Source organism: Meles meles, chromosome 17 (assembly GCF_922984935.1).
Source record: "Meles meles chromosome 17, mMelMel3.1 paternal haplotype, whole genome shotgun sequence".
Taxonomy (NCBI): domain Eukaryota; kingdom Metazoa; phylum Chordata; class Mammalia; order Carnivora; family Mustelidae; genus Meles; species Meles meles.
The window spans coordinates 28,509,076-28,576,086 of NC_060082.1; the positions used below are offsets into that span (position 1 = coordinate 28,509,076).

General features: G+C 57.8%; 4 protein-coding genes across 10 annotated transcripts; 2 read left to right on the top strand and 2 right to left on the bottom strand.

Moving 5' to 3' along the window:
- Window positions 1–843: 843 nt before the first annotated feature.
- On the bottom strand, window positions 844–20,777 carry LOC123928350 (receptor-type tyrosine-protein phosphatase V-like). The gene is made up of 33 exons (XM_045983470.1): window positions 20,371–20,777; window positions 17,292–17,356; window positions 16,901–16,949; window positions 16,457–16,729; window positions 15,981–16,250; window positions 15,532–15,795; window positions 14,904–15,158; window positions 14,620–14,802; window positions 12,623–12,895; window positions 11,215–11,478; window positions 10,755–11,021; window positions 10,333–10,614; window positions 9,847–9,987; window positions 9,358–9,568; window positions 8,791–8,858; window positions 7,697–7,823; window positions 7,522–7,569; window positions 6,743–6,836; window positions 6,490–6,580; window positions 6,329–6,405; window positions 5,215–5,349; window positions 4,369–4,491; window positions 3,799–3,959; window positions 3,574–3,709; window positions 3,184–3,251; window positions 2,932–3,088; window positions 2,729–2,807; window positions 2,563–2,639; window positions 2,294–2,422; window positions 2,039–2,149; window positions 1,763–1,923; window positions 1,274–1,409; window positions 844–1,056 (listed from the first exon to the last, which is right to left on the bottom strand). Exons 2-33 carry the CDS (start codon window positions 17,346–17,348, stop codon window positions 997–999), a joined length of 4,827 nt encoding a protein of 1,608 aa, XP_045839426.1. The 5' UTR covers window positions 17,349–17,356; window positions 20,371–20,777; the 3' UTR covers window positions 844–996.
- A 2,235-nt stretch (window positions 20,778–23,012) lies between these two features.
- Window positions 23,013–34,851, top strand: PTPN7 (protein tyrosine phosphatase non-receptor type 7). 5 transcript variants are annotated; one of them, XM_045983465.1, is made up of 10 exons: window positions 23,013–23,534; window positions 24,632–24,809; window positions 25,288–25,471; window positions 25,775–25,859; window positions 27,274–27,350; window positions 28,535–28,672; window positions 29,055–29,165; window positions 29,882–30,039; window positions 32,182–32,295; window positions 33,143–34,851. In XM_045983465.1, the coding sequence occupies exons 2-10, from the start codon at window positions 24,688–24,690 to the stop codon at window positions 33,234–33,236; spliced, it is 1,083 nt and encodes a 360-aa protein (XP_045839421.1). In that variant the 5' UTR covers window positions 23,013–23,534; window positions 24,632–24,687; the 3' UTR covers window positions 33,237–34,851. The 5 variants fall into 5 exon arrangements, with proteins under 5 accessions (XP_045839421.1, XP_045839425.1, XP_045839423.1 ...); XM_045983469.1 differs by having other exon boundaries at window positions 25,778–25,859; XM_045983467.1 differs by lacking the exon at window positions 23,013–23,534 and adding an exon at window positions 23,638–23,996.
- Window positions 34,852–36,258: 1,407 nt separating this feature from the next.
- On the top strand, window positions 36,259–44,679 carry ARL8A (ADP ribosylation factor like GTPase 8A). 3 transcript variants are annotated; one of them, XM_045983256.1, is made up of 7 exons: window positions 36,259–36,560; window positions 41,252–41,332; window positions 41,628–41,701; window positions 42,494–42,587; window positions 42,743–42,810; window positions 43,026–43,119; window positions 43,575–44,679. In XM_045983256.1, the coding sequence occupies exons 1-7, from the start codon at window positions 36,438–36,440 to the stop codon at window positions 43,800–43,802; spliced, it is 762 nt and encodes a 253-aa protein (XP_045839212.1). In that variant the 5' UTR covers window positions 36,259–36,437; the 3' UTR covers window positions 43,803–44,679. The 3 variants fall into 3 exon arrangements, with proteins under 3 accessions (XP_045839212.1, XP_045839214.1, XP_045839213.1); XM_045983258.1 differs by having other exon boundaries at window positions 36,265–36,560; window positions 43,049–43,119; window positions 43,575–43,766; XM_045983257.1 differs by lacking the exon at window positions 36,259–36,560 and adding an exon at window positions 36,891–37,217.
- A 1,444-nt stretch (window positions 44,680–46,123) lies between these two features.
- GPR37L1 (G protein-coupled receptor 37 like 1) lies at window positions 46,124–53,026 on the bottom strand. Its single transcript, XM_045982052.1, has 2 exons — window positions 52,134–53,026; window positions 46,124–49,524 (listed from the first exon to the last, which is right to left on the bottom strand). The coding sequence occupies exons 1-2, from the start codon at window positions 52,734–52,736 to the stop codon at window positions 48,715–48,717; spliced, it is 1,413 nt and encodes a 470-aa protein (XP_045838008.1). The 5' UTR covers window positions 52,737–53,026; the 3' UTR covers window positions 46,124–48,714.
- Window positions 53,027–67,011: the final 13,985 nt, after the last annotated feature.

Below are 67,011 nucleotides of genomic sequence, written 5' to 3' on the forward strand. Positions count from 1 at the left end.
TTGTCCAGGCTCTCTCTGTGCCCCGACCCCCACCCCGGGGCCTTCCACCAGGGACAACTGATGTAGAGTATCAGTCACCTTGCTGTTCAACATTGTGCTGTCTAGTCTGGGAGTCAGACAGGAGCTCATGAGGCCATATCATGTCATGTTGTGCAGTCCAGTCCTACAGGGTGGGACAGACTGCTTTCTCCCAGGTCCTCAACCCCACCCTGTTTTCTGTTTCTCCTCCTGGTTGTCCTCCCTTCCAAAATTCCCTCCCTGCTTTCTCTCCTCCCTCCCTCCTATGGCGGAGGGGAGAAAGGAGGGGGCGAAGGAGCAGAGAAAACTTGGCCACTCTGGCCTGAGCAGCCGCCTCCCATGAAGCAGCAAAGCCCCCAGCTCCTGCCTTCATCGCTGCAGTGCCTGTGCCCTGGGGGCAGTGGAGAGGGGTTGAGGGCGACCCTGGGGACACTGGCAGGTAGAGACGGCTGGGGATGGCAGGAGAAGGCAAGCAAACGCAAGAAGGAAACACCATTGGTCCCACTGCATACAGGGGTGGGAGGTGGGGCAGGAGAACCCTGAGTAACCAGGGCTCTGAATCTGGGGCACCCCAAGACTCTAGAGACTCAAGTCTAAGGCCATTGGAAAACTGGAAGATGAGGCAGCAGGGTCTGCTCCCCAGGAAAAGCCATCAGCATGCAGGCTGCGGGTCAGACCCTCAGCCAGACCCTATCCTGCTCAGGGTTGCCCACCAGGCCCTCCCATTGGGCCCCGTGTCACACAAGTCTTCGAGGCCATTTCTTTCCTCTATGGAGGGTGGACAGACAGAACACATTCAGTCTCAGACTTGACCACATTCTTTATTCCTCAACTCTGCCCGTCACAACACAGGGCTCAGAGTGCAGGCTGCCCTCCTGGGGAAGCCAGGCCCCAGCGGGTGTGCTGAGGCTGCTGGTCCCTGCCCAGCAGGGCCCAGACCTCTTCTGCTCTCACACGAGCATGGTGACCAGTGCTGACTCAAGGCAGCCCGTCCATGAGGGCGCTGTTCAGACAGTTGTAGAGGTATATATACTGCTCCTGGGGGCAGACGTGGGGGGAAGGAGCTTCACCCCGCTTGCCACATCTGGGGCAGAAAGGCTCCCTTGCGTCTCCCAACACTTGGCCTTCCATCTGAGAGCATCGTGGTCCCCAGCACCACCTAGTGGCTGCCCAAAGTGCGCGGCCTAGAGACGGCTCCCGGAACCTTCCCTGCTCCCTTGCCCCTTCCCACAGCTGATCCCTGGGGGCCTCTCACCAGTGTTGGGGTCATGAGGCCACAGGCCAGTGACTGCTGCAAGGCCATGTGAAAGATGTCCACGGTGCACTCAGCCCCCGCCTGCTGCAGCAGCTGGTCCATGGCCAGGAAGGTGCCCAGCTGGGCTACACCCTTGCTGCAATTGACCTCCAGTCCGATGGGGTCCAGGGCGGGGGGAGGGGCAGAGAAGGTTGGGCTATCCAGGTGTATGGGGAAACCCCACCTGGGCTTGGGGACTGGGAAGGGACCCCTGGGCATCAAGTGGGCCAGCAGGCTGGGGCCTGAGCCAGGAGGGGGTAAATTCCTAAAAGATGTCATACTCCCCAGAGATATCAGGGCAGAGTAAGGAGATGGGAGCCCTGGGAAACTGTGCCCTTTTGACCCATGACCCAGTAGGGCTTGACGAGATGTGAGGGCCTGCCGCAGAGGCAGTGAGGGGGCTCAGGCACCCACTCCCAGCCACCCTCCCAGCCCTTTGTCCAGCAGCACCTGGAGTGGCTGAGCAGCGTGCTTGGCTTCGTCTTGTCTCGAGAGCAGCATCGGCCCACGGCAGCCAAGAAGGGCAGCAGGGTGGTGGCCGGGAGCTCCCGCCCTGGCTCCCAGCGTGGGAACAGCAGTCTCTGCACCTGCCTCTCCTTCCTGCTCTTCCCCTGGGGGCAAAGCCATTGGCACCGGTGCCGGTGCCGGGGAGGAGCAGAGGAAAACCAGCACAAGCCTCTTCCCCACACAGCCCAGCACCCCCCAGCCTGTGGGCCCGACACCTACATGTGTGACCCTCAGGAGGGTACAGGGCCAGCCTGCCGTGCTGCTCTCGGCCACCCAGTGCACTGTCACCATGTCTGTGACAATAGGCCGCATCTCCGTTGGCCAGAACTCCTGTGACCGGAGACCAAGTCAAGGCTGCTCAGGTGGCTTCCCAAGCTCTCTGCCTACCCCTGGTCACAGGCCACGCCACGAGCTCCCCCAGCCCTGCCCCACCACTGAGGCTTCCCCCCACCATCGTCTCTCTGCCCCCCTCACCTTCTCCCAGGTGTCAGGCGGGCACAGGGAGACCAGCACGTGGGCCCCGTGCTCCCACACCAGCTCCCAGAACTCCTGGGGCCCAGCAGGGCCAGTCAGCACAACGTGGTCATGGCCCAAAGGCCCACCCTGTGGAGCACACGTCATTGGCTTCCAGGGCCTGAGGGCGCTCCCTGTCCATCAAAGCTCTAGGGAGCCCCCAGAAACCCCAGCTCCAGCCCAAGAAGCACAAATGATCAGAGAGGGCAAGGGATAGGGCATCATCTCACAGAGAAAAGACAGGCTTCGAGCATCTCACTAGGGGGGCTGTCCTCCCCCGGAGAAAACCGCACTTGATAGTCGTCATCTGAGGGGAGATTAGGAGGGTGAGGGGTGCCAGAAGCCCTCCACCCACGCCGGGTGCTGGGCCCACCCAGTGGGACCACAGGCACTCACAGGAGCCCGTGCTGTCCTGCTCATAGCCAGGAGGGGGCGCGGAAGAGTCAGCCACGTCGCTGATGGCCTGGAGCAGGAGCTGGGACCGTGGAGAAGGGCATTAGGAGGCTCAGCGCAACAGAGCTCACAGAAGTGCCGGTTGGGCAGGGACAGCCCCCGCCCCCCCCCCACCCTGGTTGTCACCTCCCTGGTCTGAGACACACCTTGTACTCCTTCAAGAAGCCAGCGTTGCCATTGGCCGCCCTCTTGGCGCAGGCCTGTGCAAAGTTTGTCACCAAGATGGGCTGGGACCTGGGGGAAGGGTGGACAGGGGACAAGGCACGCGGGGTTCCCCAGCTCCCGCTTCTAGTCTTCTCAGCTCTGCCCATGGACAGGATTGAGGGCCTGTTGGTGGGAGGGCACAGGAAACCTGTGCCCTGCCACACCACAAGGGCCCCAAGGGAGCTACGACTCACTCGAAGGTGGCAGAGGGCCCTTCTAGAATCTTGTTCAGGAGGCAGCTGTGCAGGAAGATGTACTGCCTCTGGCAGGAGAGGGAGGACTCAGTCAGCTGAGGGAGCAGGGCCCAGGGCGGAGATTTTCCAGCCTCCGACCAGCAAGGCAGGGATGGGGTGAGGAGGGCGGGCGTCTGGGAACCTTGCCCATGCTGCCACATGGGGTTAAAGCTGGCAGGGGACTGTCCCACCTCCCCTCTGACAGAAAGGGAGACAGATAGGGTGGCTACCTGTTTGAGCCCCTCCCCCCCAGGTCCCCTGCGTGTCCCTGAGATTCCTTTTCCTGCCCCCACCCACCCCTGTGGCCACCCACGTCCCGCCCACTCCTTCAGGTCCCTGCGGAGCCCTCACCGGGGTCTGGATCATGAGGGGCCGGTACAGCCGCAGCGCATACACAGCGTGGAACACGTCCACCGTCTGCTCCTCCTCCAGCTGCCGCAGCAGCCTTGACAGGGCCACGAAGGTGCCCGTGCGGCCCACACCCGCACTGTGGGGACAACCCGGGCTGAGTGGGCGGAGGGGGGTCCCCCCACCCCGCGGCCCCGAGCCCCACCCTGCAGGCCCACCTGCCCTCACCTGCAGTGCACCAGGATGGGGCCAGTGCCCTGGGTGGCCCTCGCCTGCTCCCGTACCAGTTCCACAAAGGTGAGCAGGGAGCGGGGGGCCTCGGGGACGCTGTGGTCCGGCCAGGTGGTGAACTGCAGCTGCTTCACCCTCCGCTGCTGTTGCTGGGCAACCTGACGGGGATGGGGGGCGTCAAGGGGGGGTGCCTAACCCTGGGCTCCCTCTGCTCCCCCCTCAGCTTTCTTCGCCAGATCCCTGAGGGCAGGGTGGCTGATGCCTGCCCCTCAGATCTGATGCTTCCCTTGCCCCCTTCCTTCCCCAGCCTCCTGAGTAGTCTCTGCCTCTGGGGGTGCCCAGGCAGAGGGGTGATGCCGGTCCCTGGCTTTCCTGCCCTTTTCTGCCCTTGTCACAGCCTGGCAAGGCACATGGGCACGAGGGGTGTGGGGTTAGGCAGGAAGACCTGAGCTCTACCTCTCACTGTGCAGCTTTGGAGGAAACTTTAACCTCCCTGTGCCTCCCTCTCGCCTCCCTAACCAACTTCCCTGGACGGTGCCCGCCCGCCCTGTTCCCTGGGGCACGCACATGCTGCAGCTGGAATTCCCGCTTCGTCCACTCATCCTCGGGCTCCTCGGCCAGCAGGTGGACCATGATGTGACCGTGGGTGATGGGGGTAGAGTCTGCTGGCCAGTAATGCTCACACAGCACCTAGGGTCAGAGGGTCAGAGGAGAGGGGGTGGTTGTGGCTTTATCCAGATGACCCTTCCCACCCATCTTTCCGGTCGCTGTTCCCCTGCTGAAATTCTGCTCTCTGTACCAACCCAGCTCCGTGGCTACCTCGTCCAGAAGCCACTCTCCTCTGGCTGGCCTCTGGCACCGTCACCCCCACACCTCTCATGTGACCCTTAGGACTTCAGGGCAGCTGCTGGGCTCCTTTGCAAAACTAGGTGGCTTTATTTAGGGCTGCCTGGCCTTGCCTCACTGCACCAGCTGGAGGACAGACCCACAGGTGTTCTCTCTGTCCCAGGGCCCTGCATTGAGCAGTGCATGGAGGACACATCCACTGGGCTTCTTGAAAGAAAGGATGCAGAATGCCCTATCTTTGATGCCCACCCTGGGGCCATCCGTACCCCATTGTATCTCCTAACCTCTTTGCCCCTCTCTGCCTAGAGCAAGAGAAGAGGAGAAACTGAGAAACAGCAGAGGTCAGAAGAAATGGAGTCAACCTGGGAGCTTAAGTACCTAGTCCTTCCCCCCACCTCCCTCTTCTGGGTGGCCCTGGGGACCTGCACCAACCTCTAGGCCTAACTGGCTTCGCTCCTGCCTGACCCACATTCCCAGACCTAAGGCTGAGACAGCAGGAGGGCCATTCCTGTAAGGAGAACGTTTGCCACCTGGTGGCCATTCTGGGAAACTGCAGGGCATGCTCACCCTCCCGTTCTCCATGCCCACAGTCAGCATGACAATGATGTGAACTTGCTGCTCCCACACAAGCCGCCAGAAGTCCTCCAGAGTTTTCTTGAGAGGCCCCTGGGTGGCAATAAATTCCTGAGGGTCGGTGTAGCCCTGGGGGGGTGGAAGACAGGAACGTGTTCCTCGGTGACCCCTTGGTCCCCCAGACCCCAGCGAGCACACAGCAGTAAATGTCCTATGTGTGATCTCCAGGAGTGAGATACCGTGCCTACACGTGTGCAAACACGTGAACACACGTGCGCACCAAGAATTCCGATCAGGAAGGGTGGCTTCAGAGACCCTGCCACCACCACCCTAGCATGACCTTTAAGGGCCAGAACAACCTACATGAAAATAACAAGGTCCTCACGTGCCAGAAATAGTGTCCCCAGTCCAACCTCTTCACCAGCCCCCCTCTCAAACCAAACTCATGTTTCTTCCATGCTCAAAATCTTCCATGGCTCCCCATTGCCCAAGTAAAATCCAGAGCCCTTAGCTTAACATTCAAGCCCCTCCTTCATCCAGACCCAATGTGCCTTTCCTGTCTCGTGTGCTACCACCAGGCAACCTCAGCCCCACACACCACCTGTATGCTCCCACCCAGCTCTTCTCTGGCTGTTCCTGCCAGCCGAATGCCCTTCCCCTCTTTTATCTCTTATCAAAATTCTAGTCATCCTTCAAGCAAGTACATGTCCCCTCCTCCAGGAAGCCTTTCTTGATTCCTCAGGTAGACTTAACTTCTTCTTCTATGTGCTCTGAGTACCATGCTCGTTCCCTTAACACAGCACTTGTCACACTGAGCGGTAGAGGTGACACACTCACGCCATGCACGAGTGTGCAGGTGCGCACACACACACATGCACACACAGTGTGCACCTTTGAAGCAGAGACTACAGTTCTGCCCCCGGCAGGCCCAGTACAGTGCCTGGCACACAGTAGGCCCTCAACAAATACCCGCTGGCCTGACCTAGAGGAACACAAGCTAGTGATCTTCAAGGACAACCGCTGGAGCTGGGGTGGGACAGTATGTCCTGCAAAGGCGTCCGTCCCCAAGCAGACACCCCCCACAGACAGCCCTGCAGGTGGCCCTTACTGGGACGAAGTTGGCATTGATGTAGTCGGAGTGGGGCTCTCCTTCCAGCTGGGTCAGCCTGACCCGGGAGTGGTCATCTGCAGACGGGAAAACCTGAGTGTCCGGGGCTGGGCGGACACACGGCCCCCTGCCCGTGCCCACTGCCCTGCTCCGGCCCTCACAGGGTAGCACGTGTGGGTAACGGTTCTTCGTGGCATTGGCCGGGTGCTCTGCCTCCAGTCTGGGCTGCTCCTTGCCCACCTCCTTCAGCTCCTGCAGAGGTTGGGAAGCAGGCCGTGGCTGCTGAAGAGGACCCATCTCACCCCACCCCCGGAGAGGGATGGGGGCGGGGGTGCACAGCTGGGAGCAGGTCCAGCCTGAGCCAGGGGCCTCAGGTCCTCTCTGCTCTGAGCCCGAGGGTGCTTGCGGCCTTACCTCGAACTCCTGAAAGAAAGCCTGGTGAGCATGAGCACTCTTGGCCTCATAGCTCTGCCGGAAGCTTTGAATTGGGATGGGCCGTTGGGTCCGCCTGGTGGGAAGGGGAGAGGGTAGGCGGACAGCGGAGCACCACCCTGAGCTCAGCGGGTGGTGGGAACAGAGCCACCCACCGACCTCAGTCCTGGCAGCTCAACCTGGTCATGTGGGAAAATGCGTGGACAGAGAGACCTGGACCCCACCTCGGGGCTGCCAACCCCCAATGCAAAGAGACAGACAAGGGGATGGCAGGAGGAGGGCGGGGCAATCAGGCCCCATGTGGGAAGGTGCCCTGGAGTCTCGGAGATCCCGTCCCTGGTGCTGAGGAGGGCTTCTGTGCACAGCCGCTGCTCCCTGATGTCAGTTCAAGGTGAGGTCAACGTGAGGGAACGCAGGAGGGACAGAGCATAGAGGGACAGGTCTCACATCCCCCGGCAAGGAAAGGAGAGAAAGGTATTCAGCCCTATACCTCACAGGTGGTTTGTCAGGGTCAAGGGCAGCACCTGAGAAGGTGAAACTGGGAGGAGGAGGAAGAGGAGGCTGCAAGGGCAGAGAGGAGCCATAGAGCTCTGGGTGGGACACCATTGCGAAAGTGTGACAAGGGTGTGAAGAGAACAGGAAAGGATGCGGGCCCAGCGGGCAGGCTGCCAGGGACACTGGGGGCAGTAGCCTCGTGGCTGGCGCAGGGCAGGCCCTCACTGCCCAGCACGCCACGAAGAGAGACGGGAAGACGCCCTCACCGCAGGTTGTAAGCTGTCAGCTCTTGGGAAAACCGAGTCTTCTCTGCCCTGCAAAGGATGGAGAGGCACGTGGGAGCGAGCCCAAGAGAGCAGGGGTGTGGGGAGTGGGGAGCTTCTCGGGGAAGAAGCCTCTCCTCCCCCAGCCACGCTGGCCCCCGCCCGCCCTCGCACTCACCTGTGCCCCTTCACCCTCCTCCAGCACAGCAGGCCCAGCACAGTACAGACGGTGAGGACACAGCCCCCCATGATGGCCACCGCCGCGGGGAGGGGCATGGCTGCCCCGGAGATGCTGGCCCGGGGCTCTAGGAAGGGCGAAGGAAAGGGTGGAATGGAGTAGCCCTTGTCCCCCTGTGGTGACAGGCCAGCCTCTCCTGGACTTGAAACTTCTGGATGGAGGGCACGGTGACAACCCACCTCTAAAGTCCCAAATTTCAGCCCAAGGCCAGAGATGGCTATTGGTGGGACCATCCTGCATGGGGACCCAGGACGCCCAGCCAGCTCTCCCTGCCCCTGGCTTCTGAGCATGCCCCAAAGACTCTCCGGCCCTCTCTGACCCTCTCAAAGAAAAGAAGAGGGTGAGGACATGGCTTCCTAGACCTTCTAGAACCGCACTGTCCAGTATGGTAGCTAGTGGCCACGGGGAGCTATTGAGCGCTTGAAATACGGCTGCTCCAAATTAAGATTTGCTCTAATACAAAATACACATAGGATTTCAAAGACTTAGCAATAGAAAAGAGTGTAAAATATCTCATTAATAGTTTTTAAACTGATCCCATGTGGCTACGATAATGTTTTAATATCTTGGTTTAAATAAAATGTTACTAAAATTAGTTTCACCTGTTTGTTTTTACCTGTCTCATGTAGCTACGGAGCAATATTGAGTGACAAATATGGCTCACACTTGGGGCTTGCTTTCTGTTTCTATCGGACCGTTCTAGACTGTTGGACTGTTCTAGAACCTCGATGAGCTGGGAGCAGCAGCACAGAGAAGGGCAGTGCTGGAAGGTAGTTGGATTGTGGGGAGTGACACACTGTTTCACTAATGTCCCTGCCTCTTCTACTCGCCCCCTCAGCCCACCCAGGCCAAGGCTGGTGCCAGGAGCACCAGTATGCCTGGCTCTGGGTCTCCCAGCTTTGCTGGGTAGGACATTGCTCTCTCTGGAGTCTACACTCAATCCCTCCTCCAGCCTCAGAAGGGGGGGGGGGGTCCCCAGCACTCTTTCCCTCCCCCGGGGCCCAGCTGGAACCATAGCCAGGTGTCCACCCTACCTGAAAAGGCTGAGAAGGAGATAATGGTCTCAGGGGGGCTGTGTCTGGTGAAAGCCACAACACTGAACCTGGGGCAGAGAAACAGGACCTTCTGTTGGGGAGGGGCAAAGAGGGCAGAACCCTTTCCAGAAAATGGAGTTGTGAGCAGTAGACACTCAGAAAGTGAGAGGCCCCTCACCTACGAACAGGCTATGTGGCATGTGGCAAGTTTAGAACAAGCCACCCCTAACTGCTCTTCCATCTCCCCTGCCCTATTCGGACAGCAAGAAGCCCTAGAAGTAAGTGCTTGCATATCCTTGGTAAGCTCAAACAGAATCCATCCCCCCCTCCCATTTTTGTTTTTGTATTTTTTTTTTTTCCTGAACCACGTAACAGATGGATGTTCCCCTTTTTGCCTCACCTGCCAGGAGGCCCAGTCAAAATAACTCTCTGGACCCTTATGGACCAGCAAATGCTTTCTCTTTGTAAGTCAGTCCAGATCTCTTGCGGAGAAAATGTGCAAACAACCCGTAAGTTGAAACTCACTTATGAAACGAGCTCCCCCCTCCCTTCAGTCTCAGCCCTCACCGGTACTGGGAGCCCGGCTTGAGTTGCCCGTTACAGATCTCCTGGGTCTGGCCACAGTCCTCTGTACCCATAGGCACCATCCAGGATCTCGGCACAGCCCAGGGCCCCGGGTAGAAGGGGTTGGGAAGCAGGATGGCCAGGTAGGAGTCACGTCCTCCATAGTAGTGGTCATACCACGTGTGGTTGATGGCTTCCTGGGGGGGCCGAACCACTGCAGAGGAACAGGAAAGGGGCAGAGCAGAGTCAGCCGTGGGGCTGAAGCCGCTCTCCCCACCACAAACCAGCTACCCCATTTCCCTCACATATTCCCACCACGCACAGCACAACAGCAGCTTTATCTGTAAGAATGTTCTGGGTCTCCCTTCCTGCTCCAGCGCTCATGCCAGCCTCGGACGTTGCCTCTTACCAGCCCAGGGTCTGGAGCCTCCTCGCCCGTCCCATGCTAGGCAGGGGCCAGGCCTCCCCATCCCCTCCAGGGCCAGGACTCACGTGACATGTTGGTAGTAGCAATGATGCCGTACCACTGAATCTGCCCATCGTCCTTGCCAAACATACCCCGTGTGATCATCACTCCTGTCCCTGCCTCCGGCTCCAGCTGGGGGGCTGCAGCTAAGTCTGGGGGGTGCCAGCCTGGGGGGTGGCGAGGGGAAGAGTGAGGTCCTAACTAGGTGCCAGGGCCAAGGGCATGGGCCATGCAGTCACGTCCCCGGCACCTCTTTCAATGCCTGGCAACTAGTATCAGATGCGCACAACTAAGTAAAGACTAGGACCGCCCCCCAACCAGGGCCGCGGGGGCGGTGGACAGGAGGCTCAAGAGCCTATGGTATGTGGATCAGGGCCAAAGAAAGCCTTGGGGGCTGGGAAACAGGGAGAGCCCCTGGCAGGGAGAGCCAGGGCAGGGAGAACCCCCGTAGGCAATGCTGGAGGGGGGCTAAGGGAGCAGAGGGGGCTCCCCAGGCCACAGGAAGCACTTACCCTCCGCAGAAGTGGCGCACAAAAGGGTGACCACACGACTCCACAGGCCATTCCTGCCCCGCACGGTGAGGCTGAGGCGGTAGGAAGTGGCAGGCATGAGGCTGGGCACGAGGAGGGCGTCCCCCGAGGTGTTGGCCTGAAAGACGAGGTGCGCGTCCCCTCCCGTGGCCAGCTGCTCCGCCACCACCAGACAGACGTCCACGTCCCCCGAGGGCACCATCCAGTTCAGGGCCAGGTGAGTAGCCTCGGGCTGACACCGCACGTCCTCCACCGGGCCAGGCTCTGCGGGAAGCAAAGGGCCGGTGTTGTTTGGGCGTCAGGACGCCCCAAGAGGCTGGCGTCTGGGTCAGCAGCTCTCAAAACCAGCAGATACAAAGGGACCGGGCGTTTATGTCCTTCTCCCCCGACAGACACCGACATACCAACAGGCAACACCACGGGGTGAGTGAACGCCCGGAGCGGCCCCGCCTGGCACAGGATGGACAGGGAGAGAGTACGTCCGGGTGTGAGGTCGCTTAGAATGAGGTGGGCCTGGCCAAGCCCCAGGGGCTGCTCCCAGGAGAGGTGACCAGCCTCTGAGAGTCGGGCATGGCACAGCCCGTGCCCCCGGGGGCCGCTGGCCCAGGCCAGGCTGATTATGGCGCTGCTCGCCTGCATGGACACCAGCAGCTCACTGGGCGTGCGCGGGGCTGTGGAGGGAAGGAGAGCGGTGAGGCCGGCTGCCGAGGGCCCAACGCACGAGGCCACAGGCCCGCTGACCCCAGGTGGGGCCCTCGGGTGTGGAGTTTGGGAAATGGAACTAACGTGGGGCTCAGGGACTGTTGAGAAAAGAATCCGGTGGTCTCAGAGGCAGCCCTGCCCACCTCTCCAGCCCCCACTCACAGGTCCAGCCGGAGGCGTTGGCAGCTGCCGCGCGGAGGGGCCCAGCCTTGGAGACAATCTCCACCTCGTACTGGGTGCCTGGGGTCAGAGCCGAGAAGCTCGTGCTGTCCACCTCAGCTCCCACGGTGCTGGCCCCTGCCTGGACCCCTGCCTGGTACAGAGTCACCTGGTAGCCATCTCGAGACCCAGGAGCATGGACCCAGGATGCCCGGAGCTGGGTGGGACCTTCAGGGGTCACATTTACCAGGGGAGGGGCAAGGGGGGCTGTGGGGAGAGCAAAATATGGGAAGGTTGAGGAGAAGAGGGGTGTTATGGGCCAAATCCCATATCCCCCCAAAAATTCATGTTGAGTTCCTAACCCCCAAGACCTCCGAATATGACCGTTTTGGGCGGATAAGTTCTTCAGAGAGGTCATTAAGTAAAATGAGGTCACAACAGGACCCATGTCCTCCTAAGAAGAGGAAATTCAGACATACCCATGCACAGAGGGGATACCAGTGAAGACACAGGGACAAGATGGCCATTTGTAAACCAAGGAGAGAGGTCAGGGACCCATCCTTCCCTCAGGGCCCTCAGAAGAAACCAGTCCTGCCAACACTTTGATCTCAGACTTCCTGCCTCCAGAATTGGGAGACAATCCATTTCTGCTCCTGGAGCCCGAGCCCCCACCCCTCACCTGGGGTGCTCTGTGATGGGAGCTCGGGTAAATGAATGCAGAAGAAAGCAAACCAAATCTCTGGCTACCCCCTCCCTTGGGTGTCCCCCCATCCTCCCCGGTCAGGAAACAGCAGCTCAGGGTGCTCAAGTGAGCCCTAGCGTCTCCCCAACAGAGTCTCCCCAACAGAAGCAGCCCCATATCACGCTCACAGCTCGTCCCTGACAGCCGCACACAAGCTCACCCAGGAGTGCACGAATGAATTAGGCCCTCTCCCTACCAAAGCACCACTCCCGGACACAGGGCTGGACTGGACGGCCCCAGGATTAAATCCGGTGCTTTTTCCCAGCTCCAGACCCTGTACCCAAGCAGCTTTTAAAGACCCCCCACGTGACTGTGCAGGTTCTCGAGGACAGGCAACGCCTGGGGGCCCAAGCAGCGCCCCTTCACCCTCAGCTGGAGCCCAGGCCCCGAAGTCACATAAGCCTGGCCCAGTCGCCTAGTCAGCACCTCCTTTGCAACTGGGGGAAACTGAGGCTCAGAGAGGAACGAGGTTTGCTTTGGCGATGGAGCCCCAGCTAGCACCCAGGTCTCCTGCCTCCTAAGCCAGAGCTCTTTCCAGCTTCCTCTCAGGCCTGTCTGAGGTCACATGGTCCCTGGGAGGGACAAAGACTTCGAGGAGAACACATAGTTTCCGGGGAGTCCAGCCAGCAAGGGTGGCCAGGGAGAAAGGGGTGTGCGGGTGGCACTCACACGTCCAGCCTGTGGCATTGGCTCTGCTGCTCTCATGTGGCCCCCGCAGGGTGGCCAGCTGAACCAGGAACTCGGTGCCTGGGGGCAGCCGGGCCCAGGAGAAGTTCTGAGCTTCCGGAGGCAGAGTCTCCCTGCTTTCCAGAGTCAGGGGCCGCAAGCGGTAAAGCCACAGCTGGAAGCCATCCCTGTGCCCGGGTGGGGGGCTCCAGGAGGCCGTCAGGACAGGAGGCTGGGAGGCAAGGCCCAGGCTCAGGCTGGCAGGAGGAGCAGGGACTGCAGGGTCAAGGAAGAAACAGAACCGGAGTGACCCAAATGCCTTACCATTGTCTCCCTCCCCTCCCCTCCCCACTACCTGCACCCTTTTCCTGGGTCTCCACAAGAGCCCCAAACATGGCCAGCCTACAGATCCAGCTTCCGTGGGGCTCCAAGCACACTCAATTTTCTTTCCCAAGAAAAGGGCACCTGGGTGGCTCAGCTGGTTTAGCCTCTGACTCCTGATTTCAGTTCAGGTCATGATCTCAGGGTGGTGAGATCCCGCCCTGCATCTGGCTCTACGCTGAACAGGAAGTTTGCTTGAGATTCTCTCTCGCCCTCTCCCAGCCCCTCCCCACTTCTCTCACATAGCTAAATAAATCTGAAAGAAAGAGGGAAAGAAAGGAAGGAATGAAGGAAGGAAGGGAGGAAGAAAACCACTTGAAAAACATGGATCTCTGCCCTGTCTGCTCCCCTACCTTCTCCCCACACTGTCAGTTCCTTGAGGGTGTGATGTCTGGCTCACAGAGTCCCCACAAGACCCAGCACCCACCTCTTTAACCCCTTAGGGCCCTGGTCAGCTCACCTGCTGACATTCAGTTCCCACAAGCTCATTCTCTCTCTCTCTCCCTCTTTCTCCTTTTCTCTCTCACCCTCCTCCCCCCGACACCACCTCTCCTGAGGGCCCTGGTGCATGCTTAGCCTCTCCAGAAAGCCCTTGTCTGTCTGACTCAGACCGTAGCCTTCTCAGCTCACTCTCCGCCTCCTCCTCCAGGAAGCCTCCCCTGACTCCCTAAGCAGGTTTCCCTTTTTTGAGTCCTAAAAGATTAGACTGAACCACCTAAAATTCCTGATAGTCACCAATTTTAACCTGTAAGAAGACAGTCCGCATATGGTTTGAAATACATCGTGCGTATTGCTATCCCGCGTTTACGTTTGCGATCTGATACATAAAATAGCATAGAGCATGTGGGTGCATGTGTGTATACACGTATATATACTCTTCTGTTTACTTGTCAGTCTTCCTTTCTAGATTGTCTTATTCATGATTTTTAGCCTCAGCACGTAGCCCCATACCTAAAACATGGGAAACACTAAATATTTGTCGGCCAGATGGATGGATGAATGGCCGACCCCAGGGTAGGAGGTAGAAAATACTTGCAAACAGATTCACCCAAAGTCCCCCTTGGATGGGCACATGACCCTCCAAATCCAGAACATGCACACAGAGGAGCAGACAGTAAAGGAAGCCAGGACCCCAGCCCCACAGTCCTGGGCCGCCCTCCCAAAGGCTGCAGCCCAGGAATTCATGTGGGCACGCACGCATCCTCACAATGCTGGAGCCGGGGTTCCCTGCCCAGGTGCACACTGACACAATGTAGCAGGAGCCGGGCATTAGAGACCTGGGAGTCAGGCTGCAACTCTCTGGTCCCAAGGCAACAAGACTGCCCCGTGACCTCTGGCTGCCCTCCTGATGCCAGGTGGCCCTGGAGCCTTCTTGCTGCCCCTGCTATACTGGAGACCAACCCATAGCCAGGTCAGAGGGGCTGCTCCTGCCGGTGACCTCCAGGGACTGGGGCGCCAGGGGCTCTGAAGGGAGGCGTAGTTTGGTCAGGGGGCCATGTGGTGTCTGTGGCCCTGAGAAGCTCCCTCCCAGCTTTCCCGAGCCTCCCCCCCCTACCCAAAGGTCCCTCCCCAAGGAAAGGCCTTACCCCGGGGTCAGGGGTACAGGAGCTGGCACTCACTGGTTTGGTCTGTGAGGCTCTGGGTCGTGCTCCGCGTGGTGGCAGGTGGCACAGAGGTGTTTCCAAGGAGGCCTGGGGCTCCCTCATCATAGAGCTGTGCCTGCCTCCTGGGCTCCCCGGGGGCCGCCAGCCCATCCAGCTGTAGCTTGGTCCCGTTGCTCTGTCTGGGCTGGGCAGCAGAATCTGCAGAGGATGCAGTCTCTGGGGAGTGAGGACCCAGCTGCTTCTCCTCACAGGTGCCCCCGGGCAGGACCCCAGCCTGTTGCCCACCAGCCCAGACTCACCATACAGCCAGGCACTGGCCCGGGCCCAGGCACTGTAGGGCCCAGCCAGAGCCCTCAGCTCCAGAATGTAGTGTCCAGCAGGCAGGGGCCCCGGGAATGTGGCGTTGAGGGCTCCAGGGCCCCGAGTGCTGTTCTTTTCCACTTGCCCGCTTAGCATGAGCAGGTAGCCGTCGTGGGCACCCGGCCCTGTCTTCCAGCTTGCCCAGAGTGTGGAGGGCAGGGGAATGAGCACCAGGTCCAGAGGAGCAGAGGGATCTAGGTGGACAAAGAGCAAATATGTGCAGAAAAACCCAAATGGTGGACGAGAGCCATCCTCCCCTCCTTGTGCCAGCTTCCACCTGTTTGCACCAGACAGTCCAGAGGCAGGCAGACGCCATTTGCCGTTCTGGGTGAATTCTGGGATCTGGTCATGGGCAATGGTCACAGAAATAATGACACATCCAGTGACCAGGGACGTCTATGTCAGCGGGGCTCTAAGTACACCCATGCACTGCCTCACGTGGATGCCCCACGGGCCAGCAGGAGGGGTGCTCCCTGCGAGCCTCACCCCTTCCCCGCAGAATCCAAAGCCACCCGCCTCCACCTGTCGTATCCCTCCCCCTCCCCGGACGCCCCCCAAAGCACTCACAGGTCCACTCGGTGGCATTGGGCCCCGCCACCTGCCGGGGCCCGGCCACAGCACTGAGCGTCAGCTCGTAGGGGGTGCCTGGAGAGAGGCGCAGGAAGGTGTGATTGGAGACCCCGCGTCTGACCACCGCGGTCAGGTTGGTGCCGCTCAGGAGGTCCGTGAGCACGAGCTGGAGCCAGGCAGCCCCCTCGGATCTGTTCCAGGAGGCTCGTAGGCCATTGGTGCCCAGGGCCCGCAGCACCAGCTTGGGAGGAGACACGGGGGCTGGAAGAAGCATGGCGAGAACAAAGCCAGGCTTGAGAAAGAGAGCTGGAGTCGGACCCTGACGCCAGCCCAGGCAGTCCCAGCACCAACCAGCCATGTGGTGACAGGGTTGGCCGTGAGGCTCTGGACAGTCTCCGTCACTCCCAGATCGACTGCCACCCACGCCCTCCAGGTGCCTGCCTTACCTGTCCATTGGTGGACGCTGGTCTTCGCCTGGAGGTTGCCAGCCCAGGTAGTAACCTCCAGAACATACTCACTACCTGCTAGGAGGTGGCTGAAATTGTAGGACAGGGTGCCCAGTGGCCTGGAGACATTGTGCACCAGCGTCTGGGATTCTGGGTGGTAGAGGAGAAGTTGGTAGCCATCCTGCTCCCCGGGGGCAGCCCCCCACGAGGCCTCGAGGCTGGATGGGCTCCCACGGTTGTGGAACCGCAAACTGCAGACAGTCGATGGGGCTGCGTCAGAGGTGGAGAGAAACACCAAGGTCAGGGTCAAAGGGGTATCACCCCTGTTCTTCTAGTGCATCTACATGGGTCACTGGACCAAGCATGGTCCTCAGAGAGGTTGCCCTCCTTGGCCAACCCTCCAGGACAGCTACCTCCTGCTCGGACCCCGGGCGATGCCGGCCCACTCCCGGCCCCCCAGCCTGTGGACCACACACCGGTGCGGGCGGCGATGGTGATGGTGCTGTTCTGTCCACAGGCTCGCAGGGCAGTCACCTCCAACAGGTAGTGACCTCCTGGCACCAGGTCCCGGAACTCAAAGCTGGATGCGTTGGTGTGGGCCTGGAGCGGCTGCCCTTCTGGAGAGCCCAAGGGACTCAGGTGGGTGAGGCGGAGGGCATGGCTCAGCTTGTCTGGCCCCGGGGCTGCCCAGCTCAGAAAGAGGCTAGTAGGCCTCCCCTGGCTGCTGACGTTGACTTTCAGAGGTGGTCCTGGGGAAAGAGGGTGCACTCAGAGTCTCCCAAAGCCCTTTCTCCTCTAAAGAAGGATGGGAAGAAAAAGAAAAGGGGGGAGCAGAGAAGAGGCCAAGTCTGGCATGGAGAAACTGAGCCTGCCCCCACTCCCTACCTCTCAGACCGCCCTCCCCCGTTGAAGACACCTACCTCCGCTCTCTCCGTCCGGGCTCCTGGCCAGGGAATGACACTCATCTCCCTGTGGGAAGAAAGGGAGGAGAGGAGAGGAGACCCCAGAACCCTAAGCCTCTGTGAAAGCCACTGGGGACAGGGCCAGGATCAGAGAGAAGGCTGTCCTCTTGTCCGGCCCTCCCCCAGCAGGGCCAAAAGGACATCAGCCCTTTTGAGATGGCTTGGGAGGCAGCCCCGGGCAGGCAGAAGCAATTCGTTCCTGCTGTGCTCAGAGCCAGCAGCTAGGAAGGAGCAGTCTCTGCTCTGCCTAATGCAGACCAGCTGTGGGGCCCTGCAGAGAGGTGGGAGCCTGGACAAGCCCTGGAGGACAGGGTCCTACCTGCCCACCTGCCCCCAGCGCCCACCGTACCTTGGCCAAGAAACCCCGGAGCCAGAGGAAGGCAACAAACAGGACTGAGGGCCTCATCCCGACGTCTGTAGAGGAAAGACAAGATGCAGCAGGGGAGGAGCCAGTCCCCCCAACCCTCCCCTTGCCCCGCTGGCGGGCGGGCCGGCTGGCTGGCGGGTGGATGGGCAGGCAGGCAAGGTTGGGAAGGCCGAGTTCCAGGCAGATGGCAGGCAGCAGGAAGCCAAAGAGCGAGGGGCTGCCTCTCAGCCCAGACCCTAACCGCTCACTGCACCCAGCCTTGGCAAGTTTCCGTGAGGGGAGAAAGACCCCAGGGCCCGGGAGGTAGAAGGGCTCGGCACCTGTCAGGCCGCAGACGAGCCCACCTCTCCGGCTGCCTCCCCTGCCTCCACCCCTCCTCCAGAACTTGACTTTCCAGGGAGGCCTTGGGAAAGACCAAGACAAGAGATAGCCTTAACAGTGGACACACAGAGCAAAGGCAGCTGGCTCCCCGCTCCCTGACCCCAGAGGAAGAGTGTGGTTCTGTCGACTCTATCAACACGTGGGAGCTAGGTTGTTTGTGTTCTGTTGTGGGGGGAGGGGTGGATCCTTGTGACACCACGTGGACGTGTGTCCTGTGGAGTGGAGGGACCCGCTGGGAGTCTGTGTCCCCTTGTGGGCATCCATGTGGCACCATGCCTTTGTGGACAGAGGCACAGGAGCACATTCTAAAGGCTGTGAGTCGCAGGGATTATAGATCTAGAAGAGCCCAACTGGCCCTTGGGACCAATCTGTTCCCGTATCCTCACCGCCCAGATGAGGAAGCTGATTTCCAGAGAGGGTAGAGCCCAGCCCCAGAAGGCAAATCCTGGTCCTTGCCCCCAAATTGGGGTCCCCTCAGCTTGAACCTCTCTGAGGATCTACTTAAATCTCCAGGATATCTGCTTTCCTTCCCCCACCCACCTAGATCAGTGTCCCCCCACACCCGCCGCCTCCCACCCCTCCCCCACCCAGTCCCCACCAGGCTGCAGGCAGGTGAAGGCCCAGGGGAGCTTCCCTGAGGCTTGGCCTAGAAGCAAGACGGCTTCACCTGGGCCTAAATCCAGCTCCTCACCTGGAACTGCTCACCCATGTGTCCCCACCCCAAGACAGCTGACGGTGGGGAGGGGAGGGGAGGGAGAACAGAAGGGGAAGAAATGGCTCTGGGCCCCGGGAAAGAGGCAACGGGGAGGGGGAAGAGGCAGAAAACAGGCAGGTATAGAAACCAAACACCAAGAGCCAAGGTGTTCCTCTTGGCTCCAAGAGGAGCCAGGCTCTCAGGGGCCAGCCCCAGCAGGGAGGACAGGCCTGCATGGAGACCGACTCAGTCTCCCTCTGGCTCAGTTCAGAACCAGGGCCTGCCTGCCCTTCCCCCACTCCACCCAGCCCCAAACCTCAGAGCCACCCACCCCGCCTCTGGACAGGGGCCTGGAAACTGAGCACTGCAAAATCATCAGATTTTCCAGGCAGTGTGTGTGTGTGTGTGTGTGTGTCTGTGTGTCTGTGTGTCTGTGTGTGTGTGTGTCTGTATCCATGCACGCATGTGTTCTTTCAAAGGGGAGCATGGGGGGAGGCTCAGAGAGCAACTGGGGAAGCTGATACAAAAGACAAGATCCCGGTCTGGCCAAGAGGTCCACCCCACCTCCTCTGGGTCACCTCACTCTACTCTTTCTAGCAGAGTGTCCAGCAGCAGCAGCACAGGGGACAAGAGGGGGGCGGGCGGAAACACCCTAATTCAGAATCTAAGTGGAAGAGCTGTGGCAGGACACAGTTGTAGGTAAGGGGGGGGAGGCGGGTCTTAGACCCTGCCTGAGAGTCTCCCTACAAAAGAGGGGCTTGTTGAGAACACCCAGGACTCCATAGCCGGTCCTGTGGACAGTCCCGGAGGAGGCACGCGGCCACAGAAGGCACACCAGCCCTGTCGATGGAAGAGGGGCTCCAGAGACGGGGTAGAAAGGATCTGACAGATAAGACGCCACCTCCCCAGCCCAAGCCTCTCCATTCAGCAAAAAAAGTACCACAAGGGCTGAGTCTTCTGCCCGGCAACCCCTCCCACAGACAAACCCACATCCTCTCCCTAGAGAACCCCTGGGGTCCTCCTAAGGTCTCAAAGCACCTTACTGATTCCTTCTGGAGAGAACCACCCGGGAGGCAGCAGAGGGCAAGAGACAGGTCCAGGCATCTTGATTCCCAACTGTGAGGCAGCCCCGGCTGTCCCTGCAGCTGTCCTACATGGCTCCCTTCCGGCCCTCCCCCTCCTCTCCCACGGCCTAAAGCCCGGCCTTGGGCATCCCCCGCTCTAGGGGAAGATAATCACCGGGCAGGAGAGGAGTCGATGGATCCGGACAGCCAAGTCTCCCACTCTTCCTCCCACGCCCTGGGGAAGGTCACCAGGGCGGGGGGGAGGCCTAGATTCCTCTGACCAGGCTGTGGGAAGGCAGCAAGAGGCGGGAGGCTGCAGACCGGTGAGGCGGGTGCGTGGAGAGCCGGCAGCCTGGGCACGAGTGTGGAGGGACACGCTCTGTGCGTGTGTGTGTGCATGCGTGAGCCGCGAGTTTGCACATGCCTATGTGGATGGACGTCCTCATGTGGGCATCTGTGTGTACAGGGGGTGTCCAAGGACATCGTGGATGGGGAGAAAGACAGGAGGGTCCCGGGGAGGAACGACCCTGTTGTACAACAGATGTCTGTCTCACCAGCTCTGGCCTTGGGAGAGAGGGAGGGACTCTCTTCTGTCCTAGAGTCCTCCAACAAGGGACCTGAGTTCCAGCAAGCTGGCCAAGAATGGGACATTTTCCTGGATCTCCAGGCAGGCTGGCCTTGGCTCCCCAAGTGCTGAGCTGGCCTGACTCCCTGGTCCTTCGGCGGGGGTTGGGGTATGGGAAAGTCCCCTTCACCCACCGGTCCCCAAAAGGTGTCAGGGAAAGTGGGTCGGGCGGGGGATGAGCTTCCGGGATGGCTGGAACAAAGGTAGGGCCCCGGGTCCCCCTCTTCCTTCAGACTTCACAACAGTGGGCCCAGATCATGGCCACACGGCCTAACAGCGACAGTCTGCCCCACTCACCCAGGGTCTCCCCTCCAGGGCCTCCCCACTTCTGTTGGATGAGGTCTCCCGGCTCCTAGCTCTCTGCATCTCCATCTCCCCCACACAGCCAGGGCACGCAGGAGCCTGCCGCACTGGGGCGGAGGCAGGCCTCGGCTGGCCCAGGATTTGGGGGCGATGTGGGGGAGGAGCTACGATCCTAGGGTTTCTCCAGAGAGGCATGAAGAGGGCTAGGGAGGGGAACAAGACAGGTGGAGTGGGTGGGGACCCGGAGTCCTGGCGCCCCAGCAGCGGGTCCAGTACCCAAGATCCTCCCCTCTGGAATTTTACAGGGTGGCAGCCTTTGACTCCGGAGCTGGTGGCCGCCTGGCCTGTTCCCCAGGTGCTGCCAGAGAGCAAGGAACCTCTGGGAAGGCCACAGCTGCCCCTCCAAGGGGCTTCTGACACTGGGGACAGCAAGTTGTGGCTGGCAGCCCTGGGACTGGGGAATGGCTGTGGGGGGCTGAGCCAGGCAGGGGGGGGCATGGGCCCAGGCTGCTCTGTCCCTGCAGACTGGCTGGAGGAAGGGAGCAGTCTGGAGGAAGGGGGTCTGGGAGAGAGGAGACATGGATCCTCCCGCCAGACATTCCTCCCCTGGATTCCTCCCCAGGCCTGCTGATCCCCTTGACAGCTCCTGAGCCCTTCAGAGGCCCAGGCCCCTTTGATGGATCAGAGAGGAGCCAGGATTCTCCGCATGGGAAGGGAGGAGCCTGATAGCCTCATGTGGAGACAGAGCCTCCGAGAGGTTCAGTCACTCACCCAGGGTCACACAGCTAATGTGGCACTGTTTCGAGTCATTGCACGTGACACAATCCGGCTTTCAACTATTGCTGTGCTTTCTTTGGGGTCAAGGGATGGCTGGGACCTAAACCCCAGCTCTGGAAGGCAAATCAGCTCCTGGAGAGATGAGGTTTGAGAGCTGTCTGGGGCTGTTCCACCCCAGGAGTGAGGAAAGTTTCTGGGGGCGGAGGAGTCTCTCTGAGGGAACACCAGGCCTTCCCCTGTTCCAGCAGCCTGGCTGGTCTGGGGAGGAGCCGCTGCAGGGCACCTTGTCGCCTCTGAGGCTCGTGGGTGGTGCGCTCACGCCTCCTGAGCTCTAGTCGCACACCGCCATGAATGTTCAGGCATCTCTAAGCAGAAGGGAGAGGGAGGACAGGTGGCAAGGAGTGACTATCCCCCCAACCCCAAACACACCCAAAGGGAACTGAGAGATCCTCAGGGTCTTGCCCAATGCCATTGCCCCCAACTCCCACCCCCAACTCCCTCTCCCACCTCCTGGCCCCCAGCTTCCTTGCTCTTCCCCAGAGAGCTCAGCTTCCAGCTCCTCAAACCGTTGCTGGGCCCAGCCTTGGGAGGGTAGAGGGTGTGCTCACGGCTCACCACGGGGCCCAGACCCTGGAAACTGGTAGAAACCTGGAGGCACTGGCGGACCAGTGGGGGGAAGGCTTTGCCTGCTTCCTCCTCCCCACCCCTGTGGTATCCTAGCTTCCTGTTCTTGATAGCAATCAACAGCCTGGCCCCGCGGGGGTGGACCTCTTTGTGATCCCCTCCTGCCCCCTTTTTCGATCCCCAGGGCCCCCTGGCCCATTTGTCGACATACCGCTGGGTTTGGGGAGCAGGAGAAGTCAGCCTCGGGTCATTCCCACAGATTGACCAGGGATTCCCAGGCTCTCCTGCCCCCGCCTCTACCCTGTCCTGGGTACCAGGGCTGACTGCCACGCTGGCCCCTCCTTCCAGGGAAACCACCCACTCCCCAGAGTGAAGAAGGGTCTAGGACCAGCTGGCCCTGGAGGGACTCAGAAAGGAGCCGGTGCCTGGTCCCCCACCCCCAACCCCTTCCAGGAGCAATAGGCACTAGGAGGCCTCCCGAGCTCCAAAGGGTCATTCTGGTCTTTGTCTCCCCCAACCCCCTATGGGCCAGCAGCAGAGGCCAGCCCCCTCCCCACCATCCTTCCCATGTGTGCACCCCCTGTGTCTACTGTAAATCATTTCTTTTTCACTGTCATCATTTGACAGCTGAATCAGAGAAGTGGGAGGAAGAGAGAGGATGGGGATTGCGCGTGTTGGGGCCAGGAAGGGAAGGGTGTTTGGAATGTTACAAGGTAGAAGAAGCCGTGCAGCGAGCATGAACTGGCTGGGCTGCTGGCCAGCAAGGGGCCTGCCAAGGCGAGGCAGGGGTGGGGGGCAGTGGAGTCTTGGACGCGGGGGCCACTTCCTAGGCCCTAGTCATCCAGGCACCCCAGAAGCGAAGAAGACGCGGGAGTCCCCCGGTGTGAGGGCCAGAGACTGTCCACCCTCTGTAAGTCTTCTGATGTCCAGGATTCTGGGAGGAAGCCTGGAGGGGCTGGGGGCAGAGAGAAAGCCCCCCAGACTCTCCTACAAACTGTCTCTCCTCTCTACTTCCTGGCCAGCTGGTCTCTCTCCAGCCACCGGTAGCTGACAGCTGGGGTGTGGCTCGAATCCTGGGGACGACCCTTCTGATCCGGCCTGGGCCTTTCTTACCCCGCGTGGAGCAAGGAGTCCCGCCTCCTTCCTCACCTCCCAGCCCACCTCAAGTCCACACCCAGCTCTGCTTTGAGAAGGTACAACGTGTACCTGACCGTGAACTCAAAGGACTTGAAGGGGCAAGGGCTCCCGGGACTGGGGCTTTGGGGCAGAAGCAGCGTAGAAGTCAGTCTCTGGACAGGGTCAGCTTGAGCAGGAAAAACTTAGGCTTTCTGTGTGGGCCAGCGCGGAGCTAGGGGTCAGCTGAGCTCCGCCTAGGAAGTGGCCAGGGACTGGTTGTGACAAAGGCCCAGAGGACAAGCAGTCCAGGGAGCAAGGGGGGTTGGCAGCTACGGGACCAGGGTGGTCAGGAATGGGCCGGCCCCTCCCTCTCCATCCCCACGGAGCAGGGCCTTAGGCCCGTGACAGAAGTGCCAGGCCACAGCCAGCCCATCCCCAGAGGGGCACAGGCAAGAGGCACCCGACCCCTGGTGGTGGCAGCGGGCGCAGGAGGGCAGCACGCAGCTGGGGTGTGCGTGGGTGGCAGCAAGGAGGGGCAGAGGGAGGAAGCTGGCTTCCTGAAGCCTCCTCAGCCCTCAAAGACCGACCAACAGACAGACAGACAGCTGGCAAGAGGCAGCCTGGGGGACACAGCTGCTTCAGTAAGTACCTGAATGGGGGGAGGAGGGGCCCTGTGGTCCGGGGTGGGGGGGGTGAGTCCTGGGGCCGCGGGTGGGTGGGCGTCTCCAAGGCCCGTGTGAGTGAGGTTGCATTGGGAGCTACAGGGCCCGGCTGGGGAATGGGCGCTGACCTCCCTGATATCCCCGAGGAGCACGGAGCAGGGGAGCCACAGGGGGGCTGCATGGAAAGCAGAGGTCAACAACCCCCTGCCTGCTTCGGGAGAGCTTCTCTCTACCACCCACATCTGAGCCGGGCCCACTCCGTCCCCTCACCTCTGTGCCTGTGGGCTCAGCAACTCTCACACCGCCACCAGCCCTCGGAAGCTGTGACCTGGCTCTGGAAGCTGGGGACCGTCCCCCAAGAGGAGAGGGACCCCACCACCTCCATGTCCCCCTCTTGTGCCCCAGCTGTCGCCTCACCATGCACTGCCGCTCAAGGGCTTGGTGAGGCCATTTCCTGTGACGGTTACAGAGGCGGGAGATGGGGGGATGGGCAGAGGAAGAAGGAAACACCCCCCCACCATAGCCTACCTCCCTGGACAGAGACCCCAGAAGCCAGAATGAACTCGGGAACTGCCAGCAGTTAGGACAGGGTCTCCAAGGGTCCCCAACTCGCTCCAGGGGTGCGGGAGGCCTCAACCCTCTCATTTCGGAGAAGGCCTGGACTAGAGGTGGTTTCTTTGAGTTTTCTTTCTCCCCTCTACACAGAACACATCGTTTCTGTTTCCTCCCTTGCCTTCTTTCACCTGGGCCCCAGCTTTGCGCCCTCTGTACTCTGGCCTCAGGCAGCCTCTTGTCCCCTCTCGCCCTCCTTCTGGAGTCTTTCCTGCCCTTCTCCTCCTGTCACAATCTCTGTGCCTTGTCTGGCCCCTACCTCAACCCCAGATTGCCACCGCCCGGGGTCCCCCCGTAGAGGCCCCGGCTTCCTGCAGTGGTAATGGCAGGACTGCTCAGGGAACAGAAGACACCCCAGTGAAAACAGGGGTGCCAGAAAGCAGGCGGCCGGCCTGGGCGTGGGAGCCTTCCCCCGGCCGGGTGGACAAGCCAGAGGTCAACAGCTGAGGGGCCCTGTGTTTCAGGTGAACCTCATGGCTGAGTGAGCCTCCCCTGGGCCCAGCACGCCCTCCCGCCCAGCATGGTCCAGGACCGTGGGGGGTGCTCCCTAGCACAGCTGCCGACCTGGTCTTCGGAGGCAGCCATGACCCAGCCTCCACCCACCAAGGCACCAGTCAAGAAGCATGTGCGGCTTCAGGAGAGGTGAGAACTTGCCTGGGAGAAGGGTCTCTTCCCAGCCCTGGGACCCTGCCTGGTTCCCTCCATTGGCCCCTCCAGCTCTGACAGCTGGGTCCAGAGGGCCCTCAGCTGTTGGCTCCAATCAGGAAAGGAAACCTGATGTGTTCATTTGCGTGTCGTTTGCATGTCATGTTCATGTCTGGGATATAACGTTTCATGTCAACACTGCGCCTGCTCCCCAAACCCTAAGTTGGGCCGAGGAGCCCCTAGAGCAGGGCTGTCTTGGATCTGGATATAGGTCTGAGCTTTAGGGGCTTGCAAGGAATGGGCAGGGGTGGGCAGCTAGAGGTTCAAGGCTGCCCTGATCTGAGAGACAAAAGGCATACGGAGTGCGGGGGGGGGGGGAGCTGAACCCTTGAATCTCCTGGGGCTCTGGGTAACAATGGCTAAAGCAGCCCTTGTTCCTGGGTGCTCACAAGGCACTGGTCGCCTACGTCTGCAGGCGAGGCTCCAATGTTGCTCTGATGCTCGATGTGCGGTCCCTGGGGGCTGTGGAACCCATCTGCTCGGTGAACACACCCCGGGAGGTCACCCTACACTTTCTGCGCACAGCTGGACACACCCTCACCCGCTGGGCCCTGCAGCACCAGCCACCCAGCCCCAAGCAGCTGGAAGAGGAGTTCTTGGTAAGAACTTAGGGTCCCCTCTGAGTCACTCTGCCCTTCTGAATCAGAGACAGCCAGCCGGCACCATATTATCTTGGGCACTGCAGGTGTGTCTCCTCTTCGGGCCTCTGGAACGACGAGAACCCCAGTGCCGAGGCAGAAAACCACCCCCTGCTCCCCCTTTCTGCCCTCAACCCCACCCAGACCTAAAGCCAGGAGGGGCCAGCCAGGACCAGCTCCACTAGATCAGGGTGGAGAACGTGGGGGAGGGGAAGGAGGCTGGGAAGAGGTATTGGCTATTCACTCATTTCCTCCCTCTGCCAGAAGATCCCCTCAAACTTTGTCAACCCTGAAGACCTGGATATTCCTGGCCACGCCTCCAAGGACCGATATAAGACCATCTTGCCAAGTAAGAACCGAGACAGGCATTAAGGGAGGTAGTGCTGTCCCCGGGGCTGCAAGGTTCAGAAGGCAAGACACATAGCCTCAGCTGGGGAAGACCTCCCTCACAGGGGCACCTGCTTTCAGCAGAGAAATCCCTTTACCTGCCCTGGCTGGGGGAAGGAGGAACGAGAACCCTAACCACAGTAAGAACGCGGCCACTCATAGCAGATGCTTACTGCGGGCCCGGCAGTGCTGGAAGCCCCTGATGGTAGCTCATATCTCAAAAGGACCCCATGAAAGATGATGCTCCCCTTTTACAAACGAGGCAACAGAGTCTCAGAAAGGTTGTGTAACTTGCCCAAGATCACAGCTTCTTTCTGCTTTTCCTCCACTGTGGGAAACACCCAGCAGAGGTAGTGGGAAAGGCACCATCAGGAGGGCTCCCAGAGAGAAGGCTTTGAGCAGCTCAGATGCAGGGAAGCGAGCAGGGACAGGTTTGGAGATGGGAGTCCAGGCGCTGTAAGGGGTTGTTCCCGCAAGCTCAAAGGACCCAGGGATCAGCACCTCCCACTTTTCAGAGGCAAGCATGAGACCCTCGCAGACTCTCTCCCTCCCCGCCTCAGAGCAGCCTTGTCTGGCCAACCCACCTCCAGCAACTTGAGGCCACCAGCTCCTGTGGTTCCAGCCCTCTGCCCGCAGGGGTGGGCCAGCATCCATCGGAGTGAGGGGGAGGGAGCAGCCCTTGTTCTTGGCCCAAATCTAACCAGCCTGCAGCTGCGAGAGAGGGGAGAGATCCCTCTGCCTGAAATCCCCGTCTGTCCAGAACCAGGCCAGCACCAGCACGAGGAGAGCTAGTCTCCTTTCCTCACAAGCTAGGTTCTCTGTCCCTGCTTGGATTGGACTTGGAGAAAGCCTTCCCTCTTCGAGGGAGAGGCTCACACCCAGTAGCGGAATGAAGCCGGAGTTCTGCCTCCCCACTTTGGGATTTTAGGCAAGTCACTCATCCAAATCCCGTATTCACCATCAGAAAAAACTCTTTCTCCATGACATCTCTTTTTCTGTTCCTGTTTATACCGTAGTGCTCCACACCCCTACTGATCTTAGGGCTAGAATAACCCACTCACCACCCTTTAGGCCCTGCTGCTCCATTCCCTTTAATATTCCATTTAATACTCCATTCCCTTTAATAGTCTGTCCTACATGGCACCACCCAGTTAACCTTCCCCAGTTATTCCTTTGATCGTGTCACTCCACTGCTCCGAAACCTTCTGTGGCTCCCTATTGTCCTCATATAAAATAATTTAGTGGTTCTCTGGCCACCTGCTATGCCGGAGATACTGCGATAAGCACAGGAACTCACCTCTTCCTGACCCTGCTGGTATGTGCATTCGTTGGTCCCCTTTTGACCCCTGACCTCTGCTGATTTTTACTTCCTATAGATCCCCAGAGCCGGGTCTGTCTAGGCCGGGCACAGAGCCAAGAAGACGGAGACTACATCAACGCCAACTACATCCGAGTGAGTGGCCTGGCTGTGGCTGCCCTGCAGGGAGTGGGGGTGTGGGGACTGGGTGCGGGGGGTGGGGAGGGAAGCAGAGAACATCTTCCAACTGTAGGTTCCTGCTTCAAATCACGGCCACCAAGCAGGGGCAGACCCTAAGGAAGCCCCAAGCCACCAACCAAGAAGACAGAGGAGATGCTAAGCTGAGATGCTAAGAAACCACTCAGTCTCCATGCACGCGATCACTTCATCCCTGCCCACCCTCGATGCAGGGAGGAAGTTGCATTGTTGAACCTACTCCCCCCTATCCCCAGGGCTCGGCCCTCTTAGCTCTGCTTGGGAGGTGCTCGCACAAACAGGAGCTCTGAGCTGTCTCTCTCTTCTCTCTCTCTCGCCTTAACTACTCTCCAAAGCAGTCCCTCCTTTGTGGGGATGATTTAACATCGAACTATAGGAGCCAGGGAGGCAAGGTAGCCTCTCTACCCCAGCACCCCCAATTCTAGAGCTCTAAGTAGCTGTAAAATCAGCGCCGCCTAGTGGCTCAAAGTGGGTAAGACAGCGCTCCGAGGTGCCAAGAGATGGAAAGCTGTTAGCCAGGGCACCCTGAGGAAAGGAGACCTCCCATACGGCCTGGAAACTTGGTGAATGGTGGTCTGTTTGGATTTCGTCATCTTGAGAAGCTGAGATTCTGAAAGGGAGAGGAAGGGCCCAGCAAGAGTGTGCTACATCTTGCTACTAAATATATAAAAGTAATACATAGAAGTGAACCATTCACTCCAGCGAGGTTGAACACAGTTTTCTTATTTTGTGCTGGTAGAAAGCAGCAGGGGAGGAAGGGGACACTCATTGACAAAGGATCTGGTATGCGCTAGCCTCGTGATATGCTTTGTGGAATGTAATCTGTACCCTATGCCTGCAAGTTAGATATGATGCCCAATTGATAGATGAGGCTTAAGGAGGCTAGGTAACCTGCTTATGGTGGCATAGCCAGGGAGCGCAGAACAAGGATTTGAACCCACATGTTCCTCCCTCTGCAACCTGTGTCCTCTCCACCACGTGGTTTCCAGTGCACACAAGTGTGTGTCTGTGTGTGCACGTCCAGTGGCTTAGGCCTGATCCCAGGACTTGCAAAGTCCAGGATGCCCCCAGCGAGCTAACGCTCACTGCTTCCCACCCTTCCTTTTGTTCCTCCACCTCCCCAGGGCTATGATGGGCAGGAAAAGGTCTACATCGCGACCCAGGGCCCCATGCCCAACACCGTGTCAGACTTCTGGGAGATGGTATGGCAGGAAGAAGTGTCACTCATTGTCATGCTCACTCAGCTCCGAGAGGGCAAGGAGGTAGGAACCATGGTCCTTAGTGAACCCAGAAAGGGCTACATCTTACCCCACCACACATGCCCCTACTCAGGGCAGCTCAGGACTAGAGGCTCCCCGGGAACTGACCATAGCTATCATCGGGCCCAGCTTGAACATCTTAGAAAAGTTTCTGAGCTGTATGCCATGGTGGCTTTCCACAGCCATAATGGGGGAGGGGATGAGCACTTCCCCTGCACAGTGCCAAGCTCAGGAGAGCCTGCCCCAGGTGCTGACCCAGGCCGTAGCAGCCCCTCCAACAGGGGTGGGAGCTGGAGAGGGGCCCCACTCCCTGTTCTGCTGTCCTGGCCCCTGCACGGGCTGACAGACACTTCCCCCTTCTGACTCCCAGCTCCCTCCCTTCTAGAAATGTGTCCACTACTGGCCCACAGAAGAGGAAACCTATGGACCCTTCCGGCTCCGCATCCAAGACACGAAAGAGTGTCCGGAGTACACTGTGCGACAGCTCACCATCCAGGTACGGGAAGGTCAGGCCGTCTCTGGCTTCTCTGAGACTCAGGCCCCGCCTTCCCTGGGATGCCAGGGTTGGCCCATCTAAACCTTGAACACCCATCTAGAAGCAGAGCTTGAGGCACAGAAGAAAGAGATACATGGGTACCACCCTGGTCTAATAGGGTAGAGCCAAAAACCCAGCAGGAGCCGCTGGGAAGGCCCATCCACCTGCGCTGAATGGGTCGGGAAAGAAGAGGTGGGGTCCCGGAGTCATGCTGAAGGAGCCCCAGGAAGTCCAGAGACAGGGATGATGACACATGTGAAGTGCTTTAAATGCCTTCTGTCATCGTACAGCATTTTGTACTTTTCAAAGCATTTCTCCATCGACTCCTTATCCTCCAAGCATCCAGAGAAGTAAGCCAACAAGCTATCACTGTCTTTTTCTAAGCGAAGAGAATGAGGTTAAGGGATTTTGCTCAAAGTCATGTGCTAGTTAGAGGCAGAGCCAGAGGCAGGACTTGAACTTGGGTCTTTCCCCCCATCCCTGGACAGCATTCCTTCCAGCCTTTCAGGGGAGGGAATTGTGAAGTCTGATGCGCAGGAGAAGGGAGGGCTGACCTTGCCTGCTCAGGACCCCTGACTGTGCCATGGAGTCATTCTAGCCCTTGACCTCTGGGCACCAGAAAAGGCTGGCAGTGGCCCCTCCCCGACCCTGGTTCTCATGCCTTGTCGCTCTGCCAGCACCAGGAGGAGTGTCGGGGAGTGAAGCACGTCCTCTTCTCCGCCTGGCCTGACCACCAGACCCCAGAGTCGGCGGGGCCCCTGCTGCGCCTGGTGGCCGAGGTGGAAGAGAGCCCAGAGACAGCTGCCAACACTGGGCCCATCGTGGTCCACTGCAGGTATGCGCCCCCTCCCCCCACGGCGAGCCTGGACGCAGGCCCCCCTTCCCTTGCTGTTGGGTCTCTCCTTAGAATGGGTCCAGGAAGGACAGCATCAGGCAGGCCCAATTCTTCCCAGGATGGGACTCTCTATAGATCATTCAGCAAAGTGCCCTGTGTTTATTCTCTCCTTCATGAAAAACCTGCCATGTGGGCAGGACATTCGGGCACAAGCCAGAGAGGGGACAGAGTATCAGGAAGCTTTGCAGTCTGTTCAGGGCAGGGTTGGGGGTGGGGGGGGTCAAGGTCCCTGCTGCTGAGTAACTCACTTATTCAGCAAATCTTATTGAAAACCTGTTATCATCAGGCACAGTGATAGATGCGAAGGAGACAGCTCGGCTTCTGCCCTGACAGGCTTACGGTCTGGAGATGAAGTGAAGCTGCCCAGCGCAGCGTGGCGAGGGCCCTGACGGCAGTGTCCGGGGGCACAGAACCAAGTCGCCCATCCCAGACTTGGGCCAGAGAAGGTTTTCCAGGAAAAAGGACATTTAAACTAAGTGAAATCCTGAGCGGTGAATTAGCCAAGTGAAGAGTGGAAAGGGGAAGTGTTCTAGAGAGATGGAACAGAATGTACAAAGGCCCCTCAATGACATTTTTATTTATTTATTTATTTTTAAAGATTTTATTTATCTATTTATTTGACAGACAGAGATCACAAGTAGGCAGAGAAGCTGGCAGAGAGCGGGGGGGCGGGGGGGGCAGACTCCCTGCTGAGCAGAGAGCCCGATGCGGGGCTCGATCCCAAGACCCTGATATCATGACCTGAGCTGAAAGCAGAGGCTTTAACCCACTGAGCCACCCAGGCGCCCCGACATTTTTATTTTTTTAAAGATCTTGTTTATTTATCTGACAGAGAGAGAGAGAGTGAGTACAGGCAGGGGGAGCGGTAAGCAGAGGGAGAAGAAGAAGCAGGCTCCTCACTGAGCAGGGAGCCCAGTGCAGGCTCAATCCCAGGACTCTGGGATCATGACCTGAGCTGAAGACAGATGCTTAACTGACTGAGTCACCCAGTGCCCTAGATGAGATTTCTAAATGGACACATTGCTGGGAGTGGAGTTAGAGGATGGGGGCCTGGAGGTCATGTGGGGGAAGGGAGGAGAGGGGTGAGAGATAAGTCTGAAAGGCCAGGGACCTCAGAGGACTGGCTAAGAAACTTGGATTTAGCCAAAGGGATACTTTGGCTACAGAATAAGAATCTGATTGGGATGGAGTCACGGGTAACACAGGGGACAAGTTTATAATAACAAAACCATTCGGGAGTGCATGCCCTAAATAGAACATAGTCGCAGAAGTACAGACAGAGGTGGGACGCCTGGGTGGCTCAGTAAGCATCTGCTTTTGGCTCAGGTCATGATCCCGGGGTCCTGGGATCGAGCCCCACATTGGGCTCCCTGCTCAGCGGGGAGCCTGCTTCTCCCTCTGCATCTCTCTCTGTCCACCCTTCTCTGACAAATAAATAATTAAATATTAAAAATTAAAAAAAAAAAGTACAGACCGAGGGGACTCATGAGCCCCTCTCCCCGCAGATGACACCTGGACCTTAAGTGCTGGGAAGTCCTGAGTGGCTTCTATCAGGGGTCCAGATGAGAAGCCTTCCCAAAAAGGGGGGCCAAGCGGGGTTTGAAATAAAGAGCAAGACAGAGCAGAGTGGAGGGCCGGCTGTGGGACCCAGAGTGGGGAAAGGGGGCTGAGTGTCAGCCGCTGTGGGGATGAGGTTATAGTAGAAGGAGGACCCAGGAGCTCAGCAGGCCCGGTGTGAGCACCGACAGCGGGAAACCGCTGCTGCCTGCAGCTGCGCAGGATATGGCTCCTTGGAATGTCCACGGGGACCGGAGGGGACCCAGGATAGGTTTACAGAGGGGTCGTAAGAAATGTAAACTCCTCTAACACCTGCTCTTACCTGCGAAGATCCTGCTGCCTTCATCCTTCCTCAGGTCCACACCCCCCAAAACAGAGGCCCTAAGTGCCTGAGGCTTTTCTCTGCAGTTTAAGGCCTGGCCCCTATGTTCCCTGGTCACCTGTCTCCCATGTTCCCCCACTCACCCGGCCCCCATGTTCCCTGGTCTCCTGTGACCTTCATATTGCCTCCCTGGCTGTGTCCAGTGCAGGGATTGGCCGGACTGGCTGCTTCATCGCCACCCGAATTGGCTGTCAGCAACTGAAGGCCCGCGGGGAAGTGGACATTCTGGGCATCGTGTGCCAGCTACGGCTGGACAGGTGGGTCTGTGGGTGAGGACGGGACCGACAATGTTAAGGCGTAGCCTCCCTGCTTCCTGGGCCCCAGAGCACTCAGAGGCATGTCCCCCTCGAGCACCTCCCTCGAGAAAGGAAGGGGCCCTTGGCTTAAAGAGCCGTTTCTTTTGCCAGTAACACCGAGGAAACAACCTCCATCCAGAATGCCACTCGCCGGATAGCTGAGCCCTGTCTCTGTTTTGGTGTTGTATTTCCAAATTCCCTACTCAGGGTAAGGTGGAGGAAGAGGAGACACGGACGCAGACACAGAGAACGCACAGAAGTCCCTGGATTTGGGGACAGGGAACCGAAGTGCAGACTCTGCCTTGTACCCCACTGAGCTGTCATGATATTTCTCTGGGCCTCGGTGCCTTTATCTAGAGAGAAATAATGGCTCCCTTCCTCAGAGAGCTGTTGTAAGGAATGCGTTAACTCACTGTGAATGTGCTTTTCGAATATGAGAACCTACGACACACAAATAGGGAATTACCGTGTCTACTTCACAGATGGGGAAGAGGAAACTTGGAGGCTCAGGAATATTCTTGGCCCAGCCCGAGGAATCAGGGACCTGGTTCTGCCCCCAGGAGGCTGACGGGTCAGAGAGGAACAAGTTCCAGTGTGGGGTGTCTCCTCCTTGGCACAGCCCCAGGTGTGGGGCCAAGGGACTGTCCTTGAGGGGAAGGTGTGAGGGGCAGCAAGCAGAAATAGGAAACCCAGAGGAGGACTTTATGGAGTAGCTGACGGGTTCTTTGAGAGAACCTCCCTGGTGAACTATGAAGATGTTCGGCCTAACCCTCCTCCTCTACTCACAGCCTGTATGCTTCCCTCACAGGGGTGGAATGATCCAGACCACGGAACAGTACCAGTTCCTACATCACACGCTGGCCCTGTATGCAGCCCAGCTCCCTGACGAGCCCTGCCCCTGAGCCCTGGCGCCCTCCACCAGCCCTGGGGCCAAAGTCCCCCCAGGCCTGGGTAAGGGTGTCCGGCAGAGTGGGCCTCTGGATCTGAGGGACCCCTTGGATGGGCCTGGGGAAGGGGTGTCTCCTCGGGGGGCACACAAAGCCACCAGGAGCTGCATCAGCAAGGACTGGAACTGGACTCCAGGTCTTTAAGATGGGCCGTTCTTCTGCTTCCTCGACTAGCCCCAGACGGACACTTGGGGGGACCTCCCATGTCTCTCTGACTTGTAAGCCAGGACTGGCATTGACCACAGAGCTGAGGAAGGAGCCCAGAAGTCCTGGTCTTGTCTAAAGTGCTCTGTGAGCTTCATCTCTCTGTCTAGGACACAGACATTAGGTGTTTTGCTCCCACAGTTAAAAGCAATCACAGAAGTTCCTAGAAGCCGCTCCATCCAGATCCCCTTCCTGGGGCTGGCAAGACAGTGATCCCCGGATCTTCTGCCTGGGGCCTGCCCAAGAACAGGCCAGATGCCAGAGCTGGGAAAAGTCTGGTCCTGACCATGGCCAAGATCTCAACATCCCACCAGTGACTCTGCATCTTCACCCCACATCCTTGAGGTGGACCGGACACCCCGCCCAAGAGAACAAGACCCAGACTACCCCTGTACCCACACTTGAGTTCCGGGTTCAGGTACAGAGGTGACCAGGCCAGGCAGTTGAAACCTCTGGAAGAGGGAAAGTGTGGGGACCCCTCAGAGGTCCAGAGGGCTACCCCTGCCAGCCACCCACTCCAGCTACTCCCTAGGGAAGCCCACCATCCTCTGTCTTCCTTCCATGGCCTCGGAAGATCCCTGGGTAGCAGGAGGTACAAAAGAAGAAGGAGTGAGGGAGAAACAAAGAGCTTGGCCTGACTTTAGAAAACCAGCCCCCCGCCATCTACCCCTTGCATTTGCAGAATGCACCTGGAGAGCCTGGCTGAGTCCACGAACGATCAGGGTAAACACATTCCATGCAGACCTGGGGCCTCAGACAAAATCGGGGTCCCTCATAGTCTATTCCAGAGAATGAACTCCCTTTAGCATCTCAGTATCAACACAATTTCCAGGGCACCCCACATCTGTCTGAGGGCTCACCTACACACTGCCGGGAAGACCTCCAAATCCTTCATCCTTGGATCCAAGATGGGCTGCCTCTGGGGATGAAGGAAGGCAGCATCTCTCCGGGAACCCAGCCCCTGGGTCTGCTTCGGCTGATGCCAGTTCTCTGCGAAACCCCCTGAGGAACTTTGTCCTGGAGAACAGCTGAGCCTCCTCATTCATGACATCTCTTCGGAAAAACCTGCAATGTTGAAACTGAGGTTAATTTTCTTAATGCTTCTGCTTGGTCTCACAATGGAATTCCTCCTTCCTTACAGCCCCAGGAGTGGGCTCTCCTGCACCCACAACTTGTCTAACCCCTGGGGGAGTAACGCACAGCCTGGGCCTGTGAAGCTGGGCAAGGAGTTCACACCCATGGACGAGCATGGGCCCAGAGGCTCCCCTCCCTGGCACTGTCTCCCTGACCCCATTCTAGAACTTAGAGAAGTACAAGCTCTGGAAAAGGAACCAAGTAGGAGAATAAAGGCTTTTTGGATGACCGATTCATTTCTTCTTTCCATCTTTTTCTCGGGCCCTTGGAGCCTCTTTATAGCAATAGAGTAAGAATCCATACATCAGGAAGAGGCTGCAGATCCCCGTTCAGGACATGCACATTTCTAGAACTTCCTGAGACACATGTAAGTGCCACTGGGGTCACTTTAGGAAATGGGCACAGGTGTACCCTTAGGAGCTAGATAGGGACCTATAAGGGGCAGAAGCTAGAAAGATGATACTTTGTGATCCATCCACTTTGGCCACTGTCTGATCATTGAGGGTCATCTTGGGTACTTTTGATAGATTCTGTTTAGGTCGATAATTTATGCGCTTTTAACTACAACAATAGCCTACATGTGTGTAAGTTTGAATACTTACTGGGGCACCTGGGTGGCTCAGTCCGATAAACATCTGCTTTCCACTGGGGTCATGACCTCAGGGTCCTGTGATGAAGCCCCACGTTTGGGGCGGGGTGGCAACCCTGGTCAGCCAAGAGTCTGCTTCTCCCTCTCCCTGTGCCCCTCCACCCCAAGCTTTCACTTTCAAATAAATAGATAATATCTTAGAAAGAAAGAAAACCAAGTACTAAGGAGCACTCATCCTAGGTCCGGGACTGCCCTGAAGCCTGGCACCATGGGGGAACAGCCAGCCCTGGGGTTGGCAGGCCCTGCGCTCTAACCTCTGAAGCCTGGGGCCTGCGGGCCTGCCCTCCACCTCCCACCGACAGCTGTCCTCCTGAAGGAAACTTTGGCTTTCACCAAAACAGGCCAACTTTTTCACTGGAATTCCCACCCCCCGAGCAGGATTTTATCTGTGAATTACGGTGATACTAGGGAAAAACAGCGTCTGCCTCAAACACTTCTTTATTTCACTTAGGGCCAGAGGCTTCCTAAACAATCAGTTCGAGTAAACTGTGGTTAGCAAAACAAGATGGAGCATTAACACGCCCAAACCCGGCTGTTACTCTCCCCTCCTTAGGTTTGGAGAGGGTAACGCTCAGTCCCCCGAGATGTTCAAGAGGCAAGGACTCGGGGAACAAAAAACCTCCATTCGCCTGCTCTTCACAGAGATCTCCTCTCCCGGTCCTGGAAAGGGGGTGACCCGTGCCGCTTTACGGGGACCTCACCCACCTAGGCCCACGACCCTTTAGGGAGGACCGGGGTGCCACCCAGGGCGCGGCAGCCCGGGAAGGAGGGAAAATAGCCTGGACCTCTTTCCCCGAGTGCCCGCGGACGACAGCAGGCTCAGGGCCCCCCTGAGGGCCTCCCGCGCACCCCACCCGCCCGCTGGGCTTGGGGCGAGGGAGGGGCGCGCGCTCGGGTGCGAGCCGGACACAGCCCTGCAGCGGCGGCGCGGGAGGGCGGCGGCGGCGGCGGCGGCGGCGGAGGAGGAGGAGGAGGAGGAGGGCGCTGAAGCCACACCCATCGGCGAGTGAATCCGGGGGCAGCGAGTCGTCGGCCGCTGCGCTCCAGCCTCCGCCCGCACCGAGCAGCGGGACCCGGGCCGCACCGGGGAGGGGCCGCTCCGGGCCGCAGCGCGAGGGCAGCGAGGGGCGGCGGGCAGCCGGCACCGGGCGGGGCCGGCGGCAGCGACCATGATCGCTTTGTTCAACAAGCTGCTGGACTGGTTTAAGGCCCTGTTCTGGAAGGAGGAGATGGAGCTCACGCTGGTCGGGCTGCAGTACTCGGGCAAGACCACCTTCGTCAACGTGATCGCGGTACGGGGGCGCGGGGCGCCGGCCGAGGGTCGGGCCTGTCCCGGCCCGCGCCGCGCCCTGGGGAGCCGGGGTCGCCGCCTGGCATGGCCGGGCACTGCCGGGCGCCGGGCGGGGGAGGAGCGGGCCAGGGCGCTTGGGGCCTAGCACGGCCCGTGGGGGACCCGGGTGGCGCGCGACCCGCTCTCCCGCCCGGGCCGGGATGGCACGGCTGGGGGCGGGGAAGGGGGACGAGGACACGGGCTGGGGCCCTGGGACTGGCGGCCCCAAGGGGTCACGAGGCAGAAGGGAACCAGCGCCTGCAGAGACAGGCCCCCTCCGGTCCTCGCGCAGGGGGGCATGACGGGGCGAAAGTGCCCGGGCCTTCCCGCCCCGCGTGCGGAGGGTCGCGGGACCCGGCAGCGGGAGCGGCTTGGGGAGGGGGCTTGGGCAAGCCCAGCCCCACCCGGAGGCTTTAACCCCTCTCTGCCGGAAGAGGAAGCCCCGCGCTATTGAGGGGGAGGGGACGTACCCCCTGGGGGTAGTGGACTCAGCTGAGGCCTTGGGCTCCAGCCCAGACTCCTCTCCGGGAACCCGCGGCGACTTAGCTGGGGGTCCGGGGAGGACGGCGTCGTAAAGGGAGTTTGGAGTCTCCGCTTGGCTCAGAAGTTGCAGCTGGAGGTATCTTGGCCTGGAGGATGAGTTGGAGGGGCGCTGCCCGCTCTGGGGACAGGGGAGAGAGCGGCTCTGAGGGCTTTGGGTAGTCAAGTCCGAGGTGGGCAATTTTCTGTCTTTTGCCGCCAGGGAGTGGTGGGGAAGGAGTTAAAATCTATCTCAAAAAAAAAAAAGGGAAGACGAGCTCCACGGGTGTGTGAGCTAAGGCTGCAGTAATGGCTGCGGCCTGCATTGAGGAGCCTGGCAGGACTGGGCGTGTGGGGTTGAGGGAGGCTTGGGGCAGGGGGCGCTGGGGTTATGGCCGTCCCCATACTAGGGTTTCTGAGAATTGCGGATTGGCCTCGTACTGGCCCAAAACGCGCACCGTAAGAGAGGTGGTCAAAGAAGTATGGCCAGTTAGTCTAGGTACCTCCCTGAGCCTGTGTTGCTGCCCATCCTGAAGAAGGGAGCCCCTGACGTATCTCGACATCCCGGAAGGACCGCTGCCTGAGGCAGGAGGGCAGAGGGAAGGCTGCGGGTACCCCATGGCCACATGTTTGGGCACCGGCTTCCTTTTCCAAACATGCTTTGCAGATGTCCCCTGCCCCTTCCTCCACCGCATGGCTCCTGGCTCCTCGTCTGACAGGGCAGGACCTTTGGGCCCATGCGGGTGTTTTGGCATGAGATGTTTCCTGGCCAGCAGGTGCCCCTGAGCTCCCGTGTGCCCAGGCTCTGGGCCTGGAGTCTGGCCGCCTAGTTAGATCAGGCATTGACTCGGCCTCTTGGGCCCCTAGGGCCCCTTGGGCAGGAGCATAATGCCTGGACTCTGATCCTGCAGGCCTGGGTGGCTTGGCTTCTAGGCATTTCGATCTGGGAGGTGTCTCCAGGGTAAGGCCAAGAGGAAGAACAACTTGCTGTGGCTCTAATGGCTCAGCCTTGGTGTCACCTCCAGTCCCCAGGGGAACTCTCCTCATGGAGCATTTATGAAGGCCATGCTCATGGCCAGAGACCCACAGGTCCCCGGGGGGTTTCCGCTTCCTGGTCAGGAGGGCCTCTCCTAGATGTGCGTCATGTCCAAAACAGGAACAGAAGGCAGGAGTCACAGATAACACTGCCAGGGGCAGAGTTGCTGGGAGGTACAGGAACGCGCCCCCCGCCTACGCCGTGCGTTCCCCTTTTTGATAGTCAGCTTGCCACTTTGGCTTGCACATCCTAAAAGTGCAAGCAAAATTTCCCTTTGAAGAGCCTTCCAAGAAAAACCACCCCTTGTGGACTTCAGTGGGAATTCTAGCATCAGGGGAACTGATGTTCTCGGGTCCTCCTGGGCACCTGCACTGGCATTTCTGCCCACCTTGTGTATGACCACGTAGAGTGTCTTTCAGAAAGAGAATCGGAATCGGGACCTGCGGGCTCTGTTCCTGTGCCCGCTGGTGACTCTCTGAATCACCTTTGCCTGTTCATTTGGCATCTGTTTGTCTCAACTTTTCCCCCATTTGGCTTTGTCTACTGGTTCTATGAGGTCTGACGGTAAATAGAAATTAAGTCGATGTGTCTAACCACTCAGCAGCCTAATGTGAACTGGAAAAAAAAAATTACATAGAGACTTCACAGTGCTTCTAAGAACCTAAAACTGATATCTTGAGTTCTTCTGAAGAAGTCGCAATGTACAAAGTAGGAGATGTTTTGCTCGAGGGAATCAAGGGAGCCGTTTTCAAATATTTCAAGCCGTTTAATTATGTAAAAGACTGTCCTATGGAAGAACTAGTCTAGGGTACCCAAGCCTTTGGGACAAGGGGTGGGAGTCACAGGAAGATGGATTTTTGACTCATTATAAAGAACCCTCAGAGAGGTGGAGCCCACCCAAGACCAGAGGTTAGACCACATGACTTTGGGGTTACTTCCAATGTTAAATGAAGAGCTCGTGAGATCAGGAGGCATTAGCAGGGAAATGAAGTCATAACCTGGTTCCATCTTAGCATTGGTTCACAGCTGCACTGGAAATAACGGGTGCCAAGGAGCCTGGGTCCCTGGGGGTCCTCCTACCCAAGAGCACATTCAGCCGGGCCAGGCCTTTCCTTTATATGGGAGCCTGTAGGGCTTCTAGTTCCCAGAGATGCCAAATGGGTCCTTATGCTAGATCCAGGCCATTTCCAAGCACTCCGTGAGCCTTATTTGCCAGTCTCGAGGAAACGAGAACCTTTCTCCCCATTTCACAGAAGGAAACCTTGAGGCCCACAGAGGTTAAAGGGCCTTGTCCAAGCTCGTCCATGATGAGTGATTAACAAAAACTGGGCTTTCTTCTTCAGACCCTTAGGTTCTTCATGAGCCCAGATGGAGAGGAATGGGCTTTGGTCCAGCAGGTGCCCCCATCCCCACCCTGGCACCCTGCTAGGGTTTGGCACTTAGACCTCATGTGCTTAGGGTCTCCATCCTTAGCAAGAAGAGAAGCCGTCCTCCATCAGGGCATTCCTGTCTCTCAGTGATTCCTAACTTCTAGGGCTCTCGGGCCCTTTTAATAGCTGATAAAAATATGAGACTCTTGGGAGCCTGGGTGGCTCAGTCGGTTAAACATCTGACTCTTGGTTTCGGCTCGGGTGATGATCTCATCTCGGGGTTGTGAGATCGAGCCCTTGCATCAGGCTCCACACTAGGCATGGAGCCAGCTTAAGAGTCTCTCTCCCTCTGCTCCTCCACCCCCTGTTCACTCACTTTCCCTCTCTAAAAAAACCCAAAACACAGAGAAGTATCCCATACACACTCTGCAGAGGAGTGTCCATACAAGCAAATTTTGCATATGCAGATTAGGTGCAATTTCGGGGTGTTTGGGGACTCTCTGAAGTCAGTCTGTGGCCCACAGGTTAGGAACCCTTGGTCCGCCTTGTAATAAGCATCCATCATGGGGGCTCACTTCTCACTTCCAAGGGCCTTGGTGGTTCCTGCAGATAAAAGGGACCCAGTCGCTCTCATTCAGGTGGGACCTCAGGAGTCTTCCCTCAGGCCTACAGGCTCTGAATAAGAAATCATCATCTCCTACACCTTGGCTAATGGTCAGAGCTCCCGACTTCTGTATGTGACAGGCAAATTATTCCTGCCACCTAGCAGAAGAAAATGGCATGGTACAGAGACGAAGGTGTCACTCTCAGAAGATTCAAGGTTAAATAAAGTCCCATCTCCTGCATGTGGGGAAGGAGAGTGGTAAGCAGAAGTGTCCTACCTACAGACATGGAGATGACCTTGGAGGGAGTTTGGCCTGGCCTGACTTCAGGCCTGGGGCTAGTTTAGAGCAATCTAGACATCCTGGAGATAATTCAGAGGGGAAGACAGGAAGATCCTTAGAATTTGAAAATGGGTTCCAGGATACAGAATCAGAGTCAGCTCCTAATTATTCAGCAAACATTTGCTAGCGTTGTTAATGGGGGCATGGTTTTCCCCTTCCCAGGAACCTCTCAGTCTAGTGGGAGACCCGTGAGCCAACAGAGAATGTGGGGTGTGGGTTATCCGTCCTAACAAACAGAGTATAGTACAGGTAAACCAGAAGCATGGATAATCCAGAAATTTCTTGGTGTACAGGTGCATTTTGGGGTGGCCTAATTACCTTCCCTCAAAATTTTACTGCTTGTTTGAAGATATGTCTCCTTCCTCGAGATCCCTCCTGACTGTTTGCCGTGACTTGTTTGAAGTCCTTTTCCTGGCAGCTAATTGTTCTTCTGCTCCACTGGAGACTCGGCTCAGTAAAGGGGCTTCCATTCCGATGGAGAGATGTTGGTTAGACCTTAGGAAGAATTTTTTCTCAGTCTAGGCTGAGAGACTTTGAAGGGGCCTGGTGAAGACGGGGCCTCTTGTTCACAGGAGAGCCGTGCGGTGTGGGGTGGACACCTGAGTTGTTTATGGCCATCCTGCCTGAAAGCAAGGAACACTCAGGAGATGCCCCCGTGCCCTTTGCAAAGGGATGCCTGCAACACTGCTTTACTCTTGCGGCCTTGTGGCTGTGGCTGCCAGGGACGGCACAGCCGGGTTCTATCAATTTGTACCCTTTCCCAATTCTGACTTTTCCTTCCCAGTCAGGACAGTTCAATGAGGATATGATCCCCACTGTGGGTTTCAACATGCGCAAAATCACCAAAGGGAATGTGACCATCAAGGTGAGTGTCAGGAAGCCAAAACTCTGGGCACAAGCTCTCGGGGCCACAGAAGAGCGCCTGCTTGCCTGCTGGGGCGGGGCACCCACAAGGAAGGAGTTGGGGAGGGTATCTGAGACCCTCGAAGAAGCTGGAGGAGAGCAGGGGCCTGGAGAGGTGGAAAAAGAGCACAAGACTTCTAAGGCACAGGAGGGACGGACAGCAGACCAATCCCTGGCAATCTGGCAGAGGGGGATTGGAGCCATTGGGTTTGGTTGCCTGCCTCCTGCTGAGACCATGTCGCCCTCTTCTCACTTAGCTCTGGGACATTGGGGGACAGCCCCGATTCCGCAGCATGTGGGAACGCTACTGCCGAGGAGTGAGTGCCATCGTGTAAGTGTAGGGCTGGGCGGGAGTTGGGGGCTCCCCTGCTTCCCCCCCACCCTGACCCCAGCCTCACTGCCTGTAGGGACCCCTCCCTGGCTTTCCCCCCAGCCTCACTGCCTGCAGGGACCACAGGCGCAGAACGGGGTTAGTCACCATCCTTGGTTCAGGATTCACTGTCCTGTCTGTATGAAGCCTGCCTTTACTTCCCAGGCTGTGTGTTTCTTATCTGCAAAACCTCTCCAAGCACGCGCTGCCCAACCTGAGAGCCTGACAGCATCAATCCGCCCCAAGTCCCTGTGTCCCCCTGCCTTCCCCAGCCTAGAGTCACCATTCTTCCAGATTCTGTATGATTTAAATGGTTTGTTCCCTTGCTTTTTAAAAATAATTTTATACTACATATAGATGCCCAACAAAAGATTGTTTTGTTTTCATTGTTTTAACCTCATTTTTTAGAAGTATCTCGCTGCAAGAAAATCTGGGGCTGCCTTTGCTTTTTTAACTCAACCAGGGCTATTCTTCCCATACAGACCTAAGGGGTCTGTAAGGGTGTCATTTCGGGAGGGATTTACACCTAATCTTAAAGGGCCAAGCTTCCCCCACTCCACCGCGCCCCCACGTGACACCTTGTCCAAAGGGGACTTTCGGATGACAGGGTAATGGCCCATGATGGAGGAGAACCAGGTGGCCCATAGATCCAGAGGTGACCAAGCCCCAGTAAGATGTTTCCAGCTGCAAGCACAGCTCCCCTTCCTACCTCTCAGCCTGTAATGTCAAATGTCCCTTCCCGCTGTCCCCCAGGTACATGGTGGACGCCGCTGACCAGGAGAAGATTGAGGCCTCCAAGAATGAGTTGCATAACCTACTGGATAAACCCCAGCTGCAGGGCATCCCGGTCAGCAGCCTAGTGGAGCAGGAGGGGAGGGAGCCCGCTGGGAAGTGGCCCCGGGGGAAGGGCGGGAGGCAGGTGAAGGCCAGGCATGAGGGAGGGGAAATGGACAAGCTGGCACAGGGACCCTTGACCTAGTCCCTGTTCTCCCTTCTCTGTAGGTCTTAGTCCTGGGTAACAAGCGGGACCTCCCAGGAGCATTGGATGAGAAGGAGCTGATTGAGAAAATGTGAGTTTGGTTACTCTTCCCTGTCCTTCCTCCTTGCTCTCTGAATTTTCCAAGCACGGGAGAGATGGCTTGCTGCTGCTCTCAATACCTGCCACACGGTGGCAGCAGAGCCCACCTCTCCAGGAGCCTCGCCCTCACCGCTGTAGCTCCTCTGGCAAGAAAAGGTCTCTGTTGCCCCCAGCCCCAGGCCCCCTGGGCAGTCCTAGCCTCAGCAGGTTCTGCTCTGGTTTCCCCCCAGGAATCTTTCTGCCATCCAGGACCGAGAGATCTGCTGCTACTCCATCTCTTGCAAAGAAAAGGACAACATTGGTGCGCGTGGGTATGGGGGAGTTGCTGGCATTCTGGGAACAGACAGGGCGAGGGGAGGGGCAGAGAGGCTCTCCTGGGTGTTCTAGAACAGTGGCTCTCAAAGCCTTTCCCTGCACAACCTTCCTTGAAGATCAAAGCTCGAACCTTCTGGGATAGGACAGTATCCAGGAAACTCGGCATCTGAGCATTACCCCTGCTCTGCCCTCGACTGGTTTTGTGATCTTAGGCAAATCACTCCCTTCTGTGGGCCTCACTTCCCCCACTATACATTACAGGGACCAGGTGATTCCCAGGCCCCTTCTGTCTGTGGCACCCCACGGCTCTTGGCTTTTGGTGCCCTTAGAGTTGATCCCCAGTTACAGTTTCGGAAGCACTGGGCTGGGTATTTGCTCACCGTGTTGCCACTCGGCCCAGCACGGGAAGGCTTCTAAACTTCTCTGTTGTCCCCCACCCAGACATCACCTTACAGTGGCTTATTCAACACTCAAAGTCACGGAGAAGCTGAGACTGCAGTCCTTCCCCCTCGGACCAGGGACCTGCTGTCATCCAAACCCGAAGTCCCACTCCCTGCCCACCCCACCATCCCCCGTAAGCCCGCCGCTCCTCACTCTGTGTGGGGAGGGGCCCTCTGGGGATCCCAGAGTCCTGTTCTGCTGAGGTTTGAACTCCTGATTTTATTGTAAAATAAACTGCTCCCATTCTGGGCCCCCTAACCTCTGGCCCTCTCCCCTTCTCTCTGCCCTTTGCCCCCGCCGCTTCCGTTCCCTTAACAGCCCAGGCCCCACAGCCCCTGCCCTCCTCTCTCCCGTGTCCCGCCCCTATGCTGCCCTTTTCAACACTCTTCTGTTATTGTCCTGTGTGTACAGTATATATATGTATATATATTTTAATTTTTTAATTTAAGCAAAGACTAAAATCAACCATTTGATGCTGCAGGGGCCCGTCAGGCTCTGGGATGGGGGCGGTGTGGGAAGAAGGCAAGAGAGGCAGGGCTGGCTCCGGGCTGGTCGGGATTGGGAAGGCGAGAGCTAGCATCTGGGGCAGGTGCCAGCCTGGGCACTGGTGACCGTCCCCATGTCCCGTTTGTTTCCACTTCCCAGTCTGGCTTATCCCTGCCGTGCTTGAATGTCACAGGCCGACAGGAGCCTCCAGAGGCGCCCCTCTCTGCCCCCAGTCTCAGTAGGGCCACTGGGCACACCCGAGTGCCGGAGAGATCACCGGCCAGCAGGAAACCAGCGTCCACATGACCCCGGGAGTCCGTCCCGCCCGCTCCCGGCTCCACCTTCTGCCCCTCCCTAGGGCCCCCAACTCCACGGGCCACCTCATTTTCTGTTCTCGTTTTGCAGAGTTGCACAAGGAGAGAACTCAGCATGGGGGGTTGGTTCTTTGGGTTTTGTTTTCTGTTTGTTTATTTGTTTAATTTAATGATTTGTAAAGTGATGTTCCTCTTCCTTTTTTACACTTTTAGCTCATATTTAACCTCTGTTTGGAAAATGATTCTTGTAATTGTACATTTTTTTGCCTCCTAACAACAAGAATAAAATGACCACTTTTGTGTTGGGGAGGTGTCCGGGGCTGGTTATTTGTCCGCAGGCACCGTGGGATGACTGGCGGGCCCGCATGCTGGGCACAAACACCACGGAGAGCGAGGCACGCGCTCACACTGGGCACACAATGGCACTTCACAAAGCAGCCTCCCGCACGTGTGCCCAGGCCTCACCCGGCCGCCTCCTCCCTCCCTCGTCAGACTCGCACGCAGTCCCAGCTCTCTGCTTGCAGCTGCCAAGGGGAGCCCGGCGAGTCCATGGGCTGGGGTCAGCGTGGCAGGGGTGTGGAGCTGCGTCCCCGTGTGTGCAGGCCTGAGCCTCTGGTTCCCGAGAGTCCATTCAGAACCCCACCTGCAGCCAGAGCTGGGCCGAAGCCAGAACTCTGTCCCCACCCATGATGAGCCAGTCAGTCACTCGGCTTCCGGCTCCCAGGGCCAGTGCCGGGCCTTCAGACCCCGGGGGGCATCCCTCCTTCCCTGCTCCCCTGCTGCTGTCGGTGCTCCTGGTTTTCTGGGAGAGGCTGTCCCCTTATTGTTCTGCCCAGTCCCAGTCCTTTCCCCACTTGACCCCAACCTCCAGAGCTGGTCACCCTCCCCTCCTCGCCCATAGCTGCTGCCTGAGAGCCTTGTGGGCCCTGTTTACCCAAATCCGGGGCCATCTTGACCCAGTTTTGTAGCAAGCCCCGCCTCCCCCCTGCTCTGCCCCTCCTCAGCCTCCCTTCCCCCTGGAAAACGGAACAGGCCCCTACAGCCCCTCCATGCCCTCTTGTCCGGCCTCTGTAGGAAGAAGGAGCCACAGGGTTCACCAAGATCTGGGAGCAGGGATCCTGAGCCTGACTTGTTTACTCTGAACTTCACCAGCCCTTTCTTGGGGCCCAGGGCTTCCTCCTAGAGGCACTTTACTAGTCAGAAATGACTTGCCTGGAGAGGTAGCTCCCACAGAAGTCTGAGAATTTGGCAAAGGGAGCAAAAGGATTTGAAGGTGTTCTTCCAGCTCTGGGGAATAGGAAACGTGCCCTCTGCTTAAGGAGGTCGAAGCTGGGGCCAGGGTCTGCCTGTGAGTTCCTGGCTGCAGAGGCTGCCCCTGGCCTGGGAGGCTGGAAGGGGACTGTCACTCATACGGGGTTGGGGGGGGTGGGCAGGACGGGACAGGTGTCAGGGTTGACCTGCCTTCCCCCGTCCTGAATCCCCTGGTGAGGGGTGAGATTGGAGATTAGAGAGGATGAGCTGGTGACCAGCAAGCGGCCTCCTGCCATTGGGTCTGCATGCAGCAGGTGCCTAATAGGACCTAAAGAACTTGGGAAACTTGGACAGGGAGCGGACCGTGCGTACATATGTGAATCCTCGTGCTTGGGGCCCTTCAAGGTGCCAAAAGCCTGGATGAGTTCTGGGAGCACCCTGGCCAAGCCTACTCTGTAGTACTAGAGAATTCAGTTCCCAAAAGGAAGAAAGAAAAGGTGCCAGGCGTCATGCCAGATGCTTTATATATCTTGTCCCATTTAATGACTGTAGTCCTCCGGGAGAGAGGGGTTGTTCCCATTTTACAGATGAGGAAACTGAGAGGCTCATAACCGCGTCCAGTCTGGTCGGAGGGAGGCGACTCTCCCCGCTAAGTGCACATGCTCTCTGCTCCGCACTCCCAGCTGAGGGGAGAGGCTAGGTGGGTTGCATCAGGGTCTGGGAGCTGGCCTAAAGACTGCCCTAAGGGGGTGGGAGAATGTCCGCCCTGCCTCTGAGCATCCCAGCTCAAATCCACCGCCCACTGCTGTGCCAACCTGCCCCCCCCATTCCAAGCCTGGGACCCCTAAGCAACAAATGCCACATTGTTCCCCCAGCTGGCCCAGGCTGGAGGGACAGTGGCTCTTTCCCAAGGCCCTGCTGGGCTGCTGACTGATCTTGCAAGCCATACACGTTGGCAGGCATGGGAGGCGCGGTGGTGGCAGGGCCTCGGAGACACCATCCCCCTCTTCAGCTCTGAGCTGGCTAACCAGCAGGAGGGAGAGGCAGGGGTGTGGGGGGTGCCCTCTGTGGAAAAGGCCTCCACAAACAGGATGCTGAGGCGCCCCCCTCCCCTTCCCTCAGGCTTCCATCCTCAGGCCTCTCCCAGTGCCAGACTTCACCTCAGTTCACCCTGCCCGCCCCCCATCCCATAGGAAGCTCCTGGAGTGTCTAGGACTGGCGGTGGGAGTGGGGCAGAGAGGGAGGGGGGTGTGGGGGGGAGATGGCCCTGGTAACCTCAGTGGCGTAAGCCCGGCCCCCTCTCCAGCCTGCCCCCCACCCACCCATCTCAAGTTTCTCCAGACAAAGCTGAGGGCTTCAGTCACTGTGGCAACAGGTCTGCTGAGAAATGGGTGGGTGTCGTTCCCCAGCACAAAGGGTGTGCGCGCGTGGCAGCCTCATCACTTAGCAACGGCCTCCCTCTCTCTTGGCGTCACCCGTGCTGGGGGTGGGTGCCAGGAAGAGAGAACAAGGCCATTAAGATCCCCAAGAGAGGGGGGAAGGAGGCTTGGGTCAGGGCTGGGCTGAGGCCAAGGGGTGTGGGTGGGGTGGACAGAGAAGAATGGGGCCCAGTGCCCTCCGCAACCACTGTCCCTCATCATGCCGGGTCCCTGGGACCCTTCCGAGGCCCCCTGCAGAGGTTCTAGGTAGATCTGGCAGGCAGAAGTTGCCGGTGGGACCCAGAGCAGCGCTTCGCACTGGGAAGGGTGGTTCTGAAGGAAGCTGGGCTCAGAAGGCAGAAGGCAGGGTGTGATTAGGCCGAGGTGCCTCTTCTGGTTGACCTTGGGCCTGCTTCTCTGGGCCCAGACAGGGTTAAGGGGGCGTTTGGAAGGGCCCCAGAGGGGGAGCCAGCGGAAGTGGGACACCCGGGGCTGGACTGGCAAGAGGACCTGGAGGGCCTCTGGGGGCACAGGATGGAGCTCTGGCTGCCAGGAAGGGGGTGCGATGGGGGCGGGAGGGGGCAGACAGGGAACAAGCAGCTGGGCCATCTACAGGCGAAACAGTCTGTTCTAAGAAACTGAACAAGAGCAGCTCTCAGAGTCAGAGGCTGGACCCCCTGGGCTCAGGGAAGGAGAGCTGCGGGGTTCTCTAAAATGGGGACTTGGTGGAGAGCCCGGAGCAGAGGGCAGGGCTTCAGAAGAGACAAGTTTGCAGCCTTTTGACTTCCCAAGGATGCTCGGGTTTGTGTCAGGATGAAGACTTGGTCTCCACTTCCCAAGCCCTCCCTCCACTCTGCCCCCTCAAAAGCCATAGAGCTATAGGGCCAGGGAGGATATCAGCCACAGGCCAGACAGGCAGGGTCAAAGGGGCCAGGAAGAATCCCCCTAGGGTCCCACCTGTCCTGGAGAAGGGCCAGGTGCCTCTGGGCACTGTCAGGGTGTAGCACAAGAAACTCCAGTGGGCACAGGGATAGTTCTACCTAGTTTATTGTTTGTGAAGGAGGGCCTGCTATAGGGGGGACCTACCAAGGGAGGTGGGGACAGCACAACCCAGGATAGGTCAAAGGAGGAAGAGGAAGGAGAGAGAAATCCTCTGGAAGTGGGGGGGGGGGGGGTTGACAGGAGGGGGAGGAGGTATGAAAGGCTAGGGAGATCTGGTCCAGAGAAGACCCAGGTAGGCCTGGCCCCCAAAGGTCCCATATTCTAGGATGGATGGGTGTCAGGGTGACAATACTTAGAGAGGGCCTAACTAAAGTCTAGCAGATTCCACGACAGAGGCAGGGCGAAGTTCTGGCTCCCAGCTGGTGGGGAACTAAGAGTTTCTAGACAGTTCTAAGGGCCTGGAAGCATCACCACCTACCCGCTGCGAGCATCGGGTTTGGAAGCCCCCAGAGAGTGACAGGGAAGATGACCCTGCTGGAGGAGGGGGCTTTGCCTGAAACCGAACCCCAGCAAGAGGAACCAAGTCCACCTCTAGACAGCAAGACAGCCGAGAAGCAAGACCTCTGGGGACAGAAACACCAGACCCAGGCGGCGGGGGGCGGGGGGTGAGGGCACCCTCCCTGCCCCGCGTGCCCCTGCTCCCATCCTCTCTCCAGCAGGAGCCTGGCCTCAGCAAGGCGTGCCCAGGGGCAGGAGCGGGGGCGACTCCCTGGGCTTGTGGAAGTAGATGGAGGAGGGCATCTCGGTCTTGAGCTTGCTGTCCGAGCCGCCGGCGGCCGAGGCCTCCGGGCCGCCGCACTGCCCGCAGCAGCAGCAGCAGCAGCCCAGGAAGGCCCGGCCCAGCGGCCTGCAGAGGCACAGCAGGAGCACGGGCGTGATGGCTCCCTTGAAGAAGGTGGAGAACTGGTTGATGAGGCCCAGGAGGTCCAGGGTCTGGCGCGTCAGCTCCGTGGACAGGTAGGCCACCACGATGTTGCAGACGTTCTCGGGGAGCGTGCAGAGGGCGTAGACTACCGTCAGGCCCACCAAGGTACTGCTGAGCTGGCTCTCGCACTGCTCGTGCTTGCCGGCCCGGCACTCGGGCTTCCTCCCCGGCGGGCCCCGCACCCGCCACGTCACCAGCTGGCAGGTGACGGTGAAGAGGATGGGCAGGCAGAAGTAGCAGCCGAAGTACCACCACATGCGGGCGTTCTGGTAGGTCATCACCAGCGAGTAGAGCGACTCGGGCAGGCTGGCCGACGGCTTCATGATGCACGAGTCCAGCGTGCCCGCGGTGGGGGAGGGCTCCTGTGACAGCTGCCACAGCAGGAGCTCGGGCACTGCCAGGATCATGGAGCCCACCCAGATGACGGCCAGCTTGGCCAGGATGGACTGGCACCGCTCGATGGGCCTCACCTTGGGCAGGGTGCTGGTGGCCACGTGGAAGCGGTCGATGCCCAGGGCGCAGAGGCTGAAGGTGGTGACTCCCAGTGAGGTCACCTGGGGGCAAAGGCGTGGAGGAGAAGAGCATGTAGTCAAACCCAGGGGACCTGGGGGCGGGGGGACCGTGCCTGGTCTCCAGCCTAGACGGGGAGCTGAGTGGCAAGTGTAGGAATGATATTTATTGAGCATTTCTCATGCGTTAGGCAACAGGCATTTCACACCCATCACCTGATCCTTGCAGCCAACCATCCCACACGGGAAGAAACTAGCTGAGGCAGGACGAGGGACTCCGTCAATGGCAGAGTTGAGGTCCACGTGCAGACTGGCCCGACCCTTTCCAGCCTGCTTCTTTGCATCTTGGGCGAGGGAATGGACGGCCTGGGTCCCACAGACCCTTATGCTCTCTGAGACCTTGGAAAATCATCTCTACTAGAGCATCCAGACAAAGACATAGAAGTTCTGGGGCTTTGCAGGCCCTTCCATTCCCATATCCCATTATGTGCGTCAGGTGAAAGGTTTTCAAAACATGGCTGAGATACACACACGTGCACACGCACACACATTCACATACACACTCACTCTCCCCATCCTATCCAGAAAAACCCAGGGCCTGGCTGTAAGGGGAAGCAGCCCTCCCTCCAAAACAGCCTGTTTTGGTGCTCAGTGCTATTCATTGAGCACTGGGGAAAATCACCCTGGGAGCCAAGAGAAAGAAGCCAGAGCAGGAGGGGAAGAAAGTGCCAGAGAGAAGAGAGGAAGAGGAGAACCCTCCCAAGCTGCCGGGTGGTGCCCGACCACACTCAGGGATTGTGCTCAGGTCCCCTCTTCTCTCCATATTCTTCCTTCTTCTGGCTCATTAACATTGCCACCGAGTGATCTTTGTGAGAACCGGTGCCCCTCCCTTGACAGGGAACCCCAGGCCTGAGGAGGAGCAGACTTTGGGGCTTGGACAAAACCAAGAAACCCAAATTCCATGTTGCCTTTTCCTGCTCCCTCCTGGGGACCATCCTCAGATCCTCCCTATAAAAGGGTTCCAGAACAGGGTATTTTAACTCCTACTCCATCACTTGGCCTAACGGGAGGGTCTATCAGCTCATGATATCTCCATCCTCCAGGAGGATGGAGGCCACAGCCTGGGTATTAGGAATGCTGAGGCCCACAGTCAGGCAGGGCCAGGCTTCCATGCAGACAAGAGTTCCCATCCGTCTGCCCTCCTCCTCTCCTGGCAAAACCCAGCACTTACTGAATTATGTTAATTCTAAGGACTTTGTAACTAGTACCCACTTAATCCTTCAAGATTTCATTCAGGGAGTTTTTATTATTATTATCCCCAACTTACAGAGGGCAAAACTGAGGTATAGACAGGTTAGGTCACTTACCTAAGTCACTCAGCTAGAGAGGGCCAAACCCCAGTTCCTGACCTAGTCCTTGTATCCAACCTCTCACAGGGCCCCTGTGCTCTGCACTCTCCATGCTAACTAAGAGGCCAAGGCTAGCCCCAGTGGCAGGATCTTCTCTGAGGTTTGAGTACCTTTGGGTCCCGGGTAGGTGGTCTCCCTGGGCTGGGAAGGACACAAAGGGCTACACCGACTGCTGAGCCTCAGGTTGTCCAAATATGAAATCATCACTAAATGCACAGGGAACTGGGGACAGCGTAGGGAATAGGGCCCAGACGCCTGATCCTGGTTCCTTCTCTGCCCCAGCAAGTCACCCATGTCCCACAGCACCCTCCACTCTCAGGAAGAGCAGCAGCCTTCATGGGGAGGCCAGTCACTAAAAGGCTGTTTGCCTATTTTGTGCCCCTGGACAGACATAGTGGTCTGCCTTGCTGGGTCTTGCCTAAACGCACATACATTGGTCTATTTTTGTAAGGTTTTGATTAGGCTGTCTGTGTATGGTCGCACCTGCCTCATCACCCATGCACCTGTCTTAACGTGGAAGTCCCCAAAGGTGAGGATGATGGTTTACTTTGGAACTGTGGAAGGAACCTGCCAGAGGGCCCATCTGGTCTACCCCGTGGTTGGGAGCTAAGCAAACAAGACGGGAGATGTGCCCTGCCCAGAAATACCCAGTGTGTCAGAGACAGAGCTGATACTGAACCCCCTGCCCCCGGACTCCAGCACCCTTTCAGAGAGCAATGACCATCCTAGTAAGGAAGAGACTTTCCTTCTGGCGTTTGCATTCATGGGGATTGGACACTAACTTGATTTGGGGGGGGGGCTGCAGGAAACTGGGATCTCCCTTCACTCACCGCTTGCAGAAGCAGGATATTCAGAAGTAGAGAAGGGCAGGATAGCGGCAGTGGCAAAGAGGGGGGAAAAGGAGACAAACGGCGGACAGAGCGATTTCCTGGGTGGACAAATGGAGGGTGGTTAAGGCGGGGGAGGGGGCAGCTCAGAGGAAAGAGAAATGGGAGAGATGCTCCTTGAGGCTGCTCCAGAAGCCAGAGCCCAGGCTGGGTCTGAACCCCAGGGCTCCTGCTCAACTCCCCGCTCCCCTCAGCTGGCTACGTTTACTTGAGAGCTACCAGGAACCAACGCAGCATCTGTCTCCTTGCCCAAACCGGAGGAGAAATGAGATAGAGCTCCAGGCCTCTGGGCTCCTGTGCACCCACAGAACCCGCTTCCGCCAGCCCCGGGCTGAGCTCCAGCAGGACGCACACTCACCTCCATGAAGGGCACGGCCCGGCAAGAGGCGTCGCCCAGCAACCTCTGCTTGGTGAGCTCATTGAAGATGACCACAGGGAGGCAGAAAAAGAGGACCAGAAAATCCCAGAGGGCCAGGCTGGCCAGGATGGAGTTCCACGCACTCTTCAGGTAGTAGCTGTGCCACACGACGCACATGACCGACAGGTTTCCCACGATGCCCACGGCGAACACCACCAGGGCCAGGAGCATGATGGCGTACGCCCCGTAGGAGCTCTCGGTTACCGGGTACAGGGGGTTCTGAATCTGCAGCCTCTGGCCCGGCATCCCTGTCAGATTGGTCCGAGGCTCCTGGCCGCTGCCTGCCGTGCCCCCATCCTTGTCTGGGTCGGGGCTGGTGGCCACCAAGGGCTTGGTGGGCTGCAGGCCAGCGGGGTGCATGGGCCGGGGGTACTCAGCCCACTCCTCGGGCACATATTGCTGTACCCCTTTGGCCTCATCGTCCTCTGTGCCTCTCTTGGACCGGCTCTGCGGCTCCTGGGCCTCGGCACCCCCGGAGACCCTGATCAGCCCCGCGGCCAGTACCACGGTGAGAGAGATGGCCAGCGACCCCAGCCGCCGCATGGCCAGAGACGCAGGAGGCAGCTGCCCCCCGAGGAGCAGGTGAGGGCGCCGGACCCAAGTGCGGGGCTGACCGGGGAGAGAGAGAGAGAGAGAGAGACAGCTGGCCTCTTGGTCCGCCTCCTGTCAGGCGTCTGGCATCACCAGCCTGCTCCAGTAGACTCCGGCGGCTCCCTCCCACCCCGCCGGCCACGGGCTGGGCAGGGCCCTCTGCTGGGCATACAGCACTCTTGGCTGCCCTCGCATGTCTCACCCTCCAGGACGCTCCTCCTTCTCCTCCTCTTCCTCCTCCTCCTCAGAGCCCCACAGGGTAGCAGCAGATCAGAACTTCGGAGCTCCTGGAGGCCACCTGCTCCTGCCATGGAAGCCAGGGAGGGAACGTGGCTGGCCTAGGGTCCCACGGTGCGCAGAGACTGAGCCAGGACCGAACAGGGGCCCCCAGCCTTGGACTCAGGACACACTTCTCAGGCGGCTCCTTCCACTTGAAACCTGCCGATGACACTCGCTGTCCTTGATCCTAGCCCCCCGCAGACTTCCCCATTAATGCTCACCACTGCTCGACTGCGCAAACGCTACCATTGCCATTTCTCAGGCTTGCAGAGGTCAGTGACTTAGCACACAGCTTACCTGCGCTGGAGCCGGGCCCAGGACCCAGGTCCGATTCCAGAGCTTGTAACTCAGCAGGCACTGGTCTGCCCGCCTGCCTCTTCAGCACATGAACTCCCCTCGGAAAGCAGCAAAATCAAAACTTTAAAACTACTTTCTGGGGCGCTTGGGTGGTTCAGTTGTTAGGTGTCTGCCTTCAGCCCAGGTCGTGATCCCGAGGTCCTGGGATCGAGCCCTGCATCAGGCTCCCTGCTCAGCGGAGACCCTGCTTCTCCCTCTCCCACCCCCCACCCCTTGTGTTCCCTCTCTCTCTGTCAAATAAATAAATAAAAATCTTAAAAAAAAATAAATAAAACCACTTTCTTTTCCAGGCACACAATGGATGGACATTCACAATAACCAATATTTACTGAGCACCTGCTATGCCCAGATAGTCAGAAAACAGGAGTATAAAAGACCTTTGCCACCAAGCAGCTTGTCAATAAATCATTATAATTCAGTGTGATAGATGTTGTGAAAGGCAAAAGACAAGTCGCTGAGGGAACCCACAGGGGCCTGGAGGGATCTGGAAGATCTCCCAGACGAGCAGGCATTTGAATGGTGCCTGAGACGTGACCGAGTCTGCCACACAGATGATGGGGAAGGCAGTGCTCTGGGCAGAAGACACAGCAGGGCGATGGCTCAGAGATGGGACAGGGGTAACGCACCTGAGAGCCAGCAGGAATGTCAAGGAGACAGGGATGTAGGGGGCTGTGGGAGAGAGCCTGGGAGCTTGGGGAGCCTGGAGAGGTCAGAACAGCAGGTTCCGGTAAGGACTGTGTCCGCCAGGCCGGGGGGTTTCCATTTAGCCCAAATGCCGTGGAGAGGGCTGCAAGCTGCTGAGCAGATGAACAGTGACTTCAGTGGGTTATTTCCAGGGCTCCCTGATGGCCATCTGGGGTCATGGCAGGTAGCCAGGGGCTGGAGGGTGGGGGACGCAGGAGGACGGGAGGCAGGGGCACCCTTGCAGGAGGCAGCAGTCTGGAGGGTGGCAAAGAACAGAGCACAGGAAAACCGCCAGTGTTGGGGGCTCTGGCTGATCCCTGGGCGTGGGGTGGACAGGGAGACACTCCTCTATGCGCGGGAGAACGTGGTGTGATGGTGGGAGAAAGCCTCGGCTTTCTGCTCGTGGAACTGCACGGGCCACAGTCATTTGGGTCAAGATCTAAGCTAGAGCTGGATGTGGAATAGGAGGGGGGAGGTGTGGGTCCGGGGGCCAGAGAGAGTGCGAGCACACACCGAGGGGAGGGTGCGGGATGAGGCCTGAGGGCCCACTCACCCACAGGCAGCCCCAGGAAGGGGCACAGGAAGAAAATGGACAAAAAACAAGGAGAGGGCAGGCTACTGTGTCCCGTGCCTCCCAGCCAGAGCAAGACGAGAGCAGCTAGACCTCCGGGGCCTGAGCTGCAAGTCACTCACGCTCTCAGCAAACATTAACCGGGGCCTCCCAGGAGCAGAGCATCTTGGAAGGGACTTTCCTGGAAGACTTCCTGACCAGCAAAGCCTCCACACCCACAAGGGCCCCGACCTCCTGCATGAAAATAGGAATCACAAGAAACAAATGAGAGGTGGAGGAGAAGAAAAGAGAAACACTGACAAGGTTAGGGAAGCGTCTTTGGCCTTTTCAACACCTTTCTTTCTGGCTTCTTACTAGTCATCCTTTTCTTGGAGATAAGAGGCCCAGGTGGCTGCAGGACTGACCTTGTCTGGGGTTCAGAAGTCAGGTCAGTCAAGGACTCTGCTGTCCTCTTTGTTGCCAGCAGCCCCCTGGAAGCCCCCCACCCCCAGCAGAGCAGAGCAGCCAGGACTCAAGGTCACATCCTGGGGAAGGGTGGAGGAGGGGCTGGAGGAGATGTGCAGGGGGGCCCCCAGCCCTCATTCCCAGCATCATGGGGTCCCCCCTTGGAATTGTGCTTTCTCAATCCCACTGGAGAACTGACCCCTGGACCTGCCCCCAAGTGAGCCAGCTCCTTCCAAATGCCCCAACAACTTGGGGTGTTGTGCAAACGACCTTCTGCCTTGTGGTGTGGCTCTTTTGGTAAACAGAGTCACCACCCACATCATCACCACTGTTCACTGAGCACTCACCAAGTGCTGGGCCCCTGTACTGAACACTTGATATAATTTTCACACTTAATCTTGATATTAGTACCCTGAGCTCAGAGAGGTAAAGTAACTTGCCCAGGGGCACACAGCTCGTGAACACCAGCTGGAATCCAAATGCAGGTTTGTCCAACTCCGAAGCTAAAACACTTAACTACTCCTTTGTGTAGCCTTACAAAATTAAAAAAAAAAAAAGATTTAAAAAAAAAAAAGAATTTTCTTAGGTGCTAACATTAAATTTCTAACTTATTTTTTTGCTGCTTTAATTTTTAATTGCTTGTATAAGAAAAGTCTTTTAGTATGCATAGAAATAACTATGTCTGGATATACACAATGCTGAACATAATTTATATGTGTCATTAGTATGTTGCTTTAGAATATATAAGGAGTACCTATAAACTAATGAGCTCAAAAAAAAAAAAAAGATTTTATTTATTTATTTGACAGAGAGAAAGAGATCACAAGTAGGCAGCGAGGCAGGCGGGGGCGGGAGAAGCAGGCTCCCTGCTGAGCAGAGAGCCCTATGTGGGGCTCGATCGCAGGACCCTGAGATCATGACCTGAGTTGAAGGCAGAGGCTTAACCCACTGAGCCACCCAGGCACCCCAGCCTTACAGAATTTCTATCTAGGAGGAGACCCTAAGGATGATGTACACCAGCCCTCTCTCTCACTTTTCAGAAGTGGAAACTGAAATCCAGAGAAGTCAAGGCGAGACTCTGATACCTAGAGCTCTGTGTCAGGCGTGTGCAAACACAGTGTCGCCCGTAGACCAGGACTGGCATGGGGTGAGCCAGGAAAATGTTAGCCCCGCCTTCTTCTTCATACGTATGGATATGCCCTATTGCACTGGCATGGAGCAGGTGCTCTAGAAACATCCACTGGCTGAAAGGGCACCCCCTCCGCGGGTCCTGAGCTTCCTGGGTGCAGCTGGGGCTGTTGGAACGTCAGAGGCCACTAGGTGGAACCAGATGTTCAGTGATGGAAGTTAAGTGAGTCCTGTCTCCCATCCCACCCACCCCACCCTGCCCAAGACCTGTCCTCAGACTCTCCGCAGCTGTCTGCGGGGGCAGTCTGGAGATGTGACACGGTGGGTTCCCAAGGGCCGATAGCCTGGGTTGGGGGGGCTGGGGGGGGCGGTGGTGGTGGTTCACTTAACCCCTACCTATCATTTCCCGCCACCCTTCCTGAGGGCACCCAGCGCAAGTCCCCCAGAGGTGCTCTTCTCCTATCCCCGCCGGCTTCTGCTTTGGGAGAGTCCTCTCCGTGAGCCAGCTGCGAGTGCCTCCCTCATTCAGCAAGCACACCAAGCAGAAGGCCGAGGCTTCCCTAGCCTTTGGGAATGTCTCTCCCTGATCTCAGGAATTCCCCATTCCTCTCCCTGGGAATTTCCCCAGAGCTGGCAGAACAGGTAGTGAGGTGGGACAGGGTGGAGAAAGCCTGGGACTGTCCCCTGGCACTGAGCGAGGTGAGGGTGTCTGGACCGTGGTGGCAGTACCTTCTGGAATCATCAAAGCTAGCGTTTTGTGGAGCAGGCTCTGCGCATGCGCTCTCCGGCCGAGTGCACACTCTGGAACTAGCCTGTCTGGATGTAACTGCCCAACGGCTCTGCCCTGACTGGGTGTGTGTATGTGTGTGTGAGAGAGAGAGAGAGAGGAAGGGAGACTTTGGCCAAGCACTTAACCTCTCTGTGCCTCAGTTTCTCCGTCTATAACTTGGGGGTAACAGCAGGCTTGCTGCGGAGGTGAAATGAGCTCAGGTAGGTAAATCACTAGCACAACATCCGGCACACAGTAAGCAAAGCGCTTGCGGCCGTGACAGCTCACTTAATTCCCGCAGCAACCTTCTGAAGCAGGGGCTCTTATCCTCATGTCACAGATTGGGAAACCGAAGGCAAGAGAGGCAGGAGAGGAATGCAGAGCCAGGTTTCCCCCTGCCAGGATCTCAGTCTGAACAGGGATGGCAGCCGGCACTAGACGAGGGCAGGGACGAGGGGAGGTGTAGACACCTCTGACCCCATTGGATCCCCCCGGGCCAGCACTCCATACTCTGGGCTCCCAGGCCCAACAGGCACTGGGGTCCCGCTCTGGAGGACAGGCAAAGGGCCCCAAATGGGACAGCATATTTCTAAAAGTCAAGGCATCTGACAGCTGGTCCCAACTCTGCTGCTAGCCTGCCTGTAATCTCAGTAATCATTCATTCATTTATTTAACACATACTTACTGAGCATCTACTATGTGCCTGACATCATCTTAGATACTCAGGAAACAGTGGACAATACAGGCATGACTGCTGCCCTCCTCAGATTCACATTCATGTGAAGGGAAGGAGGCAGCCGCTGAAGAAACTAACCGCCAAACAGCATGCTGACAAAGTGTGGGGACACGGAGGGTAAGAGGACCGTGCCTTGGGGTCACAGAACCTCTCTGTCCTCCCGTCTTCTCCGTGAAAGGTAAGGAGCATCATCTCGGCCCGGAGGTCTCCTGAGGATGCTATCACAGTGAAATGTGGCCGTTGTGAAGGCATTTGCCAAAGGAAAGATGGCTATAGTACTGTATGTCAGTGGTTCACCAACATCTGGAAACGTCGTGGAAATGCATATTCTCAGGCCCCTCCCCGACCCACTCCATCAGAAGCTCTGGAGGCAGGTGCAGTGACCCATGTTTCAGCAGACTGTGCGGAGGACTGCATTGTGCACTGCACTTGAGAAGCTGCGTGTAAGGAATTGTCTCTGCAGACCCCTCTGGGCTGTGCTGATGGAGGGGGCAGAGGGAAGAAACTGGCCCTGGGAGCTCCCAGAACACCAACTCACGGAGCTCTGGTATCTTCCCATCAGTTTCCTCAGTCCTTGGCATTGCGGACGCTTGATATATGTGTTTAAGAAGAAAAGAGAGAGAGAGAGAGAGAGAACAAATAAACGGTAAGTAGAGTCATAAAACGATTCACCAAATCTTACTTGTTTTGTGATACCCAAGTCCCCTCACTGGGGAGAAAACCCCTGGCTTTCTCAACAGAAGGAAGACTTACCAAGTCAAGGTAGTCAGTGGGAAGATGTCCATACCTTTCCCAAATGCTCCTTTCCTCGGGGCGTCTCTCGTGAGAGCTCTTGCCCAGGCGTGGCCACACCCCAAACCTCCCCACCCCCTCCCAGAATGCCATGTTCCAGACACATGTCCCCTTTCCCCAGCCCTCTGCAGTACAGCTGAACCAAGGCAGGAATGTTCAGACTTGGGGAAAGGCTCGGGTTGCCTCGTCGATCTAAGCATAGCTTATTACAAGGAATCTGACAGTGTGGCCAACAAGGTGTCATTCTACCTTCCAGATCCCTGAGCACCTCCACTGTGGTTCCCAGCAAGCAGCCAGCACCAGGAGCTCAGTATAGGCACTACTCTCCTCCAGGGGTGACCAGAGTCCTCTCTTGCCCACCTAGACTACCCTCTGGGTTAAGGTTCCCCCATCAGGATGCTTTAAAGATCACCCTAACTTTCAGAACCCAACTAATTGGCTCCATCAGCACAAAATCCCAAATTTTTACATACTGTAGGAAGGGAGTGGGTCATGCTGGATGTGTCTTTTTTGTTTTTTTGTTTTTTTTTTTTTAAGATTTATTTATTTATTTGACAGAGAGAGAGATCACAAGTAGGCAGAGAGGCAGGCAGAGAGAGAGGAGGAAGCAGTCTCCCTGCAGAGCAGAGAGCCCGATGCGGGGCTCGATCCCAGGACCCTGAGATCATGACCTGAGCCGAAGGCAGCGGCTTAATCCACTGAGCCACCCAGGCGCCCCCATGCTGGATGTGTTTAACAAATGTTTATTGAAAGCCTACTATGTGTCAGACACATAATTAATGTTCAAAAGCATTTGTCACTAATGAGCAACAAGCCATTCTTTGAAAGCCTCTCTGGACAGAGAGGTCACTACCATTTGAGGCAGCCCATTCCCATTTTAGATGCTATAATAACGTGGAAGTTGATCCTTTATTAGAAATGTGATTCCAGGGGCACCTGGATGGCTCAGTGGGTTCAGAGCCTCTGCCTTCAGCTTGGGTCATAGTCTCCGGGTCCTGGGATCGGGCCCTGAGTCGGGCTCTCTGCTCGGCAGGGGGTCTGCTTCCCTCTCTCTCTGCCTACTTGTGATCTCTGTCTGTCAAATGAATAAATAAAATCTTAAAAAAAAAGAAAAGAAAAGAAATGTGATTCCAGGAAGACCCACCCATCCCATTGGTTCTGGGCCTGTTCCATAAGGAGTAGGACTGGCCCCAGCGACGGGCGGAGATGTGAGAAGCACACCAGCAGGACAAGAGTGAGGGCCATCAGCAGGTCTTCAGTGAGTCAGAGAAGGCTTCCTAGAGAGAAGTCTCACAGGGGATTTCTTCTGGAGCAGAGTCTGGATGGAAGTGAGGGAGCTGGTTTGGCAGAAAGGAGGTGGGGCAAAAAATTTCCTGGCAGGGAGGTGGGGAGGAAGGTTGGATTCCAGGCAGATCCAGCCTGTTGGGTGAAGCGGAGTGTCACCCAGCCCGAGGAGGGAGCCTGGCCCCGGAGTCACAACAGCAGGCAGGTGAAGAACTGAGCCACAGCAGGGTGAAGCTGAAGGCGTCTGGGAAACTCACGGAGGGCTGTCCTCTGTCCTCTCCTGTCTGGTCCCCCCGGGTGCTCCCTAGCACCAGGCCACCTAAGTCCCTGAAATACTGGGATGTTCCCTAGGATACCTCTCCTGGATTCTCGTCCCCAGGAGCAGGGTGGAGGGTTCTCTGGAGCTGGGACCTGGTTGGGATAAACCCGGGGGAGAGCCAAGCCCCAGGCTGTGACTATCAAAGGTGCGGCTGCAGCCACGGGGACGGGAAAAGCCCCTGAAGTTTCTGTTTAAGCGGTGACAGCCTGGGAGATGAAGCAAGTTCCAGACACAGCATTGTTCCAGGATCCTACCCCCACACCACCCCCCACTGCCTCCCTGAGCTCCCCGCCCCCACAGCCCCTTGCCCTCAGGTGCTAGCGCTGGCGGCCATCTCTCCTCCCCACCCCGCACTGCACAGCCTTGGGGCAGCCGGGCCAGGACAAGCAGATTATTCATTGCCAGGTGCCCTGGCCATGTCCTTTCTGCTTTCTTGCCCTGATGTCCTGACTTGAGCTGCCAGCCAGGGCTCAGCACAAAAGAATGCAGTGTGGAGCCAAGGAGGAGGGGTTAACCCTTGCCTGGGTGGCATTCAGGGCACAGGTAGGGTCGGGCTTGCGGGAACAGACAGCTGAACTTCTACTTTGTCTTTCTTTTTCTTTTCTTTCTTCTTCTTCTTCTTCTTCTTTTTTTTTTTTTGTAAAGTAGGCTCCAGGCCCAATGCCGGGCTCAAACTTACCACCCCGAGATCACACGCTCTCCCAGCTGAGCCAGCCAGGCGCCCCCGAATTTCTCTGCTCTTGGGTCCTTCTGAGCCCAAGAGCGGCACCGTCTTGCTTGCTTTCTCTGGAGTTGGTGGAAGGTCCTAGACATAGCATGAAGTTAGATTCACACAGACCACTCTTTCCGTAGTTCCTACCTGTAGCCTTGGGCAAGTCACTTAACCTCCCTGACCCTCAGGGTTCCTGACAGTAAATGAGAACAGTAATACAAACTTCAGAGGGTGGTTCTGAACCTTAAATTATACAACTCAAATGACATTCCTGACCAAAGCAGGTTTTTTATAAATACCAATTCATTGTCAATTCCCTTCCTGTCTCTGTGTATTTCTTCCATGACACCAGTCCGTGTTCCTCTGATCCCATGAGAAGCATAATGTTCTGCCCCAGGATTCTCCACGTTGTGAGTCCTCTGGACCTGCTCTCCAGCTGACCTGGCCACGCAGCCCAATTCAGGTTGCTGATGGGACCTCATGCCATGTTGCCAAGATCCTGGGACTCTGAGGGACCCTGGAATGAGCTCGAGGGTCTTCTCTGCTTCTCCTAGGGGGAGAGGTTTCATCTATGCCCACCTTGATCATTGCCCCAGACTGGGGTGGAGAAGGAGAAGACGCTCCAAAGGGAAGGGGACTAAAAGACCTTGGTGGCAGCCCCTGTAGGACCCAAGGAGGAAACTCCCCCGTATGCAAAGGAGGCTAACGACATACTCAGAGACCCCACCCCCAGTTGGGCTTCTCTAGCCCTGGAATCCCAGCCCAGCCCATTCCCCGGAATTAGCAAAGCCAAGCCAGCTGTCCAAGGTCTCCAGTGAGACTTGACCTCATGAGTGGACAGAACGATTTCTGGCCCCAGGCAAAACTCCTCCCACTTCTGGCTCTCCTTGGCGAGGTCAGATCTTCCCCTTCTGAATCCTCTGGGATTCAGGAGTTTTCTTTCCTGTCTAAACCAGCCCCAAAGTCTCGCCGGTCTACTTGCAGACTCGTTCGTAGTTTTGCCTGACTTTGGATCCTGTGACCGTGGGAACCGGGAAGGGAAGGCCTTTGCTGAAGCTACCTGATGAGGGTATGGACCGCAGGGAGACAGGTGCCTGCTTAGCTGCTGCACCCCGGCGCCCAGCGGGGCTCCTGACATTAAGTCTGCACTTCATACGTACTCAACGTTTTGGTTCTTAGCAGGGCTGTGCAGTCCAGACCATGCAGAGAAGCTCACCACTTGCAGCACAGTCGCCCAGCCTTGGGGGGACTTAGAATGTGTGGATTTCTTCCGAACCCTCTTCCTGGGTTACCCTGTGGCAGGATGTTCCCCATTTCCCTCTGTTGAGGTCTCTCTAGCCCACAACCCTGAGCTGTGGCTCCTACGAACTTATCACAGCTCGGGCCATTTGTCCATCAGAAATGACAGTAAATCCCAGACTTCTCAACACTTGGGCAGGCTCCAGGGTAAGAAGGTTGGGAAGACAATACATAGCCCCTTTCCCATGTCTTCCCCACATGTGGGCATGTCTGACCCACCACTGCCACTCCGGGAGTCCCCATTCAGGACATCCCCCAGATGGGCCCATGTGGCCAAAGTCTGACCTGGTTCCTAGGACTTTGGCAAGACGCTCTTGCCAACAATAAGGAGTACTGTGCCTTCCTTTGGGTAGAGAATTCCCCTGCTGGGACCCAGCTGTCGCCTATAAACGTAGGCTTTGCTGGAAGAACTCTCAGTCCCCTTCAAAGACCGGTATTCACAGTGGAATGCCAATGAATGACACCTAGTTGATATTTTTGTCTGTTTGCTTTTGTTTCTTGGGTGAGGAATGGTTCATAGAAAGCTGGCACCGGACGGTGGAGAGACATATTCAAGTCTGTTTTGCAATCCCCTGGACTTTTTCTCTCTTGCCGATTCTAACCCAGGCGGATGGCATCGTGTATGTGTCTGAGGTCGATACGATCGGCGTGCATCTCCCTCTATGTTAGTTACAGAGCTCTCCGAAGGCAACTGTACACAGAGATTTACATTTCTTTCTGGAATGGTTGGGGCAGGGGTGTGGTCCAACAGATGGCGAGCAGGTTACAGGTGTGTCTGGCTGAAAAAGGTCTCTGGCTCAGCGCCTTCTGATTGGCTGTCCGTGAGTCACTGGAGCTGGGTCCCTGGGGCAGAGCTAATTGGCTGTCATGGAGTCAGGTTCATGCCCTGCCTTATCTATAGAGCCTTCCCTGGCCAGCCCAGACGGACAATGTTCCCCGTATCGGCAATGACGCTTTCAGGCTGCTGACTGCGGGTCAGTGGGACATGCCCTTTGGGTAGCTTTCCCAGCAGTCCGTGGTTTCACCTTGACCTTGCTACTCCCCGACACTCCAAGCCTTCTGTGCCCAATGGCCCCCACCCTGGGAGTGATTCGAGGGGCCTGTTCGCTCGCCGGCTGTAGCCTGGCAGAGCCACAAAGGGGCTTCCTCAGATCTGACAGCCTCACCTGAACTGACTGACAACATAAAATGTTTGTGGGTAAACATCTAGAAAGTAATTCCAGGGAGCCGGGCAGGGAAACGTGGCCATGGTAACTCAGCAATCGTCTAAGAGTCTAATAAAGACGGAGCCCCAGTGGCGCAATCCGTTAGCGTGCGGTACTTCTAAGAGTCAATAAAGAGGAAGAGGAGGTGGGAGAAAGGGTCCTCTGCCCTGGCTTTTCGGACTCAAGACACCCCCAGACACACAGGCCGTGGGAAGTGCGTTGTCTCCCAGTCCCAGGCCGCGTGTACACACAGAGCTTCTCCGGCTCCCTAGGCCCTCTGCGGGAGTGGCTTCCTGCCCCCTCCCCAGCCTGTGAGGGATGGGCCCATCTCTCCCCATGATTGAAACGGGACAGAGCAAGGCCTTGGCAGGGATACACAGGGCCTAGGTCACAGGATGGAGACCGGCAGCCAGCCGGGGCAGACACAGGGACTTCCGCCCCCAGCAGCCCTTCTCGAAGCTCTCTTCCTGCCTGGCCACGGCAGCAGCTGCCACCTCAGTCCTCCCTCTGTGTCCAGGGACCACTCGGCACGGACCCTGGAGCTGGCGCACTGTCGTCTTGAATGAGGGCTGCGACTTCTGAGAAGCTCCGGGACTTCAGCAAACAACCACGAGCTTCCCTATCCCTCCGCCTCCCTCTGCCTACCTGAGCAGAATACAAGTTTTGTGTCTGGGCCGTGGGGCCGGATTGAGCGGAGAGGCCTTGGCGGGCCCCCTGGTCAGCTCCTTGTGGCTGCCAAGCCGTTCAGTAGTCCTCTGGACGCCCAGCCCCTGCCCACCCGGACTGGCACAGACGCCATCCAGGGCACCTGGGCAGAATGCCAAAGGGAATTTTCCACCTGCCTGGCTTTGTTGTCCACTCTGTGGTCTGGAGCCTGGGCCTGGGGCGGGGCAGACCTCCTCAGGTACATGGAGGAGAGCCCCTAGGTTGTCTTGGGTGACCTCACACAAGGCTAACCAACTCTTGGCTTGTTCCATGGCCACTGACAGGGTCTCGCCTTTCCTCTATAGAGAGATGTGGGAGCTTAAGTTGTCACTGAGCTGTGACGCCCACATGGGTGCCCAACAGAGCACCAGGGTTAGAAGGTTGGCTCACCCAAGGCTCACCCTGCCTTGTACAGATGGGGCTATGAGGCACCTAGAGAGCAATGGGTATACCCCAGGTTACAGAGGGAGGTGGTGGCCAAGCCAGGACTCAAATCCAGGTTTCCAGACTCACATTCCAGTGTCTGTGACCACACCTTCTGGTCTTCCCCCAGAGCTCTCTCTTCTCCAGCCTCGCTCCACCATCTCACATTAAGTTGGGTTGCCCATCTCCCAGCCCTGCTCTCCTTACACACCTGTCCTTTCTCCTTCCCCTTCTCCTCCTCCTCCTTCTTCTTTTTAAGATTTTTAATTTATTTATTTGGGAGAGAGAGGGAACAAGTGGGTGGAGGGGCAGAGGCAGAGGAACGAGCTCACGCCCCACTGAGCACAGAGCCTGAGGTGGGACCCTGAGATCATGACCCAAGCCGAAGTCAGATGCTTAAGCCACTAAGCCACCGAGGAGCCCCTTGTCCTCTCTTTTTGGCACAGGGTTTGTGGGGCTTGCCTCCCCTCCACACCTCCTCAATGCGAGAAGCCGCTCTGGGAGGCTCAGGGCCTTCAGGGTGCTCCGCCAACCCCGCCCCCTGCCCAAGCTGAGCACTCCCAGAGGGGGCTTTGGGGTCAAGGGTGGGGCCAGAGTTGCTCTAGGAGTAGCTGCTGAATGACGAATACTGAAACCACCGGTGGCCAGGGGAGCCTGGAAGACTTGGGGGAAGAGATTAGAGGCAGATAGCTGAGGACTCAGCAGCTGGTGAGGAGTGGGGGGGGGGGGGTGCCTGAAACCTAGAGCCTCTGGGAGTGGCAGAGCCAGTGGTGGGGGCCAGGAGGGGCTTTCTAGGCCACTCAAATCTCTCCACTGGCTTGGGAGCCCCAAGACCCCGTCCTGGCCTTGGGCCACCTGTGGGGGTATGGAATTAGCCAGCGCCCCTGGTGTCTCCAGGCCCCATCTCCCTCCCACCGTGAAATGACCCAGGTGCACCTGCTCCTGGAAGTAAACAGCAAATGCAAGGCCCACGGCAGGGGCGGGGCAAGGCTGAAACTGGGTGCCGGGAGCCAGATGACTCACGTTCTCACTCTGAGGCCACCAGGGATGAGACAGGGAGTGGAGGATGGGGGAGGGACAGATGCGGTCACAGCACAGGCTGACGCAGGTTCCACACTCCCCTCCTCCGGGACTTCTGGAAGTGTCCTCGGAAATCTCTTTTCTGACCTCTTTATTTTATTGAGTTAGGGGACTGAGCCCTGGAGAAGGCCCAGGGAGGTCAAGTGAAGTATCTAGAAACAAACGGCGTATCGCTGGTCTTGGGACTTCTAAGCTGTGGGTTTGGATCCCAGAGCCAGGAACTGAACTCCCAGCAGGCTTGCCCTGCCCAGAATCAGACCCCACAGTCTACCGGGAAGGAGTCCGGAGAGAGATTTGTAATTGTAACCATTGCTAAAGAAGCAGACAAGTCCCGAAGCTACCCTGGGGACCGGGGAGACGTGGGTGCGTGCGTGCGTGCGTGCGTGGGGCCCTGCCGCATCCCTGCCCCTGCCATTAGCGATCAGCAGGGTGTCACCAATCCCCAGAAGCCCTGCCCAATGGCCTGACGTCATGGGGCTGGACCCGCTCTGCTGGAAAGAACGGTTCCACCCTGGTGAGGGGGTGCGGAAGGATCCAGGTCTGGCTTTGTGTCAGTAGCCAGAGCCAACTCTTCCTACCCCGCAGGAGGCAGCAAACCCACTGGGGGAGGGGGGACCGAAACTCCCCGTGTTCTTCCTGCTGCCCACCTCCCTCCCCCTGAAACCCAGGACCCTCTGGGTGCTGCACCCAGCGCTGACTGAGTCAGTCATCTGGGCCCAAGCTATGAATAACAAAGTCCGGCCTCCCCTGAGTACGTGTGCTACTGCGGTTAGGAGGGGGGCAATTTAGCGACATGAGAGGAGCAGGTCATGCTGGCAAGTCTCACTCGTCGGGTCCGGTCCGTGGAGACCGGGGCAGGTTTCTGGCCTCACTGAACCTCCTCTGTGACGCCGAGATGAGAACGTCTACCTCGCAGAACTGTTGTGGATAATTGAAGGAGTGACCTGAGTATAAAAATCCGGGGCAAGTTCTGGCATATCCCAACAGGGGTTTGATTTCCGGAAGCTAAAAATAGTAGAGAAGAGGACTCTAATAAGCCCCGAGTTTGTATCAGAGACGAATAGTGTGGACTCTGTCTTTCCTGTATGCCACACTTTTCTGAAAGTCATTGAGGAGGTGCCTGTGGCCACCGTGGCTAACGGAGTTAACGTGGGGCCCCTCCTCCAGAAGCAGAGCTCCAGGATCTCGCTGAGAGGAAGGCCAGAGAACAGCAGGAGCATTCTGGCTACTGCACACATCCATGCGCCCTCTCCTCTCTGTGCCGGTGGGGGGGCCTGCGTTTTCTGACTAGAACTCTTCACCATTCACTCTCAACCTCTTGGCTACCAGTTCATTTCTACTCCTCCCTTAAAGTCCCCGAGAGGCTGACACAGGGCAAGACCCCACCTCTGAGAGGGAAGCTGCCCTCCCACAGGCACCCAAAGCAGCCACGCTTCCTTT

Coding starts and splice junctions, on each gene's coding strand:
- LOC123928350 (XM_045983470.1), bottom strand. CDS start 17,348: ATGAGGCCCTCAGTCCTGTTTGTTGCCTTCCTCTGGCTCCGGGGTTTC. Junction 10,615..10,754: donor CCCCGTGGTGTTGCCTGTTG/GTATGTCGGTGT, acceptor TGCTTCCCGCAG/AGCCTGGCCCGGTGGAGGAC. Junction 9,569..9,846: donor TGCTACTACCAACATGTCAC/GTGAGTCCTGGC, acceptor GTTCCTCTGCAG/TGGTTCGGCCCCCCCAGGAA.
- PTPN7 (XM_045983465.1), top strand. CDS start 24,688: ATGGTCCAGGACCGTGGGGGGTGCTCCCTAGCACAGCTGCCGACCTGG. Junction 25,860..27,273: donor ATATAAGACCATCTTGCCAA/GTAAGAACCGAG, acceptor TACTTCCTATAG/ATCCCCAGAGCCGGGTCTGT. Junction 28,673..29,054: donor AGCTCCGAGAGGGCAAGGAG/GTAGGAACCATG, acceptor CCTCCCTTCTAG/AAATGTGTCCACTACTGGCC.
- ARL8A (XM_045983256.1), top strand. CDS start 36,438: ATGATCGCTTTGTTCAACAAGCTGCTGGACTGGTTTAAGGCCCTGTTC. Junction 42,811..43,025: donor AAGGAGCTGATTGAGAAAAT/GTGAGTTTGGTT, acceptor TAGCCTCAGCAG/GTTCTGCTCTGGTTTCCCCC. Junction 43,120..43,574: donor CAAAGAAAAGGACAACATTG/GTGCGCGTGGGT, acceptor TCCCCCACCCAG/ACATCACCTTACAGTGGCTT.
- GPR37L1 (XM_045982052.1), bottom strand. CDS start 52,736: ATGCGGCGGCTGGGGTCGCTGGCCATCTCTCTCACCGTGGTACTGGCC. Junction 49,525..52,133: donor GGGCCGTGCCCTTCATGGAG/GTGAGTGTGCGT, acceptor CTTTGCCCCCAG/GTGACCTCACTGGGAGTCAC.